Below are 70,599 nucleotides of genomic sequence, written 5' to 3'. Positions count from 1 at the left end.
TTGTCTCCAGAGAAAACCTTAGAGCGGCCCTCAGTTTGGAGCCAGTGCCACCCAGCTTTTGGCCTGTTAATAGCAGGAACTTGCAGTTGGGAAACAGCGTTTGTGTGCCAGACACTGATGCGCCCTTCACACAGGTGCTCATTTAATCCAACGAAGTTTCAGAGGTAGAAGTAGATACTGTTATTGGGGGAGCTAGGATTCCACTCCAAACTCCAGAGTAAACTTTCTCAACCACTATACTGAATCCTGAATAATCCTCAGGAATTTTATTCAGGCATCTTGTTTCAGCTGTTCTGTGTAAATCAACTTTTTCAGCTCTAACTTGCACAAAAAATTAACATCTCATTTAGTTGAATAGTAAATGGCCATGGTGTCTGTTCCTGCTAACCATTGAATCTGGGGGGAAGAAAGAATGTAGGCTTGAATGACTCGTACTTAGAAAAGAAACATAAGGAATTCTTTTTGGGGAAGGTGATTTCTTAAATCGATATGTCGTGGCCTGTCGCTTAAACCAAAGTAGTTTACCATTACGCTTTATATAGTCTAAGCTATTCAGTGGCTGCAGTGCAGTATCTGCCATCATGTTCACAGCGTCCACAAGTCAAATTTGTCTTACATTTTAACCTGTTTTCAGAATTCCCCCTAAGGATTGATGGCCTAGTTTGAAACTTTCTGCAGGATTTATGAGGCAGCCATTGTGCACTTGCAACATTTCCCTATAATAAATTAAGCAGTTTGTCCTATAATCAAAGCTAAATAGTTTTCTTTACTGTATTTAGAAAGTGTAGATCTGTATGGGCTCTTTTTTTTTTTTTTTAATCTAGCACAATACTTAGCACATAATAGGAGCTCGATTTTAACATTTGTTGAACTGAACTGAGGCACTCACACAGGATTATTGTTTTCATGGCTCTCTTCCATCAGGTGCCTTAGTCCACGCTGCACTTTCCCCCTGCGGGAGGTTGTTAGGAACAACTGGTTGTAATATTTCAATCTGCTGAGGAGCAAATGCAACATATTGGGGTTAGATGTGGAACTCTTTAACCTCTGATCGAAATGAAGTCATCAGGTGTTCAAGTTTAATGAAACCTTAAAGAGCACAGGTCCAAACCTCCTTAATGGCAATTTGCATTTGGAATTTGTTCTGTGCTTTTCAAAAGACTTTTACATCTGTTATCGCGATGGACTTTGACATAACCCTGTGTGTCATAACTTAGTTTAAGTGTGTAGTGTAGGAATAGATGTGAAATTCCAACAATCATAACTGTGAATATGGCCTGTAAAAGAAAGAAGGCTACAGTGTGAATAGAAGGGTATCTTTGTCCCAGTTTCATTAAATTATATGTTAAAGAACTCCTAAACTTCTAAAGGATTTTGTTTTAATTTGTTCATTTCTCAAAAATTTTCTTTATTCTGTGCCAGCTGTTCATCCAGGCACTGGGGCCACAGCGCCCGTCCACAAGATAGGATAGGCAGGTTCCTACTCATTGACGGTCTCGGAACCTGTTGACTGGAGGAGACGCCACCTCCTGGTGTGTGCCTACTACATGTAGTGCCTGGCACAGGGCGAGCCCTCACTAGATAATTTTGCTGCTGAATAAAGTTTGGGAGCAGGTCTGTCCTCTTAGATTGATAAGCAGATCTAGTGGGTTTTTATCAAGTGCAGACATATGTCTGTTCATTTTTTAACATCCTCACTATTAATTTTACTGAGAGAGCCTTGTTTGTAGAGAGCTGCTAAAACAACTAAGATCCTGTTCTCAAAGTCCTAGAACTACAGATTTTTTTCCTTTAGCAACAGAAGCATTGTTTAAGTAGATTGAATCTCTATACCAAAGTTTGCTTGGGGCATTCTTTTTAAAAATTAAAATTGCTGAAAGTTTCTAACCTCGGAAGGCTCTGGCCTACCATTCATACCTTGTTAGAAACACATAAAGCTGTATGCAGGCAGAAGGAGAAAACCCTTTGCTTTTATAAAACACTTTGATGAAGAGACTGTCTTTTGTCAAAGAGCTGAGTTGGCACAGTGAGGACACTGACAGTGGTCTCTGGGGGTGAGATCCTTTCTGGGACAGCAGGAGCCTCCTGTGCAGGTAATGATGGTGCTACCTCTGAAATGTGCCCCTGAGAACAAGGTGAAAAGACTTAAGAGACTGGGTTTTCTTTTAGACCAGCTGCTATTTTAATTGTCATTTGGTGGGCTGTGCAAGCTTAGAATAAGGATTCGGGTTTCTACTATACGGTTCAGCAAATGGAATCTTAGTTTAAAGGAATCCTAAGATTTCTACTTCTTTTTAAGAGGAGTACATTTTCCATGTGAGCAACTAATTTGCTGAATCACTGGTCATTAAAACTGACACCATCATTTTTCTTGATGTTTATATTCAGGTTTTTTGCTTTCCCAATTGTAGTAACGTTGGCAACAGGGGTTGCACAGAAGCATCACCAAATGACGCATTTGTTTTGGTAATAGGAAAAGCTTTCAGCCTTAATGTTATTGAATTACTGCTAGAGACTACAGCTAACATGGGAATATGTCATCCTCGTGTTTTTTAAAAAACTGAAGTAAAATAAGAAAAATGTAGTAGCAGTGGGATTTAAAGATTTCAGAATTCTGGAAGGAAGATCTTTTTTTAAAAATCGCTTTGCCTAGAGCATAGGGCTGAGTAGAATATCTGTTTAAAGCTAACAGTTTACACTGTTAAAATAGATTATTATCACTTGCAAAGACTGATTAGTGGAAGAATATTGAACATGAAGGTATTGAAAAGTTGCTGTTCTCAAGCCTGCAGTAAATCTGTGGTATTTTTAGTGGCTGCCTACGCCAGTTCAGTAGGATTTAGAAAAGGCAACCTCTTAATGAAAATCCTTATTGTAAGGTGAGATGAACAGGTGCATAAGGCTTCAAAACTATCTTGTTTCCTTTTCTTTTATATGTTAATTAAAAATAAAAGACATTTATTCTCCCATTCCCCCCACTAACTTTTTGGAAAACCTTCTTGGGCTTACTGCCAGCTTTTGGCTCCTTTTGGTTATGGAAGCCAGATGCTACACAACAGGAAATAAACTTTTTTTTTCCTTAAGACCAAAAAAGACTCTTGTCTGTAAACTAACAGATGAAGTAATATCCTGTTATACAGTGTGGCTTCACAGACACTTCCTTGTAGTTGAGACTTGTTTCGCCAGAATTCTGTCCTAAACATCCTATGAAATATTTAGGAGACTGAGACTTCAGGTTACTGAGCCAGGCTGGGGCTTTGTTTAACTAGAAATAAGGATTGCGATAAGGACAAGTCTCAAATTCTTCTCTGTTTGCTGTTTACTAGAAGAGTGCTATACTTGGCATCTCTTTCTGCATCAGCAGGAAAAGGAAAGCTGTTCCTGGCTGGTATTAAGTAGCATAGGTCGTTTCCTAACTGAGGAAAATAGCTGAAGTGGTCTCAAGTTAGTCTTTATTCTGGAAGCAGTTTTGGCTCAGGTTTTGATTGCTAGATAAGAATGTCTTTGGTGAGTCTCGGGTCCTTCCCAGTGAGGAATTACTCACCGCTTTACAGCAGGCCAGGAGAGACTTAAGTAATGTCTAGGTAATGTTTATATGCTTTGTCCTTAGTAATTCATCGTGGTGGTTCCTGTGTGGGGCTATGTATGCACATTGCCTACCCTCTGAGTACAAAATAATTATTTCTGGAACGTCTCAGCTGTACTTAGTTCCTTTTTCACTTAATGAAAACAAGATATTAACTTGCCTGGGGTTGTAGATGCTTTCACTGGCAGCGCAGGCAGTAAAAGCCAAAGAGCTTAACTCTAGTTTCTCATTGCCATCCAGGAAAACAAGTGAAAAGATTAAGTACCTCAGCTAGGAAGATTTGTACTCCCTACCTTAAACAAAGAAGTATATGGACATCTCTGTCAATAGACTTAAAATTGTGTGGATATGGATAATAGAGAATTGGGATGATGGTGAAAGTTAGAATTGACAGTGGTTTATCTTTTGCTTGTGACTCACCATGTGGATTTGGTCAGGTTGATTAGCATCAGCTAACTACCTTGAAAAGATATAAAAAATTAATGTCTCTTAAATGCTTTGAATGGTTTGTAAAGGGTTTTATGTCTTGTGAATACAAGATGTTATTTCATAGACTTGATATCTGAAGCCTTAAGTTCATTAGTAGACATTGTTAATATTTAAATCACAAGAGAATGTATTTTAACACCTATCTAACAAAAGTATAAGGTTTTATTTTAAATGGGTGTAAAATGTTTTAAAATAGTGGTGTTTGGTGGGTTTTGCGGCTTTGTTTTTTCCTAAGGAGGGAAAACTAACCAAGCACAATGCTAATTATGCACTCAGATGGACAGTACCAGGTAACAAAGGTGGTTGCTTTTCTTTTACCACTTATTCTAGGTTAAGTTTTTTTGTTGTTGTTTTTTTTGCGGTACGCGGGCCTCTCACTGTTGTGGTCTCTCCCGTTGTGGAGCACAGGCTCCGGACATGCAGGCTCGCGGCCATGGCTCACGGGCCCAGCTGCTCCGCGGCATGTGGGATCTTCCCGGACTGGGGCATGAACCCGTGTCCCGTGCATCGGCAGGCGGACTCTCAACCACTGCGCCACCAGGGAAGCCCTAGGTTAAGTTTTAATATTGGTGTAAAGAATAATGTTAAACCTTATTTGTCAGCCTCTAAAAATTGTTTTAAAATCATATGTGGCGAGGTTCTCTGTTTTCATAATGAGTAATAATAAGTATATTTTTGACACTAAGTGAAATGACTTTCCATCATACTTAGAATAAAATATAAACTTTCTTTCCCATGGCCAATAAAATTTTGTGTGATCTGATCCCTGCCTACTCCTCCAGCTTGCATACCACTCTCCTGCAGTGTGCTTCCGTCACACCAGCTTTATGTTGGGCTGTGCAGTGTGCCAGGTTCTTTCCCGTCTTAGGGCCTCTGCCTGGCGTTTACAAGGTGATATCCTCCTCCTTCAAACTTTAGCTAAAACATCTCCTAAGAAAGACTTTCCTTGTGACCTCCCTTTCTGAAGTAGATCCTTTGTACATTATCACCACACCCAGAGAGGTTTTTTCCTTTTTCTCTCTTGCATACCACATGCAGTTGATTAACAAATCATTTTAGCTCTACATTCAAAACATATCCAGAATCCTACACCTCTATTCATCTCCATCTCTGCCACTATAGTCTAAGCCACCACCTTCTCTCACCCAGATGATTGCAATATCCCTGTCACACTCCCTCCACCTTCGTCTCTTTCCATCTATTTACACAACAGCCAGAGAGAGTGATCGTATGAAAAGCCTTCACTGGGTTCCATGGAGCCCCTCTTTGTCTCCTACTGCCACACACACACACACACCACACACACACACATACACACCCCTCAGGCCTCATTGGCCTCCTTATTAGCCCCAGTCATGCTTGCCAGGTTTGCCTCTGCCTGGAATTCCGGTCCCCTAAGTAGATCTACGTGGGTCACGTATTCAGTTCCTTCACATCTTGAGTCTTATGTCACCCTTGTTGCCTGTTCTTTATATATATATATATATATATATATATATATATATATATATATAAATTTATTTTTGGCTGTGTTGGGTCTTCACTGCTGCACGCAGGCTTTCTCTAGTTGCGGTGAGCGGGCGCTACTCTTAATTGCGGTGCACAGGCTTCTTATTGCAGTGGCTTCTCTTGTTGTAGAGCACGGGCTCTAGGCACGCGGGCCCAGTAGTTGTGGCACACGGGCTTAGTTGCTCCGTGGCATGTGGGATCTTCCCGGACCAGAGATTGAACCCGTGTCCCCTGCATTGGCAGGCGGATTCTTAACCACTGTGCCACCAGGGAAGCCCTTGTCACCTGTTCTTAAATTTCAACCTCCCACATCCGTACTCTTCCTGCCCCCTTTCTTCTTCTTTTTTTTTTTTCTTTAGCACTTTTTGCTATCTAGTATATATTTTTTTCATGCTGTTTCTCCCAATAGAGTATAAGCTCCATGAAGGCAGGGAATTTTTTAGCTGAGTTTATTCCTGTATCCCCAGAACAGTGTCTGCTATTATTGAATTATGCATACATGTATGGATGAACAGTGTTTATCACAGTTTGCACGTTTATTTACTTACTTGCTGTCTGCCTTTCCCCATTAATCTGGGAGTGTCAGGAAAGCAGGAAATTCATCCATTTATTCACCATTCTAGCCAAATCTTAGCATGGTGCCTAGCAACAAAATCATTCATTTGTGAATCAATGAATACCAATAATAACTTTGCCTGTGTATTGCAGCTTAGTTTGTAAAGTAAGTAAATTATTTCATTTGATTTTCAGAATCATATTGACAGGACAGTCATCTCTCTACACAAAACACTAAATGTAGGGACTATATTGAAAGTTAACCTGGTAAATGGCAATCAGAACTGGACCCCAGACCTTCCTACTCAGTTCAGTGCATTTCCCACTATATCAAAGGACCTCTCAAAGAAATTTACTATGCAGATAAGTGTTTCAGTCACCTATGTTAGAACTATTGTCCTTTTTTTGTATCACTAAATTTTTATTTCTGGGATTTATAACAAATCCTGTCTTACGTGCCTATATGCCTAAGAAGAGAGAGCTTTGAAAAATAAGGTTTAGAAAAGAAATATGCTTCTTTGCTAAATGAAAGTATGAGCCATGACTGAGTTACCACACAAACTGTACTGCTGCTTTGCTTATCTGGTTTGCTCTTCTTGGAGAAGGACATGAAGAGAAACAGATAAAAATGAGAGAGACCTGTGGCAATGTTCTTATCACTGATGTATCAATAGTTTTCCTTTTTGTGACTTAATTTTTAGTCCACTTAGGAGGCCAGGATCTGTAACAACACACTTTGCTTTGACAGTTGCATTCACAGCAGCCAGATTCCTGGGAACTTTAGAGACTATTGAAAGGTTTGCCTGTACTTTGGCTTAACAGTCCATCCAGAAAAGTAGACAATCAGGATATGATTAAGTCCAGTCCATTAGCAAATAATTATGATCTCAGATGTCACAATCCTGAATGATCATTCCTAAAGAAATGAATATCACTATTCTTCACGTCTTACAAGTAAGGGTACATCAAGAGTACATTACCTAGTAAAAGGCCCTAATACAACCGAATTTTAAGTAGAATCCAGGTTTCCTTCTGTGCCATTCCACCTTCCATTGGGATCTGACTTAAACTTTATATGTGGGGTTAGGTCTTGTTTCATTCTTAAAATAAAGGACTGGGTTATGTAAAATGTTAAGGTGAGATCATTTGCACTATTCTAAGATTTACTTGTTGTGCTAGATCTCCAACTTGCTGCTGAGCTTGGGAAGACATTACTGGATCGGAACACAGAGCTGGAGGATTCTCTTCAGCAGATGTACACAACCAATCAGGAGCAGTTCCAGGAAATTGAGGTAATTTACTCAGCGGGAGAGTTACCTTTGAGGTGTGGCCTGCCGCTGCTCTAGCGCCAATTGTATTCTACTAAAATAACACTTGGAATTAAAAGCAGTGTTTAATTTCTAATATACACTTTTTTTAGAATAAAGAACCATTGGGAAGTGTGTGGAGGTTGACTTTTACTTTCTTTAAGCTTTCCCAACATGTAAGTCTGCTGTGATGAGAGAAATTTCTCTCTTCACCCTTCGTGAAGTGTACTAGAAGTAAATGGTGCAGTATTTACAAGTATGTGAAGCAAAGTAAAGCTGTGAATATTATACTTAGTTTTTCACTTTTTTCTTTTTAAAATGAATGATGCAATATTTGAGATATGCGAAGAGGTACAAGAGAATAATACAATGAACACCCGTGTACCCACCAAGCAGATTAAGAAAGAAAACCATCCACATTGTTGAGACTCCCTCTATAACCCCTCCTTGGCTGCATCCCCTCCCCCTAACAAACACCATCCTAAATTTGATGAAAAGTTTAAAAATTGTAGTATCACATTTCGTAATATGAAAGATGCTAGATTACCAGATTAAAATGGAGGTGCTGTCTTGTAAATAGTCCCATTAAAGTAGCCCAGTTATGTGTAGGTCAGGTGACTGTAAAGATGCTAGTTATGGATATTAACCAAACAGTTGTCCTATTAGAACACTTCATGCCCCAAACTACCATCCCACCCCCAAAAAGCATTGCACTTAAATTACAGCTCCTTCTCCTCAAATTGGTGCAGTAGAACCAGGACTCTTATGTCTATGTGCAGAAAAATATAAAAGACCTTAGAACACAGAAGCCATTCATCATGATCAGAACTTACTGAGCTCTGATTATATATTGAACCAGGTGCTAGAAATGCAAAGACGTGGAATAACATTGTCCTTGACTTCAATCAAAATTACACAGATTTCAGTTTTTGAATACAAATAAGCCTATCATCAAAACTGAGACAAATTTATTATTTCAGTATCCTTAATTTTACATAGTAACCATAATTAAGATGCATACAGTAGATTCCCCTCCCCCCTTCATCAGGATTTATGAATTTAGCCAATGATGTGACTGAAGTATACCTTTATAATTCTAGGAAGGTGTATCTTATAATGATATTGAAGTCACCAGCTATCATTTTTGGTATATTCTATATCAGAAGAGCATAGAACATGCCATACCCAAAATGGAATAGAATTGGGCAGAAACCTAAAAATGCAGGAAAACCAGGCATTTTAAAACTATTAAACTAGCCAAATGTCATACATGATCAAGGAACTCATTCCTGTTTTGCTTCATAGACGTCGTTTTTCAACTCATTGGAAAATTTCATAGAGTGGTCCTAGGGCATATACATGAAGATCACTGCCTACCGTGAGGTACATTTATTTGTATTTGGGTAGAAACATAGTCTTAATACATTGTATTGATGTTTTCCATGAAAGCACCTATAACTCACTATAACTCAATACTATAATGCTTATTTTAGCACATTTTTCCAAATATAGATGAAAAAAGTCCAAATATTTGTATAATTAGAGAATGATGCCTATTTGTTACTATAGGAGATGACAAACACGGTTACTTTATGATCTAAGTTACCTGTCTTTCTACCTTTATTTTCTTTTCTGTGGTATTGAAGATGATTAAACAGTTGAAACAGATCATTGATATTCTGAAAAAAATCCAAAGATCTTTGAAGAGTCTCCAAATATACAAATAATACTCCACTATCTAAAGTCTTCTGTAAGATTTTTTTTCCTTAAAAAATGTTTGTAATCAAGCTTTTACACGGATGTGGTCCCTTGGCCCCTGCAGTCACCTCTCCCCAACCCCCAATTCTTATAAGATGTTGAAAAGCATAATAAAAATGAAGTATCCAGGTCAGACCTTAATGATTAAATAAATATACAATTAAATGTATGTATAAAGCTAATTAAATAAATTTAGCCTGGATTACTTCCAGAAACATTTCCATGGATCTCTTGTTTCTGTAACAGAGCACGTGGTCCACTGGTTCATAGATCCAAGCATTGTAGCCTTCAACATTTCACTCTTTATCCAAAGCTGTTTTTTGACTAAAAACAACACTGTCTTAGATTTCTTCTCTGCCATTACGGCTGGCTTTCTTCTTTCTTTCTTTTTGTAAATCACTTCCTGAAAGTCAATAGGAATGGGATGAAACAGGGAGATGAAATGGCAGTTCTGGCTAAGCCCGCTTATCAGCCAGAGGCCTCCCACAGACCAGCCTTACTGCCTGTTTGGTTCACACCTGGGCCCAGGCAGACTTGCAGATCACAACAGACTTCCAAGGTCTCCCTCCAGTAGTCTACAACAAGGAAAGCCTGACGCTCTTGTAAAAGTAACCAGGCAGTTGAAGAACCTAATTCTGTACTAAAAGATGACCCTTGCAATAGGTATAGTGCCTCTTATCATTATATCCTTTCAGAGCCCCCTAAACTTTATAAGGACTCTTTCCTTAACTCAAACCTTATGTCTTTTTTTTTCTCTTTAAAGTAACCTCTTTTTTTTGAAATATACATACAGAAAAAGGCACAAATGCTAAGTGTATAGTTCAGAGAATTTTCATAAACATACCCATGCAGCCAATACCCAGATAAGAAATGAGAACATTATCAGCTCTTCCAGTCACCACGCCCCTTAAACAGCACTCTAACACCCTAGATTAGTTTAGCCTGTCTTTGAACTTTACACAAATGGAATCACTTGTACAAGTTTTAAACTGACTTCTTAGAATTTTTATTGGGAGTTTTCCTGATTCGAAAAGTAATACATGATCATTTTTTAAATTTAGCAAAATATAGTTGAAAACCAAAAAGTAAGCTCTTATCCTACCAACCCAGAGAAATTTTAAATCAGCCAGAAAATGGTCTTGGAACAAGCTACTCTGAGTAGATGAAGAATGTGCAGAACCGGTGAAAACGCTAGGATAAAATCCCCAAAACTATACAAAATTAATGCACAGAAATCTCTTGCGTTCCTATACACTAATGATGAGAAATCTGAAAGAGAAATTAAGGAAACACTCTCATTTACCACTGCAACAAGAAGAATAAAATACCTAGGAATAAACCTACCTAAGGAGATAAAAGACCTGTATGCAGAAAACTATAAGAAACTGATGAAAGAAATTAAAGATGATACCAACAGATGGAGAGATATACCATGTCCTTGGATTGGAAGAATCAACATTGTGAAAATGACTATACTACCCAAAGCAATCTACAGATTCAATGCGATCCCTATCAAATTAACAATGGCATTTTTCACAGAACTAGAACAAAAAATTTCACAATTTGTATGGAAACACAAAAGACCCTGAATAGCCAAAGCAATCTTGAGGAAGAAAAATGGAGCTGGAGGAAGCAGGCTCCCTGACTTCAGACTATACTACAAAGCTGCAGTAATCAAGGCAGTATGGTATTGGAATAAAACCAGAAATATAGATCAATGGAACAGTATAGAAGGCCCAGAGATAAACCCATGCACATATGGTCACCTTATCTTTGATAAAGGAGGCAAGAACATACAATGGAGAAAAGACAGCCTCTTCAATAAGTGGTGCTGGGAAAACTGGACAGCTACATGTAAAAGAATGAAATTAGAACACTCCCTAACACCATACACAAAAATAAACTCAAAATGGATTAAAGACCTAAATGTAAGGCCAGACATTATCAAACTCTTAGAGGAAAACATAGGCAGAACACTCTGTGACAAGTCACAGCAAGATCCTTTTTGACCCACCTCCTAGAGAAATGGAAATAAAAACAAAAATAAACAAATGGGAACTAATGAAACTTAAAAGTTTTTGCACAGCAAAGGAAACCATAAACAAGAGGAAAAGACAACCCTCAGAATGGGAGAAAATATTTGCCAACGAAGCAACTGATAAAGGATTAATCTCCAAAATATACAAGCAGCTCATGCAGCTCAATATCAAAAAAACAATCCAGGGGCTTCCCTGGTGGCGCAGTGGTTGAGAGTCTGCCTGCCGATGCAGGGGACACAGGTTCGTGCCCCAGTCCGGAAAGATCCCACATGCCGCGGAGCGGCTGGGCCCGTGAGCCATGGCCGCTGAGCCTGCGTGTCCGGAGCCTGTGCTCCGCAATGGGAGAAGCCACAACAGGGAGAGGCCTGCGTACCGCAAAAAAAAAAAAAAAATCCAACCCCAAAATGGGCAGAAGACCTAAATAGACATTTCTCCAAAGAAGATATACAGATTTCCAACAGACACACAAAAGGATGCTCAGCATCACTAATCATTAGAGAAATGAAAGTCAAAAGTACAATGAGGTATCACCTCACACTGCTCAGAATGGGCATCATCAAAAAACTCTACAAACAATAAATGCTGGAGAGGGTGTGGAGAAAAGGAAACCCTCTTGAACTGTTGGTGAGAATGTAAATTGATGTGGAGAACAGGATGGAGGTTCCTTAAAAAACTAAAAATAGAACTACCATATGACCCAGCAATGCCACTACTGGGCATATACCCTGAGAAAACCATAATTCAAAAAGAGTCATGTACCGCCATGTTCATTGCAGCTCTATTTACAATAGCCAGGACATGGAAGCAACCTCAGTGTCCATCAACAGATGGATGGATACAGAAAATGTGGCACATATATACAATGGAATATTACTCAGCCATAAAAAGAAACGAAATTGAGTTATTTGTAGTGAGGGGGATGGATCTAGAGTTGGTCACACAGAGTGAAGTAAGTCAGAAAGAGAAAAACAAATACCATATGCTAACAAATATATTTGGAAACAAAAACAAAAAAAATGGTTCTGAAGAACCTAGGGGCAGGACAGGAATAAAGGCGTAGATGTAGAGAATGGACTTGAGGACATGGGGAGGGGGGAGGGTAAGCTGGGACGAAGTGAGAGAGTGGTATATACACTACCAAATGTAAAATAGATAGCAAGTGGGAAGCAGCCGCATAGCACAGGGAGATCAGCTCGGTGCCTTGTGACCACCTAGAGGGGTGCGATAGGGAGGGTGGGAGGGAAGGGATATGGGGATATATATATATGTATAGCTGATTCACTTTGTTATACAGCAGAAACTAACCACTGTAAAGCAATTATATTCCAATAAAGATGTTAAAAAAAAAAATCCCCCAAACTGTGACTCATTATGGAAATAGACAACTAGGAAACGGTGAAAGGATATTTTCTCAGTGGAACTACAAGTATGCTTTCAAAGACTGTTAACAGGTTTCAAACAGTCCTCATAAAAATTAGTATTTTGTTAGGCATTGTTTTTAAAGTAAAAAAAAGGTTAAACGTTGAAAGTAATGATTGGCTTCAGAGATGCCTATAGCCTGTGTGGCTTTTACTTAGCGTCTAATTTTTCAAGATTCTAGAGCAAGTTTTTCTCTCCTGAATGAGGGGGTGGAGAGAAGCTTTGCAGAGTAATGAGATCTGACACATCAGACACAATCAGATTCTCGTAAAGTTTTCTACAATTGTGTGAGCAGCCCACAGCCTTGTGTTTCTGTTGCTTCTCTGCTTGGAAACCTGCATTATCCCCACAGGAGTCAAAGAAGTCTGGCCTTAGAGGTGTCCCTTCTTTCAAAAGCTCATGTCATCCTCGGAAATTTTAAAGCATTTTGTGCTTCCCCTATGACATTTATCGATATTCTATTATATATTACACTTATTTCTTGATTTGTTTTATCCTGTTTCTCTCCCCGCCACCTCCCCATTTTCCGTTGCAACATTGAAGGCTGTTGCTGTGTTTATTCATAGTCTTTGGAACATAGTAGGTAATCACTGAATACCTGTTCAAATCAGTATCTTAACAGAAGACAGGTAAGCAGTTTACGAAGCACTTCCTAAACTGTGGGTTTCCACCTCTGGAGATTTTGAAAGGATGTGGAAGGAGCTCTGGCCTCAGTGTTAGGATGTTCAGACTTAAGCCCTTAATTCTATAGCAAATAGCTGGACTTTAGGCCTGTGAATTACCTCTCAGATCCTGTTTGCTCTGCTGTGTAATGGTGATAAGAATGCTTACATGACATTGGTACAGAGTTGTTCTGAGGTGATGAGATTATGTGTGTGTATATATTTTGGACAGTATAAATTGTTGCACAGTTTATCCGTGTGTTTTAAGAATTTTAGTAATGAAAGAATCTTAATTCTGAAAAAAATAAATCCTTTTCAATTATTGGAAAATAGATCTTAAGAACAAGCCAAGCTTTTAATAGTGAGATTATAGGTGGTTTTTATTTTCATATTCATACTTTTTACTTTTTTCCTAAATTTCCTTCAGGGGAAATATAATATTTTAATCAGGGGAAAGAAGTTTTTCAAAGGTAATGGGAAATATTTCTTCAGTATTGTGGAAGGTCATTTCGATACTAAATTCAGAGGATTTGGGCTGTAATCCTTAATATAAGAATAATCCCAACACTGCATAAAAGCTGAATTTCCATTCCATTCCTTATGAGTTTTTTAGTTTGGTTGTGTCTGTCTTTTCCAGCATTCCAGGTCAGGGTTCTACAGTTGCAAACAGGTGTTAATAGAATCCTGCTGGCCTTTTTCAAAAGTTTGCCTCAGGTGTAAAGGTGGCCTATTTATAGCTTTTTTACATAACCTGAACCTTTTACTCCTAGTTGAGGCGACATTCTGTACAAATTCTAAGACAAGTGGGAGATAACCCACGGAACTTAAACTTTGACACTCTTGCCTATAAGTGGACATTTTTGCCTGTGTTTTTGCTACCCCCATGTTCCCCTCCCTCCACTGTTTAGCTTAAATATCCCCTCATCACCCACCCCTGTTTAATATGACAAATACTTTTGTACTCGATCTCTTTTTGGCACTTGAATTTTAGGATCTTGTCAGTCCAGACAGGTTCATTTGAGGCTATGATCAAAGATTCTGAATTGAGAAAACCAGAACATGAGAAGCATAGCCATACCTTTAAATGAAGGGTAGAAAATAAGCTAACCCATTTCCTTGTAGAATCAGAAAAAATTTGATTAAATACTAATTTGAAGTTTTAGAGGCCAAGCCTTAAAGCAGTGTCTGACCATGGATTCTGATTCTCTGGCCTCACATCAATACTTGCTGAGAGAGCTAAAAATTTTTCTTTTAAGTTGCTGACCAATTTAGTCAGATTTCTTTGTTAGGTAACCTATCACAGATTCTTGGAGAAGTGAAGGGCTTTTCTGATTAGTTTTGATTTAATCATAATAAGATTAAACTCCTACCACGTGAAAGCAAGCTTCCTGCCATTCTTTAGATTGTCCTTAAAGCCAAGTCCTCTAAGACCAAAATATCACAAGTTCTTCCTAAATGGTTTCATTGTGGTTTTTATCCCCTACAGATTTTTATATATCAAATGAGGGGGACCTACTACAGTTTTCTAAACAGCCTCTTTGTACTTATTTACACATTGACTTATTTCCTTTATGTCGGCCACGACTCTAATTTGAATATTATATCTTTAAAAAGGGACACATCTTGGGGCCCATGTAAGAGAGACTGGTAAAAAATGTCTCTTTCAGATTGCTGAGGCATACCTGTGCCATGGGAATAAACACAGAGAAATTGTCCATAAATGGAGCAAGAGAGGAAAGAGTTAGTATCTATTAGGGCCTTTTCCCAAAAGGGCTATAGCCAAAGCCATTCTCAAACTCTTTGAAAGAAGGCTCTCAACATTCCAGCAGTCTGAGTTGTGGTACCAAGCATGATGAGCTGTTGTGAAGAGAGGTCTAGAAATTGCCATTAGCCAGTATTTTTTAGTCCCTATTTTGTATCAAGAATTGTGCTAAATGGACTAGATGTATAAGAGCCTTACCTTCTTCAAGGAGGGTTAGGAAGACTATGACATTAACAAGTAAGCAGTTTGGTTGTTTATTATTAAGTGTGAAGTGTTTTGAGGGAAATTAATAGAGTGCCTTGGGAGTGGTGTTGCTTTAGACGGGGTGGTCTAGAAAGGCTTCTGAAGCCTCTATGTTTACATGGAGGCCTAAAGGATAATCTTGGGTTTTTTGGCCATCTTTGTGCTGTGGATCCCTTTGGCTATCTCGTGACTCTAAGATGAACCTCTTAAAATACATAAAATTACAGAGGGAATCGGTTATATTGAAATGACTATCAAAATATTGAAAAAATAAATTTGTGATATATTAATATGTGTTTATTAATTCATTAAATACCAAGCTCTAATAGCAATCTAAAAACTGTCATTTCAAATAGTGATGAGGTAAGTCAAGATTTCTGCAGCCACTATCATGTGCTATGGAAACATCTGTGATTCCTGTAAGTGATGAAGTCCTAAGTACTCCTCATACTACTGGTGGTTTGTTGCCTCCATTCATAATTGAAGAAAATGCTAAATTTCAGTTAGAATTTAGTGAAAATGAAGGTGTAACTTTTCTCAACCCGTGGACCTCAGGTCAAGGGCTGCTGGATTAGATGGAGACAGCCAGGAAAGGCGAGGCCCCTGGGAGAGGGGAGATTGGGTAATAAAGGCCCTAAAGGAAGGGGGAGCTTGCCTTAAAGGGAGGCAACTCCACAATTTCAAGATAAAGGTACCCCCTGAGGGTGAAATAAGGACTACATATGAAGCTGGAAAAACCATTTAAGAGATGGGAAAACGTTAACACTGAAAGGTATTAAGGAATTGTTGGGGTTTTTTAAAGTGTGATTGGAATTGTGGTTAAAATGAGGTCTTATTGCTTAGAAATATATAAATATGTATACTTAAGATGTCTTGGATTTGCTTTAAATTGATTGGGGAAAGAGGGGAGTGGAAAAGTAGAGATGAAACAAGATTGTGTATTGATAATTGTGAAACTGGATGATGGATAGATGAGGGTTCATTAAACCATTTTTCTGCATTTATATATGTTTGAAATTATCCATTTTAACAAGTTTTTTTTTTGCTGTACGTGGGCCTCTCACTGTTGTGGCCTCTCCCGTTGCAGAGCACAGGCTCCGGACGTGCAGGCTCAGCAGCCCATGGCTCACGGGCCCAGCCACTCCGCGGCATGGGGGATCTTCCCGGACCAGGGCACGAACCTGTGTCCCCTGCATTGGCAGGCAGACTCTCAACCACTGCGCCACCAGGGAAGCCCCATTTTAACAAGTTTTTAAAATGCAGTAGATAAGATTAGCCATCTGTAGAGAATCAGTATTTGGGTGGACTGAGAATTTAGGAAGGAGTACTCAATTATATAAGTAGTATATAATTTCAGGGAATTATGATTGTAGGAACATGTCAAAATACAACATGATAAAGAATGCTGTTGCGATACAGTTAAAATATAGCCTAATTTTTGTGAATAACTGCAACTAAATTAAGTCCTAAGAAGGGAAATGGTATACATTAAGCTTAAGAATCATTTCGATCCAAGTGAATGTTTATGTCTCCTGGACCCAAGAGAAAGAGAGACATTGGGTTGGGGGAGGGGAGGCTTCCAGCATTTTCTATGTCCAAGATCAACATTTCTCTAATAAGTGTGATCCATGGACACTTGCACTAACATCACCTGGGGTTTTTACTAAAAATGCAGAATCCTGGCTCTACCCCAGTCTCATTGACTCAGAATTTTAGGGGAAAGGGGCCCAGATTCCTATACTTCAATAAATCCCCCAGTTGAATTTTAGCACATGTAAAGTTTGAAAACGCATAACTGTAGATAAGGATGAAATAGCTACTCTTATCGAGCAATTTTACCATTTGCGAGATGCCATGCTGAACCCTTCCCTCATATTAACCTCACAGCAACCTTGTGAGGTAGGTGATGAGGAAATCTCACCTTAGAAAAACTAAGTTACTTACGGGAGGTCACCCAGTTAGCAATGGCAAAGTAGGACTTCAAACCAAATTCCAACCCCACAGCCTGTGCTCTTAGCTTCTGTGCTGCTGCCTCCCATCAGACCATCTCTCTTCTCTGATCCTGTGCCCACCAAGACTTGGCGTCCTACCTGCCCTCTGTGGGGCAAATGTGTCCTACGGAGGATGTGACTGTTCCAATCACTAGGCAGGGACAGCTCCTGTGGTAACTTAATAATTAGTGTCTGGTCTGTGCATTAGACTTTTTTTAGGTTGTTGTGAATCAGTCCCAAAGAATACTTGAGATCTTATACTTGACATAAAGTAGCTTGCAAAATTTCTGCAGCTATTATATACACTCCTATGTTCTAAACCTTTTTCTGCTCTAGTATTCCGAAGAGATTGAAAACATTCCCTACCAGTGACAGGAATCTACCAGAATATTGCCAGCCAGAGGGCAGGATTACAGGCACACTTCTAGGAGAAGCTGGTGGGGACTGAGGGAGTGAAGAATAAACAGGCTTTTACAGGGGCTATGCTGCGTGCTCACTCCATCTCATTTAATACTTACAATCCTACAAGGTAGGTACTAACGGATCCACAATTTATTTTCAGTTCTGAACCCGAAAAGCTCTGTAAAAACAAGATGTTTTTCTTAAGTAGGCAGCAAGTTCATTTGACAGCAAACCCTGACCTGAACTCATGTGAGGCTGTTTATAATCTTTATTCATACTTTTGATGAGAATATCAGTGCTTGATAACAGAGTGCTACCCAACCCTCGCTGGGATGTTATAAAGTGTGTGTTGCCTTCCTAAAATTTAAAGAATTTCCCAAAACACTCTTGGCCAAGAGTTTCAGATGAGGAGGTATGAGAATTAAGTGTTTTCTCGACACATTGCTACCGAGCTATGTAACTAGTTTGAAAAAAGGCCTCGTATACTTTTTTCAACTCTGCCACACCACTGCCATTTAAAGAGCCCATGAAAGTCATATAGCCCTTTCTTTGAAAGAAGTCTGTGAAAGAAGTCTGTTAGCTTTGTAAATACTTGTATAGGTATGTAAGAGAAGCCTCAAGAAAAGTATTTTTAAAGTCATGTCTGGTCTATTACCATTTGGTCATTGGTAATGCTTCAGACCTACCTTTTTCCTCTTTCTGGTTTTACCCCAGAGAAATATTGTGACTATTTCATTTGGAATATATACTGTCTTTCATCCTCTTCAGGTGGAGTTGAGTCGGAGGGGAAACAAGGAAACGTAACATCGAGGCATTAAGGTTGTGACTATTCCCCTTTATCCTTGGCCATTTAGAAAGCAGTCTTAGCAGTACCAAAATAAATAATCTGGCGAGTTTCTCACAAATAAGGAGGATTATGGTGACAACATTCTCACAGAATTAAAAGTATCTTTGAATAATATTAAGTTAAAATATCTTTTTCTGGTTAAATCAGTACTTTCTCCCTGTTCTTTTTCCAGAATGTCTCACCCAGAGGGAAAAAAATTAAATTTTTTTCAAGCAAAAATCATCTAAAATCTTCCTCTTTAGGCTTTTCTTATGTCTATAAAACATTTTTGTTTAAACATTGATCATGTATTCCATGCTTTTTCTCTTGTGGGATTATCGTGTCTCACTTAGATTTTCCTGTCAAATATTAATTTTATGTGTGTTTTGTGCTTTGTAAGAGTAGAAGAGCCTTATGATACACGAGATGTTGGTGAGCTTTAGGGAAACTAAGCATATAAAGGATGGCTTGTACTCAGTTCTTACTAAGGAAAGTAGTTTGAGATTTAAATTTCTTCTTTTCATAAAATAAACCTGTGGTATTGTGGTATAATGAAAATCATATATTTGACCTTTGTCCCTATGTCCTGGTGTAGCGCTCCTAAGTCCTTTGGGATTTCCTGATTGCCAGAGGGACCAACCACATGATTAGAGGGTTAGAACTTTCAGCCCAATCCCCAACCTCTGGAGAGGGGTCAGGGACTGGAGATTGAGTTCATTCACCAGTGGCCAGTGATTGAATGAATCATGTCTGTGCAGTGAAGCTGGGTTTCCGGGTTGGTGAACACATGGATGTGCTGGGAGGGTGGTGCATCTGGAGAGGGCAAGAAAGCCCCGCACTGCTCTCCACCCCCATCCCTGCCCTACGCCTCTCTTCCCTTTGGCTGTTCCTTAGTTGTATTCTTTATAATAAAGCAGTGAGTGTAAGTAACTCCCTTTCCTGAGTTCTGTGAGTCATTTTAGCGCATTACTGAACCTGAGGGGAGGTCACGGGAGCCCCCAGATTTACAGCTGGTTGTTTGAATGTACGGGCGATCCCTGGGACTTGACAGCAGCGCCTGAACTGGGGGCGGTTCTGTGGGGCTGAGCCCTCATAGCTCCAGTAGTTAGTGCCAGAACTGAATTGAATTGTGGGATGCAGTTGGTGCTGGAATGCTGCAGGTATCTTATCTGTTTAACGTGTAAACTGATCACAATCATCTCTTCCAGTATCTGACCAAGCAGGTGGAGCTCCTGCGGCAGATGAATGAACAGCACGCAAAGGTTTATGAGCAATTAGATGTCACAGCAAGGGAACTGGAAGAAACAAATCAAAAGCTCGTTGCTGACAGCAGGGCCTCACAGCAGAAGATTCTGAGGTAAAGTTTTTAGAATCCATTGAAGAAGCCCTAGGAGAAGTCATTTAGTATCAACTAGAATAGAACATGGCTGTAGTGGGTTTGGGTCAATATGGGGCAAGGTTTAATTTAATTCTCTGTGGAGAATAGAGATTAAATAGAAGTCTTTTCCAATTATGCAAGCCCAGTTTGAGTGGCTGGCAGCTAATCTCTCCTCACTGCTTACGCCCTTAATTTAATATGACAAGCAGCAACTGGCTTCTGTCTGTTCCTCACAGTCTGACTGAAACAATTGAATGCCTACAAGCCAACATTGATCACCTCCAGAGCCAAGTGGAGGAGTTGAAGTCATCTGGCCAAGGGAGGAGCCGGGGGAAGCATGACCGGGAGAAATCGGCACCCAGCTTCTCGTCTCTGAAAGAGCTGTATGACCTCCGCCAGTAAGAGCCTGCCTTTCCATGGCATTTGCAAGCAGGAGTGCATCTCGTGTCACTGACACATTCCGGATTCCAGCAGATTAAAAGTACCCTTTTAGGAAATGCCACTTGGCTATTAGACCACCGGTGGTTTGAACAAAACCACTTAATTTAAACATACAAATGATTGAGTTCTTGAGTATTAGTAATTCGGTGAACACTTATTTTTGAAAGTCTCGTGTATTTTAGTGCTTTTAATGTGTTAAATCTTAATTTAAAATAAGGTGCAGTACTTCTGATATACTACAGATTTTGGGGTTGTATTTCACATTCCAGTGAAGAAAAAAATTGAAAATTCAGTAAAACAAAAATCCAGGCAAACAAGGTTTTTTTGCCTGCAGAAATGCCTTTACAATATAGAGTTCTAAGATTGAATCTTTATTTAGGAACTATTTCTTGAGCACCTGTTGTAAGGCAGGTGCTAATGCCAGATGTGAGGAGTGGTGAGCAAAACAGACAAAGTTCCTGCCCTCGTGGAGGTTTCAGTCTCATGAAGAGGCAGATAAGCAAATAATCACACAAATAAGTACAGTTACAAGTTGCCTAGGAGTCTGAAGAGGCGAGAGACCGGCCCGTGCACTTGGTGGTCCTCAGCGTTGACCGTTCACCAGGTCACCTGTGCAGTTTTTCACACTGCCAAACCAGCGACTCCCTCAGGCCTAATCCGAATCTCTAGGTGTGGGGAAAAGGCTGCCTAGGTGTTTCTGATATGTTTGTGGTTTAAAAATTGCTGCAGCAGTGGTTCTGTCTTAGCTGTATATTATGAATCACATAAAGAGCTTTACAAAAAAAAAAAAAAAACTCAAGTCCAGGTGGCAGACCAGCTAGGTCAGAATCTAGGTGGGTGGGACCCAGGCTTCAGTATTTTTTAAGACTGCCCAGGTGATTCTAATCTGCAGCCAACACTGAGCACCACTGGCTGTTCTGATTTCCTTGAACAGTATCAGTCATACAGCTGGTCTTTGGGAATGGATGTTCTGTAGTTTTTTTTGTTTGTTTTTTTTGCGGTACGCGGGCCTCTCACTGTTGTGGCCTCTCCCGTTGCGGAGCACAGGCTCCGGACGTGCAGGCTCAGTGGCCATGGCTCACGGGCCCAGCCGCTCCGCGGCATGTGGGATCTTCCCGGACCGGGGCACGAACCCGTGTCCCCTGCATCGGCAGGCGGACTCTCAACCACTGCGCCACCAGGGAAGCCCTGTAGTGTTTTTTTTTTTTTTTTTTTACATCTTTATTGGAGTATAATTGCCCTGTAGTATTTTTAATGTTTAAAACAAAAATTAGTCACAGAACTTGTGTTTTCTCACGTGTTCATTTTAGCCACTGCTCTAGTGTGGAATAGGCAAAACATCATTCACATCACAGCTCCTCAAAAACAGGGAGTTGAAAAAAATCATCAGTCTCCCTCTTTGCATTCTCAGTTGACCTGTGTAATAGATTCTTTCAACATTTTCCCCAGGCACTTCGTGTACGATCATGTGTTTGCCGAGAAGATCACTGCCTTACAGCAGAGCCCTGATGAAGAAGAAAACGAGCATTTGAAGAAAACAGTGACAATGCTGCAGGCCCAGCTGAGCCTGGAGCGGCAGAAGCGGGCGACCGTGGAGGAGGAGTATGGGCTGGTGCTGAAGGAGAACAGCGAACTGGAGCAGCAGCTGGGGGCCGCGGAGGCCTACCGAACCCGTGTGCTGGAGCTGCAGGCCGACGTGGCGGAGATGCGGCAGATGTTGCAGTCGGAGCGCCCTTTTGTGAATGGGGTTGAGAAGCTGGTGCCAGACTCTCTGTTTGTCCCTGTCAAGGAGCCCAGCCAGAGCCTGCTGGAGGAGATGCTCCTGACCATGCCCGAAGCGCACAGAAAGCCTCTCAAGCGCAGCAGCAGCGAGACGGTGCTGAGCAGCCTGGCGGGCGGCGACATTGTGAAGGGCCACGAGGAGACCTGCATCCGGAGGGCCAAGGCCGTGAAGCAGAGGGGCATCTCCCTCCTGCACGAGGTGGACATGCAGTACAGCACCCTCAAGGTGAAGTACGAGGAGCTGCTGAGGAAGTGCCAGCAGGAGGAGGACTCCCTGGCCCACAAGGCTGTGCAGACCTCCAGGGCCAAGGACCCGGCCGCAGTGAACGCCCAGCCCGAGCCTGGCACCCTTGGCTGGGAACCGGCCTCGGTCACCCCAGAGCCCATCGGTTGCCCCACCACCTCGACACCACCAGAATACAAAGTGCTTTTTAAGGAGATCTTTAGTTGCATCAAGAAAACCAAACAGGAAATAGACGAACAGAGAACAAAATACCGATCTCTCTCTTCTCATTCCTAAGTGAACCGCCAGCTCCACCACTACTTGGCCTGTTTCCTATCACCTCTCTCTGCCACTCACACACGTGTGTGTAGACCCCAAACCTGATACTGCTCCTGACGTCTGCCTCATTGCTTTGCTTACTTAGCAAATGCATACAGCGAGGGAGGAAGGTGGCTACCGGTGGCAGTTGTATAATCGAGTTCCATTTAAGCTCCTCAGTAAATCCCATGACAAACTGGCCTCTGGCTGGCGTGACAATTAGGTTGCGATTCCTTGAAAAACCCCGGGACCGGTGGAGGGAAAATATGTGCTCCTGGAGAAGTAGGCCCGGAGTAACTGTAGTATATAGTGTGTATGTGTGTGTGTGTGTATGTGTATATATATATATATATATATATATATATATATATATATATATATGTAGTGTATATTATATAGGGGAAAGGGCAGAGCTGAAACAAAGCTAAGGCAATTCCTACTGCCTCCTTGCTTAACTTCTCAAAACTATGTAGAAGTCAGATGGCTGCCAAGGGAAAATCTCTTTCTCAAACACTGTTGGATACTGTGAATTCATTAAGAAGAATGTTCAGGAGAAAGCAGGGGTCTAATCCAAAATACGTGGCATTAACAAATACTCCAAGCCTTTGAGTTGGTTACATGGGCTACCAGTTGAACTGTGACTGACAGGTAACCCTAATAACATTTTAGTCTAACTGAATACCAAACTAAAAGGGCAGGCTCTGGTTGGCCCAGTTAGCTTGTTAGAGCCCTGGAGGGCCTCTTCCCCACATTCAAATGTTTTTACTCAAAGCTGTAGTGGTTAGGATAGGCAAATCATTCTTTTCTTAAATTCAGGCTGAAGGGGCGCGATGAACCCGTACCCGCACTGTGCCGTCTGAGCTGGCCAGCCTGCCAGCCTCAGGCTGCTCTCCTCACTTCCTGCCATTCCTGTAAACGTTTGTGACTTGCTGCAGAAATTCCTATCTGCCACTTTATTAAACAGTGTTGATGTCCTGACTGGAAATAACACTCATCCTCTCACTTGCATACTTTTAATTTAAAACTATTTAAGAGAACTGAGGTCCCATTTATTGTGTATATTTTTCTAAAAACCAAATAAAACTACCTATGAAAATGAACAAATGGATCAATTGCTTGTTATTTTAACCTTAAGCCTTTTCGCTGTTATTACCAGCTTTTCTTCTTCCAACAAATCTCTCTGGGAAGAACTGAGTGATTTTTTTTTCCATTTCCATTTTTTCCCATTCCTTGGAATTGTGTAATAGCACAAATTCTGTTCATACTGATAAATGTTCATTAAAATTACTATATGATTTAAAAACATTTTCAAATTTATATGCTGTATATAATTTTCACTATTTTAGAAATGTCAGGCTTGGTTCTGAATTAATAGCATTTGACTAGGTAATTCTCACAACATTTGATCATTCAGTCATAGGAAAGACATTTTACAGTATTCAGATGTTAAAGTGAGCATTGAATCTAATTTTGCTCAATGGCAAAACTGGATTAATGGGTAAAACATTATTTTTTCAAACAGTACAAAGAGATTGTAAAGTAAGTTGTCTCATCTTCCCTGACCTCCCAACCTTTCTTCCCAGAATCAACTGGTTACCAGTTTGTTGGTATATCCTTACAAGTGTGCTCATTATCATCCCTTTTTTCTTTTTTTCTGGCTGCGTTGGGTCTTAGTTGCTGCGCGTGGGCTTTTCTCTAGTTGTGGCGAGCAGGAGCGGGGGCTACTATTCGTTGCGGTGCGCGGGCTTCTCGTTGCGGTGGCTTCTCTTGTTGCGGAGCATGGGCTCTAGGCACACGGGCTTCAGTAGTTGTGGCTCGTGGGCTCAGTAGTTGTGGCTCGGGCTCTAGAGCTCGGGCTCAGTAGTCGTGGTGCATGGGCTTAGTTGCTCCGCAGCATGTGGGACTTTCCTGGACCAGGGATGGAACCCACGTTCCCCTGCATTGGCAGGCGGATTCTTTTTTTTATATATATACATATGTTCCCATATTTCTTCCCGCCTGCGTCTCCCTCCCTCCCACCCTCCCTATCCCACCCCTCCAGGCGGTCACAAAGAACCAAGCTGATCTCCCTGTGCTATGCGGCTGCTTCCCACTAGCTATCTACCTTACGTTTGGTAGTGTATATATGTCCATGCCTCTCTCTCGCTTTGTCACCGTTTACCCTTCCCCCTCCCCATAGCCTCAAGTCTATTCTCTAGTAAGTCCGTGTCTCTATTCCTGTTTCACCCCTAGGTTTTTCATGACATTTTTTTCCTTAAATTCCATATATATGTGTTAGCATACGGTATTTGTCTCTCTCTTTCTGACTTACTTCACTCTGTATGACAGACTCTAGGTCTATCCACCTCATTACAAATAGCTCAATTTCCTTTCTTTTTATGGCTGAGTAATATTCCATTGTATATATGTGCCACATCTTCTTTATCCATTCATCCGATGATGGACACTTAGGTTGTTTCCATCTCTGGGCTATTGTAAATAGAGCTGCAATGAACATTTTGGTACATGACTCTTTTTGAATTATGGTTTTCTCAGGGTATACGCCCAGTAGTGGGATTGCTGGGTCATATGGTAGTTCTATTTGTAGTTTTTTAAGGAACCTCCATACTGTTCTCCACAGTGGCTGTATCAATTTACATTCCCACCAACAGTGTAAGAGGGTTCCCTTTTCTCCACACCCTCTCCAGCATTTATTGTTTCTAGATTTTTTGATGATGGCCATTCTGACTGGTGTGAGATGATATCTCATTGTAGTTTTGATTTGCATTTCTCTAATGATTAGTGATGTTGAGCATTCTTTCATGTGTTTGTTGGCACTCTGTATATCTTCTTTGGAGAAATGTCTATTTAGGTCTTCTGCCCATTTTTGGACTGGGTTGTTTGTTTTTTTGTTATTAAGCTGCATGAGCTGCTTATAAATTTTGGAGATTAATCCTTTGTCAGTTGCTTCATTTGCAAATATTTTCTCCCATTCTGATGGTTGTCTTTTGGTCTTCCTTATGGTTTCCTTTGCTGCGCAAAAGCTTTTAAGTTTCATTAGGTCCCATTTGTTTACTTTTGTTTTTATTTCCATTTCTCTAGGAGGTGGGTCAAAAAGGACCTTGCTGTGATTTATGTCATAGAGTGTCCTGCCTATGTTTTCCTCTAAGAGTTTGATAGTTTCTGGCCTTACATTTAGGTCTTTAATCCATTTTGAGCTTATTTTTGTGTATGGTGTTAGGGAGTGATCTAATCTCATACTTTTACATGTAGCTGTCCAGTTTTCCCAGCACCACTTATTGAATAGGCTGTCCTTTCTCCACTGTACATTCCTGCCTCCTTTGTCATAAATTAGGTGACCATATGTGCGTGGGTTTCTCTCTGGGCTTTCTATCCTGTTCCATTGATCTATATTTCTGTTTTTGTGCCAGTACCATACTGTCTTGATTACTGTAGGTTTGTAGTATAGTCTGAAGTCAGGAAGCCTGATTCCTCCAGCTCCGTTTTTCGTTCTCAAGATTGCTTTGGCTATTCGGGGTCTTTTGTGTTTCCATACAAATTGTGAAATTTTTTGTTCTAGTTCTGTGAAAAATGCCAGTGGTAGTTTGATAGGGATTGCATTGAATCTGTAGATTGCTTTGGGTAGTAGAGTCATTTTCACAATGTTGATTCTGCCAATCCAAGAACATGGTATATCTCTCCATCTATTTGTATCATCTTTAATTTCTTTCATCAGTGTCTTATAATCTTCTGCATACAGGTCTTTTGTCTCCTTAGGTAGGTTTATTCCTAGATATTTTATTCTTTTTGTTGCAATGGTAAATGGGAGTGTTTTCTTGATTTCACTTTCAGATTTTTCATCCTTAGTGTATAGGAATGCCAGAGATTTTTGTGCATTAATTTTGTATCCTGCTACTTTACCAAATTCATTGATTAGCTCTAGTAGTTTTCTGGTAGCATCTTTAGGATTCTCTATATATAGTATCATGTCATCTGCAAAGAGTGACAGCTTTACTTCTTCTTTTCCGATTTGGATTCCTTTTATTTCCTTTTCTTCTCTGATTGCTGTCGCTAAAACTTCCAAAACTGTGTTGAATAAGAGTGGTGAGAGTGGGCAACCTTGTCGTGTTCCTGATCTTAGTGGAAATGCTTTCAGTTTTTCAACATTGAGGATGATGTTGGCTGTGGGTTTGTCATATATGGCCTTTATTATGTTGAGGAAAGTTCCCTCTATGCCTACTTTCTGCAGGGTTTTTATCATAAATGGGTGTTGAATTTTGTCAAAAGCTTTCTCTGCATCTATTGAGATGATCATATGGTTTTTCTCCTTCAATTTGTTAATATAGTGTATCACGTTGATTGATTTGCGTATATTGAAGAATCCTTGCATTCCTGGAATAAACCCTACTTGATCATGGTGTATGATCCGTTTAATGTGCTGTTGGATTCTGTTTGCTAGTATTTTGTTGAGGATTTTTGCATCTGTGTTCATCAGTGATATTGGCCTGTAGTTTTCTTTCTTTGTGACATCCTTGTCTGGTTTTGGTATCAGGGTGATGGTGGCCTCGTAGAAGGAATTTGGGAGTGTTCCTCCCTCTGCTATATTTTGGAAGAGTTTGAGAAGCATAGGTGTTAGCTCTTCTCTAAATGTTTGATAGAATTCGCCTGTGAAGCCATCTGGTCCTGGGCTTTTGTTTGTTGGAAGATTTTTAATCACAGTTTCAATTTCAGTGCTTGTGATTGGTCTGTTCATATTTTCAATTTCTTCCTGATTCAGTCTTGGCAGGTTGTGCCTTTCTAAGAATTTGTCCATTTCTTCCAGGTTGTCCATTTTATTGGCATAGAGTTGCTTGTAGTAATCTCTCATGATCTTTTGTATTTCTGCAGTGTCAGTTGTTACTTCTCCTTTTTCATTTCTAATTCTATTGATTTGAGTCTTCTCCCTTTTTTTCTTGATGAGTCTGGCTAATGGTTTATCAATTTTGTTTATCCTTTCAAAGAACCAGCTTTTAGTTTTATTGATCTTTGCTATCGTTTCCTTCATTTCTTTTTCATTTATTTCTGATCTGATTTTTATGATTTCTTTCCTTCTGCTAACTTTGGGGGTTTTTTGTTCTTCTTTCTCTAATTGCTTTAGGTGCAAGGTTAGGTTGTTTATTCGAGATGTTTCCTGTTTCTTAAGGTAGGATTGTATTGCTATAAACTTCCCTCTTAGAACTGCTTTTGCTGCATCCCATAGATTTTGAGTCGTCGTGTCTCCATTGTCATTTGTTTCTAGGTATTTTTTGATTTCCTCTTTGATTCCTTCAGTGATCACTTCGTTATTAAGTAGTGTATTGTTTAGCCTCCATGTGTTTGTATTTTTTACAGATCTTTTCCTGTAATTGATGTCTAGTCTCATAGCATTGTGGTCGGAAAAGATACTTGATACAATTTCAATTTTCTTAAATTTACCAAGGCTTGATTTGTGACCCAACATATGATCTATCCTGGAGAATGTTCCATGAGCACTTGAGAAAAATGTGTATTCTGTTGTTTTTGGATGGAATGTCCTATAAATATCAATTAACTCCATCTCGTTTAATGTATCATTTAAAGCTTGTGTTTCCTTATTTATTTTCATTTTGGATGATCTGTCCATTGGTGAAAGTGGGGTGGTAAAGTCCCCTACTATGAATGTGTTACTGTTGATTTCCCCTTTTATGGCTGTCAGTATTTGACTTATGTATTGAGGTGCTCCTATGTTGGGTGCATAAATATTTACAATTGTTATATCTTCTTCTTGGATTGATCCCTTGATCATTATGTAGTGTCCTTCTTTGTCTCTTGTAATAGTCTTTATTTTAAAGTCTATTTTGTCTGATATGAGAATTGCTACTCCAGCTTTCTTTTGGTTTCCATTTGCATGGAATATCTTTTTCCATCCCCTTACTTTCAGTCTGTATGTGTCTCTAGGTCTGAAGTGTGTCTCTTGTAGACAGCAAATATATGGGTCTTGTTTTTGTATCCATTCAGCCAATCTGTGTCTTTTGATGGGAGCATTTAGTCCATTTACATTTAAGGTAATTATCGATATGTATGTTCCTATTCCCATTTTCTTAATTGTTTTGGGTTCGTTATTGTAGGTCTTTTCCTTCTCTTGTGTTTCTTGCCTAGAGAAGTTCCTTTAGCAGTTGTTGTAGAGCTGGTTTGGTGGTGCTGAACTCTCTCAGCTTTTGCTTGTCTGTAAAGGTTTTAATTTCTCCATCAAATCTGAATGAGATCCTTGCTGGGTAGAGTAATCTTGCTTGCAGGTTTTTCTCCTTCATCACTTTAAATATGTCCTGCCAGTCCCTTCTGGCTTGCAGAGTTTCTGCTGAAAGATCAGCTGTTAACCTTATGGGGATTCCATTGTGTGTTATTTGTTGTTTTTCCCTTGCTGCTTTTAATATTTTTTCTTTGTATTTAATTTTTGACAGTTTGATTAGTGTCTTGGCGTATTTCTCCTTGGATTTATCCTGTATGGGACTCTCTGTGCTTCCTGGACTTGATTAACTATTTCCTTCCCCATATTAGGGAAGTTTTCAACTACAATCTCTTCAAATATTTTCTCAGTCCCTTTCTTTTTCTCTTCTTCTTCTGGAACCCCTATAATTCGAATGTTGGTGCGTTTAATGTTGTCCCAGAGGTCTCTGAGACTGTCCTCAGTTCTTTTCATTCTTTTTTCTTTATTCTGCTCTGCAGTAGTTATTTTCACTATTTTATCTTCCAGGTCACTTATCCGTTCTTCTGCCTCAGTTATTCTGCTATTGATCCCATCTAGAGTATTTTTAATTTCATTTATTGTGTTGTTCATCATTGTTTGTTTCATCTTTAGTTCTTCTAGGTCCTGGTTAAATGTTTCTTGCATTTTGTCTATTCTATTTCCAAGATTTTGGATCATCTTTACTATCATTATTCTGAATTGTTTTTCAGGTAGACTGCCTATTTCCTCTTCATTTGTTAGGTCTGGTGGGTTTTTATCTTGCTCCTTCGTCTGCTGTATGTTTTTCTGTCTTCTCATTTTGCTTATCTTACTGTGTTTGGGGTTTCCTTTTTGCAGGCTGCAGGTTCGTAGTTCCTGCTGTTTTTGGTGTCTGTCCCCGGTGGCTAAGGTTGGTTCAGTGGGTTGTGTAGGCTTCCTGGTGGAGGGTACTAGTGCCTGTGTTCTGGTGGATGAGGCAGGATCTTGTCTTTCTGGTGCGCAGGTCCACGTCTGGTGGTGTGTTTTGGGGTGTCTGTGGACTTATTATGATTTTAGGCAGCCTCTCTGCTAATGGGTGGGGTTGTGTTCCTGTCTTGCTAGCTGTTTGGCATAGGATGTCCAGCACTGTAGCTTGCTGGTCGTTGAGTGAAGCTGGCTGCTGGTGTTGAGATGGAGATCTCTGGGAGATTTTTGCCGTTTGATATTATGTGGAGCTGGGAAGTCTCTTGTGGACCAGTGTCCTGAAGTTGGCTCTCCCACCTGAGAGGAACAGCACTGACTCCTGGCTGCAGCACCAAGAACCTTTCATCCACACGGCTCCTTAATTTGGGATGATTCTTTGTCTATTCATGTATTCCACAGATGCAGGGTACATCAAGTTGATTGTGGAGCTTTAATCCGCTGCTTCTGAGGCTGCTGGGAGAGATTTCCCTTTCTCTTCTTTGTTCTCACAGCTCCCAGGGGCTCAGGTTTGGATTTGGCCCCGCCTGTGCGTGTAGGTGGGGCGGGCCTGCGGCGGCAGAGGCCGGCATGATGTTGCTAGCCTGAGGTGCGCCGTGCGTTCTCCCGGGGCAGTTGTCCCTGGATCCCGGGACCCTGGCAGTGGCGGGCTGCACAGGCTCCCCGGAAGGGCGTGTGGATAGTGACCTGTGTTCGCACACAGGCTTCTTGGTGGCGGCAGCAGCGGCCTTAGCGTCTCATGTCTGTCTCTGGGCTCTGCACTTTTAGCCGCGGCTCGCTCCCGTCTCTGGAGCTCTCTTAAGCAGCGCTCTTAATCCCCTCTCCTCGTGCACCAGGAAACAAAGAGGGAAGAAAAAGTCTCTTGCCTCTTCGGCAGGTCCAGACTTTTCCCCGGACTCCCTCCCGGCCAGCCGCGGTGCACTAACGTCCTGCAGGCTGTGTTCACGCCGCCAGCCTCAGTCGTCTCCCGTTGCTCCGACAGAAGCCGGAGCCTCAGCTCCCAGCCCCGCCCGCCCCGGCGGGCGAGCAGACAAGCCTCTCGGCTGGTGAGTGCCGGTCGGCCCGATCCTCTGTGCTGGAATCTCTCCGCTTTGCCCTCCGCACCCCTGTTGCTGTGCTCTCCTCCGCGGCTCCCAAGCTCCCCCACTCCGCCACCCGCAGTCTCCGCCTCCGAAGCTACCCCACACTGCCACCCGAAGTCTCCGCCCGCGAAGGGGCTTCCTAGTGTGTAGACACTTTTCCTCCTTCACAGCTCTCTCCCGCTGGTACAGGACCCGTCCCTAACCTTTTGTCTCTTTATTTTTTTCTTTTGCCCTAACCAGGTACGTGGGGGGTTCCTTGCCTTTTGGGAGGTCTGAGGTCTTCTGCCAGCGTTCAGTAGGTGCTCCGTAGGAGTTGTTCCACGTGTAGATGTATCGGCAGGCGGATTCTTAACCACCGTGCCACGAGGTAAGTCCCACCCCATATTTTAAAATAGGAGTATACTATATCTTCCATTTTTACTGAACCATATATTTTTTTGAACCATGTATTTTTTTAAACATTTTATTAAAGTATAGTTGATTTACAATATTGTGTTAGCTTCTGGTGTACAGCAAAGTGATTCCGTTGTACCTATATTTTTCATATTCTTTTCCATTATAGTTTATCACAGGATATTGAATATAGTTCCCTGTGCTATACAATAGGACTTTGTTGTTTATCCATTCTGTATATAATAGTTTGCATCTGCTAATCCCAAACTCCCAATCCATTCTCCCCCACCCCCTTCCTCCTTGGCAACCACAAGTCTGTTCTCTATGTCTGTGAATCTGTTTCGTAGATAAGTTCATTTGTGTCATATTTTAAATTCCAATATAAGTGATATCAAATGGTATTTGTCTTTTTGTGACTTAACTTCATTTAGTATGATAATCTCTGGGTCCATCCATGTTGCTGCAAATGGTACGATCTCATTCTTTTTTATGGCTGGGTAGTATTCTATTATATATATATACCACACCTTCTTTACCCATTCATTTCTTGATGGACATTTAGGTTGTTTCCACGTCTTGGCTATCGTACATAGTGCTGCTGCGAACACAGGGGTACATGTATCTTTTTGAATTAGTTTGCTCCAGATACATGCCCAGGAATGGGACTGCTGGATCATATGGCAACTCTATTTTTAGTTTTTTGAGGAACCTCCATACTGTTCTCCATAGTGACTGCACCACTTACTTGCCCACCAAGAGTATAGGAGGGTTCCCTTTTCTCCACACCCTCTCCAGCATTTATTTGTAGGCTTTTTAATTATGGCCGTTCTGACTGGTGTGAGGTGGTACCTCAGTGTAGTTTTGATGTGCATTTCTCTAGTAATTACCAATGCTGAGCATCTTTTCATGTGCCTGTTGCCATGCCAATAAACTTTATGACCCTTGTCAAACTAATAGAAGAAAAAATGGTGTTTCCTTTTAATTTTATATTTTTTATTAATAAGGTTGAATAGATTTTAATCTGTTAAAAGCCATTTTTGTATTGTCCTTTGCCTCCTACTTTTCTTACTTAAGAGCTCTAGTATTTAGGAAATTCACTTTTGCAATTAGAAATTACAAATATTCTATTTATCTTAATTTTTACCTTGTTACTGGCATTTTGCCAAGCAATACTTTTATGTAGTTATATTAATCTTTAAACACTTTTCTTTTTGTGCTTGACGATTGTTTGGGGCATCTGAACTTCAAGTTTTTTGTTTTTGTTTTTATTGTGGTAGAAATACACAATTACCATCTGGACCATTTTTAAGTGTACAGTTCAGAGGTACTAAATACATTCATGTTGTTGTGCAACCATCACCACCACCATCCATCCCCATAACACTTCCTCTTTAAAACTAAACTATACCCATTAAACACTAACTCTGGGTGGCGGGATCAAGATGGTGCAGTAGGACCCTGGGCTCGCCTCCCCCCACAAACACATCAAAACTACAACCACATAGAGTTCTCGTTGAGAGCCATCTGAAGACTAGCAGTGTGGCTCTCCTACAACCAAGGCTGTAAAAAAAGAACCACACAGAGTCTGATAGGGAGAAGTGATGTAGTCCAGGCCTGCACCCATAGCGGGTGACCCAGAAGAGGGGACGTCACAGGGCAGGCTCAGGGATCCGCCCTGGGGAGAGAGGTGCTCAAGCCACACATTAGGCACCCCAGCCCTGGGGTCTGACACTGAGATGAGCCCCATTAGCTGGCTTGAAAACCGGTGGGTCTCACCAGACGGCTGTAAGTAACCAGGATTCTGCTCTTGAACAGTATGCACACTTGCTTGCTCCCAGTCCCAGCGTGGAGGCCACAGATTGAAGACCACCTAGTGCTCTGGCTGGCCTGCCAGGACCACCTCAGGGCACGGCCGGCTTGTACCAGGCTTTGAATAAATGTCTGCTCCAGTCCTTTACCCATTTTTGAATTGGGTTATCTTGTTGAGTTTTAGTTCTCTATATAATCTGGATATTAATCTCATTAGATGATATGATTTGCAAGTATTTCCTCCCATTCTGCAGGTTGCCTTTTTACTCTGTTGAGTCTTACGATGCATAAAAGTTTAAAATTTTCACCAAGTCCAATTTGTCTGTTTTTTGTTACCTGTGGCTTTGGTGTCATAGCAAGAAACGATTGCCAAATCCGGTGTAGTAATGCTTTAGTTGTTTTCTTCTAAAAGTTTTGTTTTAGATCTTCCATCAAGGTCCTTGATCCATTTTGAGTCAACTTTTCCTATGATGTTAGGTCAGGGTCCAAACTTACTCTTTAGCATGTGGATGTCTAGTTTTCCCAGCACCATTTGTTGAAGACTGCCCTTTCCCATTTGACAATATATATGAAGGTTTATTTCAGGGCTCTCTATTCCATTGGTCTATTTGCCTTTATGATCACTGTAGCTTTGCAGTAAGTTTTGAAATCAGAAGTGTGAGTCCTCCAGTTTTGTTCTTTTTCAAGATTGTTTTGACTATCTGGTATCCCTTGAGATTCCATATGACTATTAGGATGGGTTTTTCTATTCCTGCAAAAAACATCATTGGGATTTTGATAGGGATTGCATCGAATCTGTTGACATTTTAACAATATTGACTCTTCCAATCCATGAACGTGTTTCCGTTTGTCTTAATTTCTTCCAGCAATGTTTTGTAGTTCTCATTATACAAATCTTCTACCTCCTTGGTCAATTACTAAATATTTTATTTTTTTGATGCTGTTGTAAATGGAATTGTTTTTGTAATTTCCTTTCTAGGTTGTTCCTTGTTAGTGTGTCGAAATACAACTGATTTTTGTGTTGACTTTGTTTCCTGCTACTTTGCTGAACTCATCGGAACAGACTTTTTGTGAAATCTTTAGTTTTCTATGTATAAGATCATACCATCTGCAAACATAATTTTACTTCTTCATTTCCAATTTTTTTCTTCTTCTTGCCTAGTTGGTCTAGCTAGGACTTCCAACACTATGTTAAACAGAAGTAGTTATGGTAGGCATCCTTGCCTCGTGCCTGATCTTAGAGGAAATGCCCGGATATCACCCTTGTATAGACGTTTTATGGTTGACTGACTTACTTCTTTAACATGCCATTGGAATCCACTACTTAGGATTTTTATTCATATCATGCTATCTTTGTCAGGTTTTTAAATTAACCCTTTGATAAGAATTTGGGGGCCTATTACATGCCGAAGTTTAACCCTTGTGTTACCTCATAAAGATGTGATACAATTCAACTATGATAATCCCTGGCCCTTTTCTTCTCTAATAATTGCTCTACTGCAATTTCTTTCCAACCACTTTTAGTAATTTATATTTTCCTTATAAATCATCTAATTCCTCTAACTTTTCCCATCTCACTATCTATACAAGCTTGTGCCATTTTCCTTCACTGGTAACTATTGAGATATCTTACTTTACATTCATTTTTTACCTCATTTTGTTTTTCAGCATTTCCTATGTTATCATTTTCCTAGCTATTTGAATTCAGTGTTTAACTCATCTCTCTTTATTAGTGTTTAAGGCTTTGACTCCCTACTGAGCCTGACTCCCCCAACCCCTGCCAGTTCTGCTCTGCTCAGTCTCTGCTGTACCACAAGGGGCCTCCCCTTGGAAGTATTATATGATAGCTGGACACACTCCAGAAAAATTTTGGAAGATTTTTTACTCTTTTCAGACTCATATATGTTAACAGTTAGAACCAAGAACATAATATACAATCAGCCTGCTAAACTACATTCCCAAATAATAGATGTTCCTTTTTTTTGGTGGTTGGGGGTGTGTGTACATACACATAGACCATCATCTAAACCTTCAGATAGTAGTGGCTCTATTGCCCAAAATAGACCAGGGCAAACGTCTTAACTGTAGCAAAATTTCACATCTAGCCCAATCCGGCTTACTCTTATTTTTTCATAATCCTCTAAGGGCTGCACTGTCCAGCAGTCACTATGAGCCACATGTGCCAAGTACTTAAACTGTAGCTAGTCCAGTTGTGTGTGTTATAAGATACCAGATCTTGAAAACTTTGTACCAAGAAAATATTAATATTTTTTATTACAAGTTGATGTTTTAGTTATATTAGGCTAAATCAAATATATTAAAACTTAACCAGTTTCTTTTTACTATCTTAATGTGTCTACCAGAAAATTTTACAATTACATATGTGACTGCACAGCACTACCGCGCAGTGCTGCTCGCGCTCTTCCCTCTGGTGTACATACAAGGCTTTGAAACCACAGAGAGCATTGCCTTCTTGTAACCATTTGAAGACAACAGCACCATGATGCCACGTTAGTGTTAGCATTTATTTTAAAAATACACAAAATATAAATTCTTTACATCAAAGTGTGATGACCTCACTTACACATTGTTCCATACTTACCTGGTTTTGCTTGCATCCTTATGCAAACATTAAGAATAAATGGATTTGATTCTGATTTTTTGCTATGGTTCATGTAAACAGTTGAGACTGCTACATAAAGTAGGTTGTTTTAAAAGGTAAAATGGCCACAGGAACCCAACAGTAAAACAATTCAATTTGGATTGTTTAACGAAATTGGCAGAAGTCTTAGCAGATAGATAATTGAAGACTTAATATTGGCTTCTAGGCATTTAAAATATTAAAAACCTTGAGGTTTTCTTGTAAACATAACCTAGACCTTGTTGGCATGAAGTTTGAAAGTAAAATATTAAACCATGATTTTCATCATCCTGCCCATGTCAGTATACACTCTCTTTATTATGAGAATGAAACCAAATAATAAACAAAATACATCAGGAATTTCAAACTGTACTGCAGAGAAGGTCCCAGCTGGTCACTTCTGGGAGCGGTCGAACTTAAGCTGACCCTGCCACTGGCCGAGTATGATCCCCTCTGTCCTCTGGACAGTGCAATGCCACAGGCCACGAGTTGGTCAGTTCCTCTTGCTCCGTCTTCTGAAGCAATCGAGACTCTACTTCCACCTCTGCTGGCTCTGCCGTCCTTCCTTGGGCTTGAATTCACTGGGTTAGTGGTTTGCAACTATTGTCAAGACTGTACTGTCCCTTTAAGGTACCACATGCCACCATAGCTTACACAGCAGTCCTATGAATAGAGAAACATGTCAAGGGCAGACTTTAGCAGGAAAAGGAGCTACTTACATTCTGTGCAGAATATCAAAACTTGATTTATGATTAATGGAGAGAACACAAATGGGAGATCAAAATCTGCCTGACCACATCACTGTGGTCACCGCCCAGCCTCCTCCACGTGTGGGCCTCAAGCCCCTCCTCTCCTCAGGGGTTATCTTAAGAGTGAGGGACTATAAATGAATGTGCTCTATAAACACAAAATACAAGAACTGAATAACCTGACCAGAACAAAAGTGCTTCACAAATAGCATCAGCATCTATGGACCTGGAATATAAGAATACTAGAATATAGGGGATTTGTCATCAGCTTTCAGTGTTCCAGTGCTTCTGCAAGTATGATATTTGTACCACAGTCAATCCATAAAGGCATTATAGGTAATGCTTAACAGGAATTAAGTATTTTCATATACTAGACAAATGATATATTCCTTTTTAAACTAAATTTTATTTAAAAATTGTTCTACTAAAAGCAAGTAGCACAAGAGTGAGTATGTGGCTATGGCAGAAACCATGAAAGTGGTACACGATTCAAACGAGCGGGGTAAGGATTCTAACCTAGGCCCTGGCACTGGAAAGGATGACTATACTTTTTTAAGAACGAGTGGGGTAAGGATTCTAACCTAGGCCCTGGCACTGGAAAGGATGACTGTATTTTTTTAAGATGGAGCTTAGTCTTATTCAATTTAGTCCTTTTGCATATACCAACCACACGGATGCCAATTATCTGTTGCTGAAGACCCGACCGGCTGGGAAGGAGTCCAGAGGAAGCCTGATTTATAAACACAGCAGTAGGAAACGCACGAGACTAGGTCCCTTTCCACACACTGTCAGCCTCTACCTAAGACAGGGAGGAGCCAGCTGTGGGCGCCCTGGTCTTAAGCTCACAGTCAGCAAGAGCCTGGAGCCTCCAGATATTATTATACACAAAATGGATGTACCTTTAGCACTTTATCCACCTCCTGTTTACTCAGATCTTCTCCACACTCTTGAGTCAGCCGAGACTGGATCATGTTCCGGCGTACCCGGTAATTTTTGGAAAAAATTTCAAGCAAAACCTGTCGATGCTTTAGTAGCAAAAACATGTTATTATGGGAAATAATCACCTGAAAGAGAAACATCCCCAAACAAGAAACCCAAAGGCTTTGGACCTAACTCCATGCTGCAGTCTTTGATCAACGTCCTTGCTCAGGACTTCTGGTTAAAGACAAATACGTTTGGCCAATTTGTCACCTCTTAAGACCCCAATAAGATGAAGAAATAAAGGTATATGCCCACAAGAACAAAAACCCAGTGAAGCATCGGCAGAAGATGAGTGATTCAGACATAGTTTTTCGTGATTAAAAAACGAGTGGTGGGCTTCCCTGGTGGCGCAGTGGTTGAGAGTCCGCCTGCCGATGCAGGGAACATGGGTTCGTGCCCCGGTCCGGGAAGATCCCACATGCTGCAGAGCGGCTGGGCCCGTGAGCCATGGCCGCTGAGCCTGCGCGTCCAGAGCCTGTGCTCCGCGACGGGAGAGGCCACAGCAGTGAGAGGCCTGTGTACCGGGGGAAAAAAAAAAAAACAAAAAACAGGAGTGGTAACTGATTCAGTAGGCAGGTGAAGCCACCATCTAAACTGCGTGAAGACAGAACAGGATGAGGAGTGAGTGGCTTAAAGTCCTGGCACACAAACAAGACAGGATGCCATGAAAAGCATTACGTCCCAAAGAAAAACTAAACAGGGAGGATAGAAGATAGTCAAAATCCCCACCCCCTGCCAAGTACAAAAGGTGTTACATGAGAGAAAAAAGATTTGATCCTCTAGTTCCAACATATGACCTAAGAATTCCGGAAGAACAGAAAAAAACAGGTACAGGAATTACAAATCTATCACAGAACTTCGTAAGAATGACTCAACTGTCCAGTACAGTAATAATCCACACCAGGGTGCCTCTGGAGTTGCACTGATGTGCTGTATGTGGAGTGAGGAAAACCGTAGTTTGGTTCAAGGGAAGGGTGTGGATCAAACTGAAAAGACCAAGGAACAGAGTGTCAGTGCACGAAAACTCTGAAAGCTTGAATACAGTGGAAAATGATCTTAAATTCAGAGGAAAATGATTTGCCCTCCAAAATCCTAGTCCCAGACAAATAATAAAACCGGAGGACAAAAGAAAGCCATTTTAAGACATGGAAGAATGCAGACAACTCCTCTGTGCCCTTAGAAGCTAAAATTAAGCAAGAAGGAAGACAAAAGATTGCCAGCCAGCAGGAGACATGGAGCTGGTTCTGCTGGAGAGGCATCCGGGGAATCAAGACTCAAGAACGGTACTACTCTTGGTATCTATGTGTTCAGAAAACCACGTAAGTGAGAATAGGAAGTAGTATAAAGAAGAAATGATGTCAATTATATTTCAATATAGCTGGAAAAAAGTGGAAAATAAAAGAATATAATCGTAGATACTACTGGCATTTGGCTCTACAATGAACAAATTTCCAGTCATGATGCTATAAGCACTGATATATGATTTAACAAAAAAATTGCCATAACACATCCCACACCTGTCTACATTCTCCCATAGCTAAGAACTAAATCCTCATCCACCACAACAGGAAGCCCATTGATAACATCAAGTTGAGACATCAGAGAGCAGTATAAGCACATTTTGCATATATATAATAATTTTTAATAATGGAGGAACTCTTTTGGTGGTATCTCGTAGTTAAAAAGTGACTGCCTCTGAAGAGTGGGAATCAGGTCAGGCAGGGCAGGAGATGGTTTCCCATACAGCTTCAGTCTTACTTATTTTTAAGAACATGCGCTTATACTTTTTTCCTTTTAATTATTGGAGTACTTCAGGAGTAGGAAACCCAGATGCCACCTATTCTGGCCAAAAGCACACAGAGACTGTTCCAGTTTGCTCTCCATCTACGGCACCATCACAGAAGGCCCTGCCCCTTTGGTATTCTCAGCCTGCCTGTCAGTCCCCCTCCAAGAGGCAAAAGGGGACAGAGAACTCAGTGGGGGCCTTTGCTCACTCCCCCTCTCCCCACCCCTGAGGGACAGGACCTGGAAAAGGACAGATCAATTGGAGTTTAGCAATTAAATCTTAATCTTTAAAACTCAGGCAAGCTCATGATTTAAGGAAAACTTCTGGACCTCAGGTGCTGCTGGCTGCATTCATATTCTGTTCACTGGACACCCGTGACCCTTCCTGTCTGGGTGTGACTAGAGGCAAGACGACCAATTTCTCTAACCTGAGATCTGATCCAGCACCTGAGATCTGATAAGGAATCCTTTTAATTCCTACCGCCATCAGCCACCTGAAAAATGTGGTCTGTCACAGGTTCACAAGCCTGCCGGGGCATCAGAATCATCTAGAAAGCTTTGCAGAAACTTAAATACCTAGGACCCTACCCCATTCCTATGGAACTGAACTGAATCTCTGAGGTCAGTCCTGGGAATCTCTGTATTTTTTAAAAGGCGATTTTGATGCCGATGGTTCAGACTGGCATTTGGAAGCCACTGGTTTTGGCCCACACTACCAGCACATCCAGCATGTCTGAAGTACACAGAGACACAGAGCCAGAATATTTAAAATTGGGAGCGGCTGGAAAATCTGAAGTGGACACAACCGCACTTTGGGTCTCCCCGAAGGCCTAACCCTCTGCAGAACACCGACCTGCTCCTGGGAGGATGGCAGCAAAGGTCACCTCACCTGGTCACTCATGTCTCCAGACTCCCAGAGGGCGAACACCTTCTGCTCATCCGGGGAAGCAGCCGTCTGTGGGGGAAACTGACCAAGGCCCAGGTGTGAGCTGGCGGATCTCGTGTTCACCACCTGGACCCTCCCTCCCCCGGGGCCCTCAGTCTGCACCGGCCCATTTCCGGGAACAGAGTTCCAGTCCCAGCTCCTGCCTCCCACCAGCCGTGGGCCGTGGCACACCTGCCTCTGCGTCCTTCTCGCCAGCCAGTCCCCGCGCGGAGAGGCTCCTGTGAGGAGCCGGATGCACCGGCCCGCGGCCCGCGGCCGTGCTCGGTAAGGCGGGGAGGAGGCTGCTCCTGTTTTCCTATCAGCCTGGCATTAGCTCTCCTCTCTGCTTTAACATCCTGTGTCCTCCCACCCTAAATATCAACCCTCCGACATGTCCTGAGAAGCACTCCCGTCCCTGTAACTCCTTAGGAATATCCTGGGGATTCCTTTCAATCCCTCCCGCAAGGGCCGTGCTCGTACGGGTTAGAGGGGCTGCCCGACCCTAAGCGGCCCGTGCCTCGCAGCTCAGCAGCGTCCGAAGGTGGGCCGAGGAAAGGGTGGCCCGGGCTCCTGGTTCCTGGAGAAGGGGGACGGAGGAAGGGGCGCCTGGTGGAGTGGCACCGCAACACAAGCAATAGTAACAGTTCCTACCATGTAAAGTCCCAGGTGGGGCTCTAAATATACAGTCTCATTTGCTACCACAGAGGAAGCGAGGTGTTGCTGCCTCCACTCTCCATGAGAAAAGCCCGGTTCGGAAAGTTCACTCAATGTCTGTGGTCACACAGCTAATAGGTGGCAGAACCAGGAGTTAAACTCAAGTCTTTGCAAGTGTACTTGCTCTCCCTGGGCCTCAGCTCCCTTACATAAAGAAAAACAAGGCTGGACAGGTCTAGGAACATTCCACCTTGGACATGACTGTGATACAGGATCACGGGTCCCGAGGGTGGCCCACTCCATGCCCCTCACCCTCTATCCACTCCAACAGCACAAGATGGCCTGGCCAACATCAGGCAGGCGCCTCCCCCTTGCCTCGCTCAGTCAGTCAGCAAAAGGCGAGTCTGCAGATAACCGGACCTGTTTGCTACGTGGATAAGGGTGGCTCCGAACAGGGCAGGGCCCCCAAACCCCAGTACCTTCTGTAGAGAGCTCACCAAGGAGGCTCCTTGCCACGAGGGCCAGATCCCCCGGGACACCCCAGCCAGCCTGGGACCCAGGGCCTCTTGTCCTAGTTTCTGCTCCTCACGTACACAGGGATGGGCCTTTGCCTCACATCACCCAAGGCTGCAGGTGCCTCTGACCTTAGACTGCAGACGTCAGCGCTCCCTTGTTAAGAGGCAGACACAGCCCCACCTCACCCCACGTGCTGCCAGGTCTGGACAGAGCCTGGGAGAGAGAATGACGAGCACAGCCTCCCTGGGACCACAGCCTGGCACGCTTCACCCTCAGCGCGGGGAGATGGTCTCCAAGGGTCCCTCTACTCTTGCACTTCCACCCCTCTAGGGCCCCTTCCAATGACAGGATGAGAAGCCCAAAAGCCTGGGGGGAGCGGGGGTGGCCCGCCCCTGCACCTGCAGGCTTGGCACCAGAAATGCTAATGGAAAGGCCACAGAGCCACGCTAGTCAGCCAGCCTCCAGGGCAGGGAGGCCCACCGGCAGGAGCCCAGGCATAGCTGGGGGCTCTGGTGAGAGGGCCAGCTCATCTCAGCTGAAGCAAAAGGATTTAAGACTTGGAGCCACTGTAGAGGTTCAACTTCCAGCTCTATCACTTCCTGGGTACGTGACCTTTAAACAAGTTCATTCTACTTCTTTGAAACTTGGGTTTCTTCATCTACCGTTGCAAGAAGATCAAATGATACTAGAAGTGAAATCATCTTGAAAAACGGCAAAGCTGACAGGAATGAGGGAGGTGCCGGCACAGGAGGGGGCTAGACCCTGGGACGGGGAGCCGGCGTGACCAAGGAAGGCCCTGCTGTGTGCCAAGCCAACAGGTGACGGCCTCAGGCTCCCACTCAGCCCTCACCAAAGCCCCGTGACACAAAAACTAACATTCACCCACTTGAGATGAGGGTGCAGAGCCGAGAGGCTGACCGGCCCGAGGTAAACCCGGCAACCACGTGGGAGCCGAGATTCACACCGAGGCCAACAGTCTCCCGAGTGCCCCTGCCCCGTGCCCCCTACAAACAGCTGTTTCCCCAAGGCCGGCAGGGCTCAGGCCACTCTGGTACCAGGTTCTCTCCACAGCCACTTTCAGCCAGGAAAGATGCTGCCGACCCAGGAGCCCTCCGGGGGGGCGTGTGCTGCCCATCCAGCAGGCGCTACTTACAGGCACCAGTATCTGCTTGCAGCCGGCGGCCAGCACCGTGTCCTGCAGCATGCGGTCCGAGATGCCGCTGAAGAGCATGTGGCCGGGGGGCAGGCTGGCCAAGTGCAGGTTGAAGAGGCGCTTGAGTTCGCTCAGCGTGAGCACAAACTGTCTCTGAAAGGTGGCTTCCACGAAGGCCCTCAGTTCCCGGGCCACGGGGGTACCGGCAGAGCCTGAGGGCGGGTGCCCGTTGAAGCTGTCCCCGCCTGCCGCCCGCGCAGCAGGCAGCCCGTTGGCCAGCCTGCTGTGGAGGCCACCGCCGGGCGAGGTGTCCATGGGCTGCTCATCCTCTGCCCCCCGCTCTTCCTCTTCCTCCCCCTCCTCACTCACGGGCTCCTCCTTGATCCGCACAGCGGGCAGGACCGAGGACGCCCGCAGCTGCTCCTTCCTCCGCTGCAGCTCCCGCTCCAGCAGCGCGTGGTTCTGCTGGGCCTGTCTTTTGGCGACTTGGACCCGCTGGTCCCCAGAGACGAGCCCGACAGGCCCTGCGGAGAGACACAGGGCTGCTCAGGACAGCAGGGACCGTGCAGGGAAGGGCCTGAGATGAAGGGCCCCGGTCCCTCTGCCCCACAGACGTTCCCTTCCATCCTGATGGGGACACCTGCTGACCAGAGGAAGGGGACAGGGAAGATGCAAGCCAGCTGGTACAGAAGCCAGGGGCCCGGCTTGCCTTTCGCCCCCACCTCACCCAGAAGGAATGTGGCTACCCCAACAATGAGGGAAGAAACAGAACCAGGAAAAGCAGATTCCCACATGCAGAGACTCAAGCCAGGGTGGGTTACTGCTGAGTCCCTGCCACCAGCATCCCTGCCAACCCAAGAGGGCGAGAAATCTCAGAGGCCTGGAACCCAGACACAGCCCTGGAACCCAGAAGCCTCAGTCCCTGAGGCCAAGGCTCTGCCACTGGACAAGCCTCCAGCTGAGGGAAGAGGGCACAGAAGGGCAGCCAACAATGAGCCACGCCCCCTCATTTCCCCCCACAGGCTGAGCCCTGACAAGTTCCAGAAAAGTAGCCCTTCTGGAGCCAGTGTCAGGGTTAGGGGCCCACCCAGCCGACACCCCTCCACACCTGATTGTCCATCCGGCTTCTTTGGCATGGTTTCCTTCACAAGATTATAAACTTTTTCTAATCTGAAAAGAAGAGTGAACCCTCTTAACTTTACACCGTGTCCCCTCACGTCACCTGCCTCCCAGCAGAAATACCCCCTTAAGCCCTGGACATCCTAGTCCCTGAAGACGCCGCACGCCTGGAGCTTCCACGGTCTCTCCCCGCGGCTTGGAGCCCCACAGCGGGGGCAGGGAGCGCTGGCCCGCCCTCCCTTCCCCAGCTGCTCTCCCGCCAGCCTGCCTGGGGCCACACAAGCCCCCACTCCTGCTGCTGAGTGCTTCCCCCTCCTTCCCGACCCCTCAGAACAGACGAGGGTCAGTTCGAGTCAGCTCGGATCAGCAGGCGTGTCTGTGCCAGGTCTCTGCGGGGGGGATTCTGGGATCGAGCAGCAAAGTCCACCTGAGTGGGGGAGGGGTGCACACAGCCCCAAATTTGCATTCCCGCCCCAGATGCAGCCAGGCTGTGCTCCCCGCTGGAAGCAGGTGGCTGGGGACAACCTGCTGTTCCTCTGCCTGGCTCCCCCTCATCCCGCCCAGCAAGCTCTTACTTGGCCTGGATGCCCGTCCACAGCATGTGCTGCCGCTGGACCACATCTGGATGTTTCTTGATGAACTCCCCGTCATACGGCAGGATGAACTCCCAGCCCTTGTTGATCCTCACTACGGCCATGTGCTCTAGAAAGTCCTTCACGTCTTCCGCGCAGAGCTGGGGAGAGGGGGGCAAAGGTGAGGCACGCCCAGCCCCCACTCCTCCAGTAGTGGGGCTGGGCCTCTCGGATCAAGAAGAACTTCACTTACTTTAGTCACCGCTGCCACCTCTTTCCTTACCACCCACCGGCTCTGCGTGAACTTCCACATCTAAGGGAGAAAAAGAAGCCTGTTTCTAGGAGGCAGGGATCCTACTAGGACTGTCCCCCAAACCCCTGCTCTTGTCCTGGGAGCCTGGGATGAGGGCACGAAGTGGCGGCTCTGAGCCGGCCTGGGTGTCAGGCAGACTGGGCCTGGGTCCTGGCTGAGGGCAGTCACTTCAACTCTGAGCCTCCTTCTCCTCCTCTGTAAGGGACCTCCTGGGCCACCTCTTCCAGGGCAGCTGGACCCACTCCACACCACACAAGCTCCCTGGGATGGGGGATACCTTGCCCGTATGTCACCTACAACAACTCAGATTTGACCAGACCCTCTCCCAGACCCCCAGATGTGACGGTGTCTGCGCGAACAGAGGAGGGCTGACAGGCAGCTGAGGGTGAGTGGCACACGTGTGGAAGGCGAGCCTGGGAGTCGAAGCCACTGCAGCCTGACCCCCAGAGACGAAAATAAACCACACAGGCATCTAGACGCTAAGTACCCACAGGAGCTGGGACACCCAGCTGGGAAAAGGAAAAACGGAGGCGCTCTCTGAAACAGCTTAAGGGCTGCCTGGTGTGATTAGGTCTGCGCATGAGCTCTCCAAGGTCACCACGGACAGCTCCAAGGAGACAGACTGCAGCAAACTCAAAGCACACTGCCAAGGTCAAGGGAGGCAGCACAGGTCCCAGCAGCTCAGGGGTCAGGCATTTGGGAGGGATGCCTTGGCTGGGACTTAAGCTCTGGATAAGGGCTGGGGGGCAGATAGGGTGACGGGGTGGAGGCATGAGCCAGCTCAGGAGCTGCAAAAAGCCCACAGCAACAGTGCAGGAAACACGCACGAGGAAAGCGGTTGTGAACTGGAGAGCGTGAGCCCCACTCAAAGAGGGTGCTGTTTGGGGGTGCGGGTCCAGTGGTACCAGACTGTCCAATTATTCATGACAAGACGGAAATCTAGTTTGAATCATGACTGTGATTTGTAAAAATGGACAACTAAGTCAACATTTTAAAAACACCACTCAGGTCAAACAGCTCCTTGGCCAGAATCTACCTATGGGACTCCAGTGTGCAACCTCCGGGCTAGGAACTCAGAGGTTCTTATGAAGCTCAAGACTCCAGGGTCTGAGAGGAAGGAGAAGAAAGGCACAGAGTCCAGAGCCCTCCACTCCCCCCAGCCCCACCCTGGCCACACATACCTGCCCTTTGCCCGCTGCCTGGACACTCTGTGCTGCCCCAGTCCTCCGCCCATAATGCCCCAACCCGGAAGGCCAGAGAGCCTGGGCACTTACAACAAAGTCTCGGCCCCTGCAGAGCACCTCAGCAGGCACGCCGCTGTGAGGGCTAGAAGAGTCCTTGGGGTACAGGATGTCACTGCCAATGAGACAGGGCGGCAGGTCAGTCCCTGTCCTCAGCCCCTCTGCCCCCCACTCCCTCAGGCTCCGAGTGGAAGCTCAGGCCTCTTTACAACACGGGCGAGGGCCGGCCTGGGCCCCAAACGCTCCCCTCAGACCCTCCCCTCTTCCCTGGGAGCCTGGCTCCAAGAGTTCTTCCTCCTACCCCTTTCCCAACGCCCCCCTCACACACTGGCCCAGCCCCAAGGCCCCTGACATAGTTGGAGGGGCCAGGGGCCCAGAGACAGACAAGGTGAGCCCAGGACTCTGGCAGACAGCAAGTCCCACCTGTAAAGCAACACACAAGGCCTTACCACTGGTTGAAAGGGAGGGGGGAGCAGTGTGAGCTGAGGCAGGAGGGGTCAGGGACTGGGGTCCAGACAGACCCCAAGCACGGGCGAGGCTGAAGCCTTTGGAGAGAATGGGACCCGCACTCAAGGCTCAGGGACCTTCAAGGGCAGACGAGCAGGCACCAAGGCTTAAAGGCATCTCCTGACCCCAAGTCCAGACGCAGACCCCGCCGCCCAGGAAAACACACACGTCCCCGGCCATCCGTGCCCGGGGCACCTTTGCTCTCCCCGCCCCACTCGCCTCCTCAATCCCACCTGGCAGCCAACTACTACTTTCCTTCAAGGTTGAGCTCTGTGTCCACCCTTCCTGTAAAGCTCTACGGGACAGGGCCCTGGCCCCATCTCTGCCACACGGAGAGGAGGTACCCACTAAGTACACAGTGTGGTCCGTGCACTGGGCTGTAACGGTGCCTGCCCCACCCATCCCCCCGGCACACTTTCCTGAGGACAGGGACAGCACTGAATGAGAGCACAGTGCAGGGCACAGAACAAGCCGTCCAGACACATTTACTCAACAGATGGGAGCATCCTGTATCAGCTCCTCACAGGAACACAGAGGGACAGGGCATGGAAGGACCACTGCCCACAGGTGTGGCAGAACACACAGGGCCCAGGAGGGCCTACCTTCAAGTCACAGGGACAGGCAGACCATAAGCTGAATGCGGCAGCAGCACCAGGGCACGCGCGGTGCTGGGGGAGCTCAAACCCCAGCTCTGTGGCTGCCCGGCTGCCAGACATTTGGCAAGTCTCCGTGCCTCCTCTGGGCGAGCATCCTCAGGGGGCTAATGGGATGGTCCCTCCTGGATTTCATCCATCCGCAGCATAAATACACATAAGTGTCCCATTTAACAAGTGATGTGCCATCACGAAGGTCCTCGTACTTAAACACTTGTGTCACATAAGACAATAGCTGCAAGGACCCACAAGGCATGTTGGGCATCATTTCCCAGGGAAAGGCCGTCACCACGTGGCAGTGACATGACTTTGCAGTTTACCTGGCCAACCAACTGTGAAATGATGGACTTTTTGCAATGAATAACTTTTTTAAAAATTTGGAACAATTTACATTTTGACAGATTGTTCACTTTACATCACACTTTCTAAAAAGTGAGTATTCAAGCATTTTATATTATACAATTTAGAAGTAATGTAATTCAAGTGTGCGTAAAACATAGCCACACCGTATTTACCAAGGGTCTACCATTTGCCAGGCATTATACTGAGTACCAGGGATAAAGGGAGAGTCAAAACAGACAGTCCCTACCCCTGACAGTCTAGGGAGGAGGCAGGGTCTAGAGGAGGAATCACAGGAGGAGAGAAACTACTGAAGGACAGCAAGCCACAGATTCAGGACCTATGAACCCCAACAGGATACATAAAAAGAAATTCCCACTTAGGCCCATCTTAATGAGCCCTGGGAAGCCAAAGCAAGAGAAAATCTTAAATGCAGCCAGAGGGAAACGAAGGAACATGTATTAGACAGACAACAAAAACAATGGAAGTCAAACTGCAATGAAATTACATCAGTGTGTGGAAAGAAAATAATCAACCTAGAATTCTATACTCAGTAAAAAATACCCTTAACACAATATTGTAAATCAGCCATACTTCAATAAAATTAAAAACAAACAAAAGTATCCTTCAAGAACAAAGGTGAAATCGACATTTCCAGATTAAAAAAACAAAGAAATTCATCACCTGAAGACCTTCACTTTAGCAGAAGGAAATTATCACAGTTAGGAACTCAGAGATGCAGAAAGGAATGATGAGCAAAATAAAAAGGCAAATACGTCAGTAGATCTCAAAAATATTGACTGGACAGTATAATGTCTTATGGGGTTTAAAACAGAATTAAAATATATAAATACAATGACACATGAGTTGAGAGGAAGATAAATATAAAATATTCTAAAGGTCGTTGAATCGTCATGGATGAGGGTAAAAAGCGGCAACTAATATTAAACTGTGAAATCTGCAGGGTAATCACTAAGTCAAGAAAGGATAACTTCCAAGTTAGTGGGGGAACCGGAATAACAAGAAAAGAAAGTAAAAATGAATATAAAATGCAATGTAAGCTGGACAAATAAAAAGCACTAAGGTAGACTTAAACCCAAAACATCAGTACTTAACATTCAATTTAAATGGGTTAAGTGCTCCCAACTAAGGGACTAAAATGAACTTACCTCTTCACCACCCAGTTTCCTTGGACTAACATCGCCACCTTCTGGATGCCACGCAGAACAGCCACAGAGTCGATGGAGGGGCCCAGGAGGCTCATCAAGTTGGCAAAAGGCATGACCTTCACTGAGGAGGGCACAGGAGACATCAGACAAGGCAAGAGGGGCCTGGGCTCACATAACAATCCCAGCATGACAGTGCTAACAGTAACAGCTGGCATTCACTGGCTGCTTACCCTGGGCAGGCACCCGCCTCTCACTGAGCCCTGGAGGAAACACCCACTGGAAGACCGAGGCGTGCCTCATGAGGAAGACTCAGCCCAGGAAGGTTTCAAAATTCACCCATGATCACTTGGCTAGTAAGTGGCACGGCCAGGACTTGAACCCAGGCCATCTGGGTCCAAAGTTCATGCACTTCATCACCGTGCTCTGCTCTCCCCCACACGAGCCCCTAGCCCAAGTGAGAAGGGGCAGGGCCTGGGGAGGCCCCGTGTCTTCTGCAGCAAGGCCAGTGGCCTGGCTCCCCCCGGGAGCGCCCCTCTCCACTCAGACCCCGGAGCCCCTGGTGCTGGCATCTCAGAAGAGCCCAGGGCCTGGGACTCCGCTCTGAGGTTCAAGGCTCACGTCCACTCTAAAGGTTCTGGCCTTCAGCATCCCCACGGTGCAGAGCCTGGCGAGGGCACCACAAAGCAGTGCAAGTGAACGCACTTCGCTGTGAAAATGGACGCAGCTCACGTTCACATGCAAGGCTCTGTGCAGTCCCTTTAGGGGCCTCACCTCTGAGGCCTCCCCTCAGCCCCAGGAGCTGTCTTAGTTCCTTTTTATAGATGAACAATCTAAGGCTCAGGAAGGCCCGTGGCCTGCCCAGGCTCACACAGCAGGTGAGTGGCAAAGGTGGCAGGGACCCGCAGCCCATCTGAGGTAGCCTGCCACCAGCTCTAGTGCGCCTTCCAGACAAGGTCAGAGCTGTAAAGCTGGGTGGGCTCTGGGTAGTGGGGCCTCTGGTCTCGCCCCTTGGTCCTTAACTCTTTCCTAACTCCACTTCCCCAGGAGGTGGCAGGGCTGGGGCCCCCCAGAAGGCAGGGAAGGGCTGCCCACCCACCATTCTTCATCAGGATCTTGATCTGATCAGCTAGGGGCAGGGTGCGCAGCTGAGCCATGGACAGGACATTGCTGGGGGCCACGGGTTTGTCTCTGTTGAAAACAAATGCAAAGGGTTAGGGGGCCGGGGCGCGTTAGGGGGTGGGAAGGGGAAGGGGGGTGAAGGCGTTTAGCCCCTCTACTCACTTCTCCTCCTCCTGGCTGGGAGGCATCAGCATCATGAGGTACTCACTGTGGCAGGAGAGAACGGGGTCAGCAGCTCCCAGGGCTCTGTCCTTGGCCCACCCAGACCCCAACCAGGCTGTATCCAAGGCCCCCCGCAAACTCCCACACCCCCTCCTGGCCCTCTCCAGAGGATGATGGGCTACTCCACATCCCTCCCCCATGTTACAGAAGGGGCCACAGTCCCAAGGGAGGACCCACAACAGAGGGATCCTCCTGGGACCAGTGTCAGGCTCAGTAGCCCTTAGCAGCCCTGGGCTGGCCAGTCTCACCTGGGTGACTTGACAAGCTCTGTGTTCTCAACCCCACTGGAGCCCTGGCACAGCAGGTACTGGCGCTCATGCTCAGAGCGGCTGTCCTGTTGGGGGGGAATAGGGTGTGAGAGGAACCTCAGCCAACATTCCAGGCCTCCCTCTGTGATCCAGGTCTCACCCCTGCATCACCTTCTGCTCCAGCCACCCACTGTCCTGTTCTGAGGCCAACCACAGGATCAATCCAACCTCCTGAGCATGGCACTCAAGGCCTCTGCGATGTGGCCTCAACCAACTACCCTCCTGCCTTTATGACTACACAGCCCCAGCACCCGCGCCTCAGTGCCCTGTCTGATACAGGAACAGTGAAAGCAATGATAAAAATAACAACTAACATTCACTGAGCATCTACTATGTGCCAGGCCCTGTTCCAATGGCTGTATACATACTCTACCTCATCTCATCCCCAAAATAACTATGAAATTAGGTACTCTTATTATTATTCCCATTTTACAGATAAGGAAACTGAGCCTCAGAGAGATTAAGTAATTTGCCTAAGGTTACACACTAGGAAATAGCAGAGCTTCTGGAAGTCTGATTGACCCAAAGTGTAAGGCTCTGTCAACACAAATCTCTTTCAGGAAGGTTTCAGAATAATCAGGGGTTGCTCCTCCCCCAGAAAAACGCTGGGGAGCCCTTGTCTATGGTGTCTTTGTGAGCTTCCCTTACTCAACACAGTTTCGAGGACTGCGCTCTAAGTACAGTAAAAATCACCCTTGGCAGGTGCACGCTGAACTCAGCCATGGGACAGATGGCTGATTCTCCACAGAGCAGCCGATGAAGCGTCTAGCCTTCATTCAGGGCCCACGATACTTAAAAGTACGTAACCAGGGCTTCCCTGGTGGCGCAGTGGTTGAGAGTCCACCTGCCGATGCAGGGGACATGGATTCGTGCCCCAGTCCGGGAAGATCTCACATGCCGCGGAGCGGCTGGGCCCGTGAGCCATGGCCGCTGAGCCTGCGCGTCCGGAGCCTGTGCTCCGCGACGGGAGAGGCCACAACAGTGAGAGGCCCGCGTACCACAAAAAAAAAAAAAAAAAAAAAAAAAAAAAGTACGTAACCAAACAGCCTCACTGAGCCCGCAAGATGCTCACACTCAGGGAGTGCCCGGGGGGCCACAACCCCCACCAGTGACGTGGCAGACTCACTCCCTTGGGGCACACAGTAGGTGGGAAGGGAGGACAAACTGCTCACAGGGCTTAACCTCTCTCCCTGTGGCACTACCAAGTGGCTACGACTGAATCTGAAAGAAGTTAAATGTGAGACAATGAAGCCACCAGGTAACACTTCCCAGGCACTGGGGCTTTTCTCCCAGGACCCCACCCTGGCCAGTGTCAGCACCGCCCAGGGACCCCAGCTCACCCTCAGGCCATAGTAGTGCAGGTGGACCCAGGGCTCCTCAGCATGCTTCTTCTGCAGGAACTCGTAGGACTGCACGCGGCGCTGGCGGGCCTGCTCCGACTCAGGCCGGGAGAACCGCACCTGGTTGGGGGGCGGGGAGGGGCGGGTCCACAACCTCAGGCCTGGGGCGTTTCCAGGCTGCTGCCCCAGCACCCACCAGGAGGCCAGAGAACCTCACATCTGGGGCATTTCCCACTGCCACCCAATTCAGGCTGGGCAGAGGGTAGATTATCCCTCCAGGTAGCCCAGCAAGGAGGCTCTAAGGCATGGACTCTGTTTCTGTATGTTTCACCCCAGAGCCCATGTTCTCTGCAGACCCTCCCACCCCTTGCTGCTTCCAGGAAGCTGAGCTACAAAGCTGGCCCTGCTGCCTCCCAGGCTGCACTCTCTCTCGGGGCCAGAGCTCACCGTGATCTGCTTCACATCTTCTTCTGCCTCGTCCTGTGAAGAGTCTCCCGCTGCAAAAGAAAAAGCCTTGCTTGCAGCCTCTGTTGGAGGCTCTACACCCCACCCACCAGGCAGGTCTCAAGCAGCGAAGCCTGTGAATTCTCCTTCTGGACCGACGTAGCTGCCTAAGTCAGTGGTTTTCAATTAGGGGCAATTTTGCCCCCCAGGAGACATTTGGAAATTCAGAGACATTTTTGGTTGTCGTAATTGTGGGGTGGGTGCTCCTGGTATCCAGGGGGTAGCAGCCAGGGATGCTGCCAAGGATCCTATAATCCATCCCTTTAATACTTCTTACCACGACCAACCTACCCTGCTAACATACACAGACAGACAGACAGACAGACAGACAGACAGATAGCAGGGCTAGGGGTCCAGAGCTCACCCTCGTTGGCTGCCTCCCTCTCACGGTGCTTGGCATCTGCCTTATCCAGGTAAGAGAAGCTGGGCCGCAGCTGCAGGATGCCATGTAAAGGTGTCAGGTGGAGCTCACCTGGCAGAGGAAGAAGGGCTTGGACCTGACTCTAGGAGCTGAGGCTGACCCACACAGCTTGGCTCAAGGGAGCTACCAAGGGCCCCAGACTCCCCTAAAGGCCTCGGCTCACTGCCAAACCGCCTCCCACCTCTGCTCTAGCCCCCAGTCCTAGAGCCTTGGGACCACCAGGCCGATGGCCATTCCCAACCCGATCTGGCTGTGCTGGACACAGGAAGTACACAAACCAGATGAAGACATGAACGCAGACTCTTCCACCCAATGTCACTTCCTTAAGGCTTGCCTGCAAAGCCTCCTGCTCCAGCATTCAAGGGCCTCCCAACCCCGGTCCCCAATGCCCTCCCACACTCGCTTGTTCCAGCCACGCTGGGCCACTCATCCACACCAAACACGCCCTGCTCTTCCCCCGCCAGGCCTCTGCCAGACCACCCTCAGCGCCTCCCTAACCCCACACACGCCCAGACCTCTCCTCCTCATCCTCCCACCTCTTCCTGTCAAAATCCCACCCGTCCTGTTAAGAAGTTGGCTAGTGCAAACGGGGCTGGAGAGGAGGCCTGGCGGAGCCCGGTGGAGGAGTGTCTACGCCGTCTCTGGCAAAGATCGTGACTTTCTCTTGTGAATCAGACCTGTGCACTGGGAGGCAGTGCAAAGGTAATCAATTTCAATCAAGCCAATGCAGCCTTGAAAGAAAAGAAATCAGACAGACACTAAGGCTCTGTGGAAGCTCTCTGGGACTCCAGAGGGAGCAGAATGCTTGAGACGAGAAGTAAGTGAGTGACTAGGCCTGGCTGCAAGGAATGTGGCTTTAAAGAGCTCTATCCTTGAGACTGGGGTTCAAAATAGAAGAGTATAGTTATTTGACATTACTTTTATTCTATCACAGTTTATTTCCTAAGTGCTCAAATTTCATTTATTGCTTTATAAACTCTAAATACTTATAGAAACCTTGTACTTTTTAATTGCTTTACTGAGATATAATTCACATACCATATAATTTACCCTTTTCAAGCATACAATTCAATGTATTTTAACATATTCACAAACTAGTAAACCAGCACCACAATCAACTTTAGAACATTTTCATCACCCCAGAAAGAAACCCTGTACCCATCATCAGCAGTCGCTCCCCATCTACTCTCCTCCCAGCCTCTGAAACCAATAATCTACTTTCTGCCTCTACGGGTTCGCCTATTCTGGACATTTCATATGGATGGAACCATGTAACACGTGGTCCTTTGCGCCTGGCTTCTCTCATTTAGCCTAATGTTTTCAAGGCTCACCAATGCTGGAGTGCTTATCTGTACTTCTTTCCTTATTATGGCTAAATAATATTCTAACGTGTGGCTATACCATATTTTGTTATCCGTGCATCAGCTGATGGAATCTGGATCATTTCCACTTTTCACTACCATGAATAATGCTGCTATGAACACCTACATACAAGTTTTTGTGTGGAGACGTGTTTTCATTTCTCTTGCGTAGATGGTTTCTAGGAATGGAATTACTGGGTCCTAAGTACCTCGTATTTAAGACAAAATTCTACCCCATCCAAAAGGTTATGCTGTGTGTGTCTGTGTCCCAGGAGGACAATGACCTTTGACCTCCACCCCATCGGGTATGGCAGTGTCAAGCTAAAAGTCCCTTGAGGTGCCAAATTCCATTCCCCTGACAATCTGTCATTTCTACAACCTATCTGGCCTCTGTGGGTATCTAGCATTCGGGGTGTCCTCTTCCTGTCCCAGCCCCCATTCTGCTTCCCTCCCACCCACTCAGCCCTCACAAGCCATGGCAGTCAGGGATGTCCAGCGCGGGTACCTTGCCTGTAGAGCGCGGCAGCATAACGGGACGTGTTACTGGTGGTCTGGGAAGAGCAGAACGTCTGCTTGTCCATCAGCTTCCTACAAGCACAGGGAGGACAGACGTCAAGGGGAAGGAAGCTCCAGGCCTGGGCCTGTAGGCGGAGCCCCCTCCACCCCAGACACCTAAAATCCAACTGCCAGAGACCAAGGCCACAGGACAGGCCACAGGACAGGCCACAGGTGCCGCAGAAGGGGAGCTGGGGATGAGGAAACCTCATGTGCAGCCCAAGAAACAAGCAGTGGGTGGGAGCTCCCTCTCCCGTCGAGGGGCCAGCTTGTCTCTCAGCCCAGGAAGAACTTGGTCAGAGGAGCCATCTCGGGAGGGAAGACGTTTCCCATGGGGACGAGTCTGCGCCAGGCCCAGCCATGCAAAGACAGGACGCTGGTGGGAAGCTTAGCTGTAGAGCACGAGGCCTAGGTATCTCTGAGGGCTCTGGAAGGCTCGTATTTGAAAAACGTGAAGCTCGGAGGCCTTGGGCAACTCACGAGGAGTATGTGCTGGTCTCGTCAGCGCAGGCCCCGTCCACGTTCAGCGCGATCTGCTCCCCTTTGCTGCGGCAATAGTTGGGATTCAGCGTGTCGATGGCCATCTCAAGCTCCACCTGGAGGCACCAAACACCCCCAGCATCTATGAGGACCCCAAGGCACAGCCCTCAGGGCATCCCCTCAAACCCACCATGCCTACCTCCCTAACCCCAGTCCCTGCCCAGAAGCAGGACTGACACCATCCCTCTCCGAGGGCCCCTAGGCTTCAGTCCACACAAAAGCCACAAAGCCAAACTCCAATAGAAGAGCCAGAGTGCTTTCTTTGGGAGGGGGTTCATGTAGTTTTGCTTGCCCGCACCCACAATTCCACTCCCCCAAATCTAAATTAGGTGCCAACATTTAAAAATCAAGACCTTTTCTCTTTTAACCTTATTTCCAACTTCTTTTGAAAAGTCAGCAGAATTGGCAATACTGGTACAGCTTTTTACATGGCAACAGGGCCTGGAGCTGCAGGTGCCCGAGGAAAGGCATGACTCCTGTTCCATCACCCTAGCCCTGAGAGGCACTAGATTCCCCATATCGTGCCCTCTTCGCATTGGCCCTGCCCTGTCCTGTGAACGTGGGTCCACCCACCCCATGTTCTAGTTCATCTCAAGCCTCACTCCTCCCTGGCCTCTCTGGAGCTGCCCACCCCCCTTCTTTCTGGAAGTTTTTCCTCCTGCAGCTTTCAAGGCCCTGCAAGCTGCTGGTTTTCTTCCTAACTCTCCAATCACTCCTCTGCGCTTCCACCCCCAAAAGGCCTGTCTCCTGGATTCTTTCAGCTCCCACCCTACCATCCCTCCCCTCCCTCCACCTCCACCCAAGAGGGTAGCCCCACCTTCTGCTGCTTGGGCTTGATCCTGGCTGAGAGGTGCGGAATGTCATCATAGGTCATCGAGACTGGACGCACAGGGTACTGGGGAAGGGAAGGGAGCCGTCAGTCCACCCTGCCCAGCCCCAGTGAGAGCTGAGCTTCAGAGGCACTGGCCAAGAAGCAATAGCCACCCTCCACGCCCACCCCAGACCAGAGGCCCTCGCTGGTCTCTGCCTGCGTCCCTGCGTCCCATTCTCACTGGCTCCACCTGGTTTCCTTCCAAAGAGCAATTTTCAAATGTCCAAGGGACATGCCTAAGCATCAGACAGGCCCCAGCATGCATAGCCCCATGGGCCCTAGGAAGTCAAGCGTACCGCCATGGGAGTCAAGAGGAAGGGTCCGAAGTCTAACTGCTAGTTTACAGGCCAACCAGGTGGAGAAGGACAAGGGAAATGAGACCACAGGAAGCAAAGAGGGAAAACAAAACTGGCGAACACTGCTCACTGCTAAAGCCTGATGATGGATCTGTGGACAAAGGATATCACCTGCCACAAAGGATGTTGTGGCCTTCAAACCCTCTGCCTTGCAGCCACTCCCCCTACAGTGCACCCTAAGGGGACTCAGGATGGAGAAAACAGGAGACTGGCCCTAGATAGTTAAGGTGCATAACAAAGGAATGATTCAATTAGCCCAGACTCTTGCCACTTCCCATACACAGAAAAGTGCTAAATTCATTAACTCGGAGAGTCTGGTTTTCTTTAACAAACAGTAATCCGATGTTCTGACTCCCTGGGGTTTTGTTGTTGTTTTGCAAAAACTCCTGTAAGTCCTGACTCCTCTCTTACCTCTTCAGAATAGCTCCTCAGAGCTACCTGAGAGGCTAACTCCCGGACTTAAGTCCTCAGTACGACCGCCGAATAAAACATAATTCTCAACTGTTAGTTTGTGCTTTATTTTTTTTCAGCCGACAGATCTATGGGAATCACTATCCCATTCTCTCTCCTTTTGCTGATGAGTGGACTTTTCCATAATAAAAAGTTGATGACAGAGAAGGGAGCTGGTCTGCCAGTGACCTGCTCAGAGAGCTCTCTCTGGGCCCCAGTGTCATCAGGTGTGAAGTTATGTCACATCTGAGCATACTGCTCTGAAATCGCTTCTTTTCTCTGAACAAAGAAGGATGTAGAGACATCCTTCTCCACAGATGCACTCTTCCTTTCTTTCTCCCGTGCTTTACATAGGCCACTGGGTGGATGGATGAGTCATGGTCTGGACTCACTTGCAAAAGGCCGTGACCATCGCTACGAATGAGCCTGGTGGAGGTGTGGCAGTGCATAAAGTAACCCTCCTTTGGAGGCCATTTGAGATCAGCTGCATTCTAGCCCAAGGAAATGGCTGTTTCCTAAAAGCTCACTTAAATAGCAATACAATGACTCCTCCCTGCTTCCTGGGCTGAAGCTTGGGGCAGGAACTTGGAACTTAGGTCTGCCAAGGTCCAGGCAGCTCTGTGATCTCCTGATGGCCGGGAAGCGTGGTGGGGAAGGGTGCCAGTTCTAGAATCAGACGGTCCTAACTCTGCCGCTTGCTCCCTGTGTGCTCAGGCAAGCGCCTCGCCTCCCAGACCATTCGGAGCAGGGAAAGAGGCAGGTGGAGCTGACACCCGGCACTGGGCCTGGCACACTATGAACACACATGGGTCACTGTCACCACCATCCGTTCCATCCCTCTGCAGTCAGCCAAGGAAGCAGGTGCAGACAACAGCCCCCAGTGCCACGGCCTGTAAAGGCAGATGTCAGGGGCCCAACACCGGGCCTCTTCCCAGCACATGCTTGGAGGGTGCTGCCACCCTGTTCCAGGCCCCTTGTGCAAGTTACTAGCCTCCCTGGGCCTCTTTTTCTTATATGCAAAGTGCGGACAAAAATACTTCACAACCTTACTGCTAGGAATGTAAAGTGGTTCAAAACAGTCTGTCATTTCCTCAAAATATTAAACATAGTTTCTATAGGACCCAGCAATTCCACTCCCAGGTATATACTCAAGAGCAATGAAAAACTCTCCACACAAACACTTGGACGGGAATGTTCATAGCAGCATTGTGCATAATAGCCAAAACATGGCAACAACCCAAATACCCATCAACTGATGCATGGAGAAATAAAATGTGGCATATAGGTCCATACAGTGAAGTATATTCATCCATAAAAAGAAATGAGGTACTGATACATGCTATTACATGGAAAAGCCTTGGAAACACCACGTTAAACAAAAGAGCCAGACACAAAAGGCCACATATTACATGACTCCATTTGTATGAAATGTCCAGAACAGGCAAATCCATGGACAGAAAATAGGTTAACGGTTGCCTAGGACTCGCAGGGAGTGAGGGCAGAGCAGCAGCAAACACTTCCTAAAATAGACTGGGCCGCTGGCTGCACAACCCTGTGGACAGACTAAAATCCACTGCACTTACACTTAAACAGGGAAGCTGCATGGGTGTGAATTAGATCTCAATAAAGCTGTTATAAAATTACAATAGTAACCACCACAGGGATGTTGTGGGAGGAGATGAGTTAACATATGTAAAATGCTTTGAATGGTGCCTGCAGACAGTCTAGGGTTAACACCTGTGAGTGACTATGATTAAACTCAGCGCAGCTAAGAGGGGAGGGGGCAGGAATAACAACTGGGGGGACTCACAGCTAGCAGGACAGAGGCGCACCACTGCTGGCGGGAGCTGCCCCAGAAAGCTGCTCCCCGAGTCTCAGTTACAGCGGTGGGGATCACTCTTGGCGCTAACCCTGCACCAGGCAGGTGGTGTTCTAAGCACTTTAAAATATGGACTCACCTGATCCCCGTGGGGACCCTATCAGGCAGATATTATTACTATCACCACTTTGCAAATAAAGAAACTGAGGCACAGAGAGATTTTTTTTTTTTTAAAGGAACTTGCCCAAGGACTCACAGCCAAGCCTCAAGGCCGGGAGACTGTCCCCAGGGCCCAAGCTTTATCCACTACACTGTTCTGCCTCTTAGGGCTGCCTTGGTTTTCCCATCTTCAAAATGAGAGATTACTATTGACCTGCCCATAAAAGCAAAGGAACTGTCTTACAAAACACCCTCTGCTGCCAAGAATTCTAAGCAACGTGGAGGTTTCAAATTGTTCCTGGCCTACCACTTACTGTGTCTCCACCACCCGCCAACACTTGCTTTTTTTCCCCCTTTACCTTTATGTCCTATAATTACCTGAAACAGATAGAGCTTCTCTGCCAGACTTTTGGCCAAGTACACGTCGATCTGGGAACAAGGGAAGAAGACTTAACCAGGAGACAGAACCCAATTCCCAACCTGCCCCGGGCACAAGCATGCTCCTCAAATTTCAGGGATAATGGCTCTGAGGCCATTTGGGGAAGACGAAATAGCTCAGCTGATGCTAAAAATAAAGGGAACCAAATCTCCAACCTGGGTATGTCCAGAGCCCCCTGCCCAGGTCCACCATAACCCAATAAAAACATATTCCGAGGCTGCCCAGATCAGGATGCATCCCAGAGGGCCCGATTAAACGCTTTTCTGATGAGGATGGGGCAGGGGAGGACTTCCTCCCTGTGCCCTCCATCACCTGTCCTGGATTGGCCTGTCTTCAGGTGGTGTGACCTGGCTCTTTCTTCTCAACCCTCACCGCCCCTGCCCCACCTTGCAGTTTACCTTCCTGCTTCCTAGCTCTTCCTATGAACCATGTTCTCTCCCACCTCCAGGCCTTAAGGATGAATGCAGGCTCATCAGGCACAGGGGAGGTATATGTGACGGAAACAGCATGTGCAAAGGCCCAGAGCCTCTAGGATATGTCTTGGTCTGGGCTGACTCTGGAACCACCGTCTGCGTCTTGAGACCCCTTCCTTGTCAGTCTCGCCTCACAGATCCTAAGCTTCCCAAGGGCAGAACACTGCCTGGCTCCCTGCTGTCACAGCCCCCAGCACATCATGGATTCAGTGAACAACTGCTGAATGACCGAATCTGCATAAGAGCGTGAAGAAGAGGGAGCTGTCAAACCCATTCATTCATTCAACAAATAGTCACTGAGTATCTATTAATTGCCAGGCACTGGACTTGGCTTTGCAGACACAGTGGTGAACAGGACAAAATCCCTGCCCTCATGAGGCTTACACTTTAGTGGAAGGAAACTTATGTGTAGGGGCTGAGAGGTGTTGTGGCCAAACGCAAGGTATGGCCAAGGTAAGGGGCTAGGGAGGGTGTGCAGGAGAACGTCACGTGAGGCAGGAGGGTCAGGGAATCCTCTCTGACAAGGTGATGCTGGATCAGACACCTGAAAGAAGTGAGGGGTCGGCCAGGCAGGTATGAGGAAGAGAGGATGCCAACAAGTCCCAGGCTGGCCTGAGGATGGATGGAAGGGACCCCGTCCCGGCAGAGGGTGGGGAACAGCAGTTACCTCTTGTATGACTGGGTCATCCTCTTCATTGGCCATACTAGGGGGGAGCCAGCCGCGCGGTCCTTGGACTCGATCTGCAAGGAGAGCAAGAGGCCTGGACCGTGAGTCAGTTATTCAACCAACACACCTAGGTACCCATTCTGCAAGCAGCCCTGCTCTGGGAGGGAGGAGCCTGAAGCAAACAGAAACTGATCTTATTTCTACATCTATCGTAGAGTCAAAAATGGACAGCCCATTATATACCCCATCGGCCAAAAAACAAAAATAAAGCAGGCAGAAACCACCAAGCAATGGGTGTAAACAGGCGGACCCAAGTCACCACATGTCAGCTACACCCATGGGAAGGAATAAATGACCAGTTTTAGGAGTTTTCTGACCACTCACAAAGAATTCACCACCAGGCAGGAGGATGGAGGCTGGCTGGTCCACAGCCATGATGAAAACACTCGAGAAGTAATCGGGGGCCATGGGGAAACTTTAGAGAGCCTGACGCACAGCAGGAAGAGCAGACAGTCCCAAGACTTGGATTCCAGGGTGACTCCATCTCTGATATTTGATTTTCAAGCTGACTTTAAACCCAACCCCGAGTGAGATGACCTCCTTTCTGTGGTTTTTCTCTGTGTGTGTGTGCGCACGTCTAAAAATGACCCTCTTCACATACATACTCTTCTCTTAATTGTCCCCATTTTATAACGAGGAGACTGGAACTCAGAGATGCTTTTATGTGTTTTACCCAAAGCCACACAGGAAGCAAGGGGACCCACTGGACCTCAATGCCAGGTCATCCAACTTCAGGTCGCAGTTACAGGTAGGGGAGTTCAGAGGAAGGAAGGGCCTTCCTGCTGGGGGAAGGGGCATTTGGGCTGGGCCTTGAAGGACAGAAGGATTTGGACAAGCCAGGATAACAGAGGGGATGAGGGACTCCAGGCAACAGGAAGCACTTCAAGTACCTGAAGGAGGGAAGGCAGCAGGTCGCCATGGTAGAGGGTGAGTACACTGTCCCTCAGTATCAGTGGGTAAGGGGGGATTGGTTCCAGGACCCTCAAGGATACCAAAATCTGTGGATGTTCAAGTCCCTTACATAAGATGGCACAGTATTTGCAAATAACCTAAGCACATCGTATACTTTTTTTCAATAAAAAAATTTTTTTTATTGGAGTATAATTGCTTTACAATGTTGTTAGTTTCTGCTGTACAATGAGGTGAATCAGCTATATGTATACCTATATCCCCTCTCCATTGGACCTCCCTCCCACCCCACACCCCCCAACCCACCCATCTCGGTCATCACAGAGCACCGAGCTGAGCTTCTTGCGCTTTATTTATAGCATGTTCCCGCTAGTTATCTATTTTATGCATGGTAGTGTACATATGTCAATCCTGGTCTCCCAATTTGTCCCACCCTCCCCTTCCCCCCCCACACGTCCACACGTCCGTTCTCTACCTCTACGTCTCTATTCTTGCTCTGCAAATAGGTTCATCCGTACCATTTTTCTAGATTCCACGTATATGCGTTAATATACAATATTTGTTTTTCTCTTTCTGGCTTACTTCACTCTGTATGACAGACTCTAGGTCCATCCACGTCTCTACAAATGACCCAATTTCGTTCCTTTTTTTTTTTTTTAATTGGGGTATAGTTGTTTTACAATGTTGTGTTAGTTAGTTTCTACTGTACAGCGAAGTGGAGCTCCCTGTGCTATACAGCAAGTCCTCATTAATTATCTATTTTATACATATTAGCGTATATATGTTAGTCCCAATCTCTCAATTCATCCCACTCCACCTTACACCCTTGGTGTCCATATGTTTGTTCTCTACATCTGTGTCTCTATTTCTGCCTTGCAAACCAGTTCATCTGTACCATTTTTCTAGATTCCACAGATGTGCATTAATACACAATATTTATTTTTCTCTTTCTGACTTATTTCACTCTGTATGATAGTCTCTAAGTCCATCCACATCTCTATAAATGACCCAACTCCGTTCCTTTTTATGGCTGAGTAATATTCCATTGTATATATGTACCACACCTTCTGTATCCATTCATCTGTTGCTGGACGTTTAGATTGTTTCCACGTCCTGACTATTGTAAATAGTGCTGCAATGCACATTGGGGTACATGTGTCCTTTGAGTTATGGTTTTCTCAGGGTATATGCCCAGTAGTGGGATTGCTGGGTCATATGGTAGTTCTATTTTTAGTTTTTTAACCAACCTCCATACTGTTCTCCACAGTGGCTGTATCAATTTACATTCCCACCAACAGTGCAAGAGGGTTCCCTTTTCTCCACACCCTCTCCAGCATTTATTGTTTGTAGATTTTTTGATGATGGCCATTCCAAAGCAATCTACAGATTCAGTGCAATCCCTATCAAATTACCAATGGCATTTTTCACAGAACTAGAACAAAAAATTTTACAATTTGTATGGAAACACAAAAAGACCCCGAATAGCCAAAGCAATCTTGAGAAAGAAAAACAGAGCTGGAGGAATCAGGCTCCCAGAATTTAAACTATACTACAAAGCTACAGTAATCAAGACAGTATGGTACTGGCACAAAAACAGAAATATAGATCAATGGTACAGGACAGAAAGCCCAGAGATAAACCCACGCACATATGGTCACCTAATTTATGACAAAGGAGGAAAGAACATACAATGGAGAAAGGACAGCCTATTCAATAAGTGGTGCTGGGAAAACTGGACAGCTACCTGTAAAAGAATGATATTAGAGCACATGGTATATTTTAAATCATCTCTAGGTTAATTATAATACCTAATACAATGTAAATAGTTGCCAGGCGCAGGGCAAATTTAGTTTCTGAGGTTAGCTGAATCCATGAATGTGGAGGGCTGACTGTAATTCAGCTGGGATGACCCTTCATATTCCCAAAGGGAGGGGATGGGCACAGTTAGAAAGGCACCTGGGCACCCTCCAATCTCAGCAGTTCCCAGACCTCTACTTTTAGGTAAGACCAGCTCGATTCTTGTCTTATCTACCTAACATTTGAATGGTTTAATACTTAAAAGAACATAAATATTTTCACCATGGGATTCAATGGCATCTAAGCCCCCTGCCCCGGCCACCAAGCGGAGTCATCTCGCTTATTCCAGATATACATTCCAGGCGCTGAGAATGCTCAGGACAAAACAATGGCATCATCCTCAGTGCTTCTCTTCCTCTCGCCCCACACCAGCAAATCCTGTCAGCTGTGCCTTGTAAGTATGTCGGGAATCTGCCCACCCCCACTGCCACCTCCATCTCCTGCCCGCCTTAGAGCAGCAGCCTCCTAACTGGTCTCCCTGCTTCCACCTTTGCCTCCTACGGTCTTTGCTCACCCCACAGCCCACCCCACAGCCGGCAATCACATCACTCCTCCGCCCTCAAAGTCTTCCCATCTCACTCAGAAATAAAAGACAAAGTCTTTTTCATCCCATGTGAGGCCCTAGACAACTCCCTCCCTGACCCTTCTCCTTTCAGACCTCATCTCCCACAGGTCTCCTTCCCTCCCCCATCCCTCCCCTCTGGGCTTTTGTAACTGCTCTACCAGCCCCCATAACCTCATGGCTCCCTCCTTCACCTCTTTCAGGTTTTTGCTCAGATTCTACCTCATAGCTAAGACTTTCCCCGTCCACCCAATTCAAAATCACAACACTCCGCCCCGCCAGCTCCTTCCCTGCTCTGGTTTTCTCCGTAGCACGTATCACCATGTGACAGTTTATAGCTCTGTATTTATTATCCATCCTCACCGCCACTGCCAATAAGTGGTAAACTACATGAAGGCAGAGATTTTCATCTATTTCGTCCCTTGCTGGCCCCCAGTGCCTAGCACACAGCAGGCACTCAATACGTACGTGTTGTCTGAATAAGTAAACCACAGGAATGCCATTTAATAGGGAGCTACCATAGGACTCTGAGCAGAGGAAGACAGTAGAGGGAAGCAGGCTACCTCAACAGTTCGGGATTAGAAGACTAGAAGAAAGTCATAAACCCCAAATGCCTGTTACCGCCCGGACAGAGGGCAATGCACGGGAGAGCCTGAGACCCCACCTCACCTGCCAAGGATCATAAACGTATGCAAAGTATCTACCTTCTCTCCAGCTGGCTCTGTGGACAACTGAGAGATTGGGGACTTCTGGGTGAACCAGGGAACCCACGTAGGTACTAAAAGGGTACGGCCTGGGAGGATCCCAAGACAGGTTTTCTCAGCTCTTTCTCTATTGGCCTCTCCCCAGTCAAGGAGGAGCTCAGGAAGGATGGTGCTCCTCCCTCCAGATAGAATATATGATTCGGTTAATGCAGGGATTATCACCTCCCTTCATCCTCCCAGGCAACATCATCCAACTCAGGGGCTTTCAAGTTTTTCAGTCTAAGACCCACAGTAAGAAATCCATTTCATATAAATGACCCGGAATATACATACAATTACCTCACTTAAACAAGGTTTCACATAACCATTCATTGTCCCTACTATATCTGATGCAGTGATGATTTTTATCCGCACTCATTAGAATTAAAAATACTGGTTACAGGGCTTCCCTGGTGGCGCAGTGGTTGAGAGTCCGCCTGCCAATGCAGGGGACACGGGTTCAAGCCCTGGTCTGGGAAGATCCCACATGCCACGGAGCAACTAGGCCCGTGAGCCACAACTACTGAGCCTGCGCGTCTGGAGCCTGTGCTCCGCCACAAGAGAGGCCACGATAGTGAGAGGCCCGTGCACCGCGATGAAGAGTGGCCCCCGCTTGCCACAACTAGAGAAAGCCCTCGCACAGAAACGAAGACCCAACACAGCCAAAGGAAAAAAAAAAAAAAATACTGGTTACAAACCCCCAAAGCCGATTTCACATCCCACTAATAAATCTTGATCTGCAATTTGAAAAGTACTGCTTCAACAAGTCTTTCCTACCTCCAATCCTCCCAGAAACACCCAGAGCTATCCTTGCGGAAAAACAGATCACATCATTCCCCTGCTCAAAACCCTTCAACTGTCACATAGAATAAAATCCAAATTCCTTTCCATGGCCCCAGGGCCCCATACGATCTTGCTGGGCCTACAACAAGCTAAGCCCCAGCCTGTCTCAGGAGCTTTGCACACCACCTATTTTCCCCAGGTCTTTTCAAGGCTGGCTCCTTTGCACTAGTATCACCACCCCCACCCCCTCCCGGAACAGACAGGTTCCCGGACTATCCACCTTAAAGAGCCCCCCACCCATTTCCAGTCACTACCACATCCCCATTTTATTTCCTTCATGGTTCTTATCACAATCTGGAACTACCTAGTCTATTTGCTTATGTGTGTCTGTCTTCTGCACTAGAACGTAAGCTCCATGAAAGCCTCTCAGTGCTTCAACCATAAAATGGAGATGATTATATTTACTTCATCAAGTTGATATAGGGATTATTATCTTTTTAAAAAATTGAACAATGCCTGGCATGGAGTAAACACTCAGTATAGTACAAAGAATGATGGAGTGAATGAGTGCATGAAATCAGGCAGTTACAGACCTTTTACCCAGTGAGCCTAACTCAGCCCCATCCAGAGACGAGTGGCCTCAGGGTCTGGGCCTTGTGGACACTTGAGGATAGAGGTGTGGCCTATCCTCTCAGGCCACAAGACAAGCTTCCCCAGCAGCAGTGACCACCTTGGCCTCAACAGGGTGTCCTGTGGCCACAAGGGTACTCCCTGGTAGTGGCTCCACGCCATTGAGCACAAAAAACATCCCCTGCCAGGGGCTGCTCAACAAACGGAAAGGGGACAAGAACACCAGGTGAATCTAAGGAAGGGTCCAGAGCAGAGGAGGTGCCTGAAAACCACAGCTGGGTGCATCAGTGCTGCACCCAGCAATCTAACCTGTCCGCCAATCAGAAAAGCAGAGGCAACTCCAAATAATCTCCAGTTACTGGAGGGAGGGAGACAAGGTGAGGACAATATACAATGTGAATTAAGAGGAAAGGGCCCCGGGGCAAATAGTCTCAAGGTCTGGATTCTTATTGGCTGTGTGCCCCTCGCACAAGGCATCTCCCTCTTTGGGTCACCCCAGTTTCCACCCCTGTTAAAAGGAGAGATGGCCTAGGGGCAGGAAGAATGAACTCAACTGAGTAGGACCCTCCCTTCTCTAAGGACTTAATACTCAATCTCATTTAATCTGCTCAATAGCCCTTATAGGGCTGTACCATCCCCAATTAAGAAAGAAGGAAACTAAAGTTCAGAGAGTAAGTAACCTACCCAAGGTCACAGGGCTGGAGAATGGCGGAGTTAGGACACAAACCTGAGTCTAGCTGATGTCAAAGAGCCTTATTCTCATTCTTAACGACTATGCCGAACGCTTTTTTTTAAGAGGAGACAGGATGGCATAGTGGGTAAGAGCCTGGACTATGGAGCGGAACTGTGCAAGTTCAAATCCCAGGTTCGCTGTTTGCTACCCGTGGTCCACCCAGAGCAGTAGTACTGCTCACTATTTTCATCCCTAAAATGGGGATAACAAAAGTACCGACCTCAGAGGAATGCGGTATAAATAACCTATGGGAAGGTTTGTTACTACGTGGCCCAATGTTTTCTTCCAATATAAAAAGGCAGGAAACACAGCCACGAAACTAACTGCAACCTGGGGCTTCTCCCGTCTTACCCTATTGGGCCCTCACCACAAACCTATGAGGTAGGTAATTCTATTATCCCCACTTCACAGATAAAGAAACTGTGGCGACTGCTAAGATCTCCTCTTTCTGCCCCCAAGCCCAACGATTCTAAAGGTAACACAACAGAACGACCTTTTTTATTTACTGGTTTACGTGCTTACTGACACCTCCACTGATCAAATGATCAGGGCCCTATCCGCCGCACGTAGCTGGCTCCCAGTTAGCCCTGAATGGTGGCCGGAATAAATGAATGAAGAATTCCGGGCCTAGCCGGACGGAAGCTAATCTGGGGCGAGGAGGGGGCCCGGGCACCCTTCCCCTGCCCATCAGGGCGGGCCGCCAGCCCCGAGCCACACTGTCCAATGGGTTTCGCCTCCGTCGCGGGTGGTCAGGCCCCCTTCTCACGCCCACCAAGCAGCCACTGCCACGAGCCGCCACGCCGGCAGGACATCGGCTGCCTTCGGACAGGTGCTCCCGTAGGAGGCCCGTCTGAGCCGGGCGGGGCAAGGTGGCTGGACCCTGAGTCACCGCCGGCAGCCTCGGCCGCGGCCTCACCGACTGCCGGGCCGAGGCGAGGTCGGAGCCCGCGGCCAGCCCTGGTCTACTGGGCCAGACTGCCCGTCCTTCCCGCCCGAGTCCCGGGAGGCCGCCGGCCCCTTGGCACCGGGTGGCGCGGGCCTCCGGGCCTACGCGGCAGCCCCGCCCAGGTCCACCTCGAGAGTGCGGCCCGGCTCCAGCCTGGGCGGGCGCTGCCACATCGGCACTCACCTCTCCGACGGGCCCGTGCGCGGGCGGCGGCAACGGCCCAGGTACCCGCGGGCTACACAGGCGGCGGCGGCCCGGCTCTCCTCTCAGGCAGCGGCCATGTTGCTGGTGGAGAAACTCGGCGGACACGTGGGGGGAGCTAGCGGGGAGGGCCCTTGCGCTTCCTTTTACCCACAATGCCCCGCCCAGGCGCGCGCGGGCCCGCCCCCTCCGCCGCTCCATTCATGCGGGCAGCCAGCCGCGCCTGGCAGCAGGGGGCGTCGTTGCAGCCGCGGAACAGAGATGAATACAGAACCAGACACGGAGGCAGCAGCAACAAAAAAAAACTCACTTTGGCAGCGGTGGGATTCGAACCCACGCCCCCGAAGAGACTGGAGCCTTAATCCAGCGCCTTAGACCGCTCGGCCACGCTACCCAGCTGTGGCTAAGCTCTTCTAGGAAACTACTTAATACATTTATATGCAATTGCAGTTCATTTCTGTGGGAGTTTGTTTCATATGTGCTTTACCTTATCCCTATAGAACTATTTTAGAACATGCCAGGTACTAAAAAGAAAAATATTTGCTCAAATATTTAGACCCACACTTCTGAACAGGTCTTAGAATGAAAAGCACTTTAAGAATCTGTATTCTGGGTAGGACGTTTAACTCGGAGACGTCAAGTTAACTCACATGGGAGAAATGATGGATTTCAGCAGCAACCCGCACCAGGGGCTTCAGAAGCCAAACCACGGGAACTGGTGGGGCAGTTTTCTCTAAAAAATTATGTGTTTTAATTTTTAGTTACACAAATACTATGTGAATTGTTGCAAATATGAAAACTTTGCAGATACAATACAAATGTTCTTTTACCTTTGGCGTCTATCGTTAAGTCCGCAGAGGTAACCATTATACAGCTTAGCATACTGTATATCCTTCTGGATCTTCTACTGTGAATTTATATGGATATATTCATAATAGATATATACATAGAAAATAGATGTTTTGTTTTTATTGTTATGGGTTTTTACATAAATATAAATATTATCATGCTGTTAGTATTTATCTGCAACTGTTTTTTCACCCGACTATGTTTTTTAAATATCTATTCATGTTGATATATAGATATTTAAAAATACAGAAAAAGTACAAAGAAAAAATAATCATCCATATTCCCACTGCCTAATATTGGTGGCATTTCACTTCCAATTCTTTTCCTATGTATATGCTTTTTATTAAAAGTGTGAATACGTTGTCCTTTTAAAAATCTATTAAAAATATTAGACAATTACAAACAAAAAGAATTAGACTATTACAAATGAAAATATAACCCCTTCCCAAACATCTCCCTTGGCTATAACTGTTATGAATTTGATGTGTATCCTTCCAATTCATTCTTATACTTTCATATCTATCTATCTATCTATCCTTGTGTGTGTGTGTGTGTGTGTGCATACACCCATGAACAATACATAGTATGATCTTTTTTTGCTTTTCATTTACATAAACCTTACTACGTTGTACCAATATCATTCTGCAACTTGCTTTTCTCCTCCAACATTATGTTTTTGATTTATTGTGACACATTTAGATCTAATTTATTCCATACTATGAATATGGACATTTAAGTTGTTTATATTAAGTTGTTATATTCTAGTTTCTGGTTAATATCCAGTTGGCAGACACCTTGATATTTGGGCATTCCATATTCCTCCTCTGCAGTTCCTCCTTAACCCATTTTTTTTCTCCAGCTACCTTTAAAATAAGTATTGATATGCAAAGACTTCATTGTACTGGGAGAGTTTGTTACTTTTAAAGAAATCTTTAAAAAATACAGAAGCAGCCATCTCTCTAGGCCAGGCATTGTTGGGGGATCTATAGTTCTTGAGATCAATAGAAGCACTGATCTACTCACGGTGTTTCAGTACCAAGAGGCACTGTGTTTGTGAGTTATGTGGCGGGTTTTCCAAAAGGAAATATCCCCATGGTGGAAAATAATTGCTGGAATCTCCGCCTAATCCCACTTTTCTAGGAATTGCCTGACCAGCCCAGAGGGTGGGTCCACCCTCTGGGTAGCCACCATCCCCAAACCATGGCCAGTGGGCTCTATAGTAAACATAGGACAGAGGTTGGACCAATCAGATTCTCTTTTGAGAATCTGAACTGAGACATGGTGAGTTCCTGGCTTGTTATTTTCACTGTGTTAAGTGTTGGAGTTAGTCTCTGAGATTGACTGACTGGAACTAGGGAGAACGTGGGATTTGGGGTGGTCATATTCTGTGAGATGGACTGGAGAAGTAGAGGAAAATAATGATAAAATGAGAAGAAAAGCAGAAAACTTATAGAGAAATTCTGATGGTTTTGTGGCTCCCAACTCAAGACTCTTCCCGGGGCCCAGTGGAATGCACATTCTTGGAGACATCCCTTTATCATTGTAATAAATTCCTCTTTTCTGCTAAAGATAGGGTTACCTGGTAGCTGTAACAAATGAACTATCCTTGCGTGGTAAGGGCTCAAACAGAGCTAAAGGTATTTCTGCCAGAACATTTGCAGCAATTCAGGTCTGTCCCTACCAGAATGCTTAACAGGGATGCAGGCTGATCCTGGAAGACAGAGTCCAGGGCCTCCTTTTGGGCATTTCTTGCAGACCTGCAGTCCCATTACATAGCTGGCTTATGAAAATCAGATGTGAAACTAATAAGCAAGAGAAGCAGAATGTTGCACCAGAACTCCTGGACTCACTGGTTCCCAGCAGCTTTATGTAAAAGGAGAGAGGGAAGGGCTGAAACCCTGACTGTCCCTTGGCATGTCTGCTCTGTCCCTTGAGGTGGAGGGGGGGAAGGACAAGCACCACAGATCAAACACTGCCCCTGTCACCCACCCTCAATTTAGAGGCTGTCAGGTGAAGGGTGTCTGTCTCCAGATCATAACCCCTCAGCTGTTGGCAGTGGGGATGGACATGGGGGCTCTGTCCTGGATCCCCTCCAATCTTCGCTCCCTTGCCCCTGCAAAAGGAAAATCACCCCAAACCCGGTCTGAGACCAAACTGCACTGCATGAATCTCCTTCTGGAAAGAAATTAACATTCCTGATCAAATGCTTAACGATTTTTCTTATGAAATTTACTAGCATTAAGATTTATACTGGGAAACTTGTTTTCTA

The 70,599-nt window shown here is 45.6% G+C and overlaps 2 protein-coding genes and 1 non-coding gene across 7 annotated transcripts in view; 1 reads left to right on the top strand and 2 right to left on the bottom strand.

Annotated features, from left to right (window-relative positions):
* Positions 1-23,788, top strand: part of CDR2 (cerebellar degeneration related protein 2) — a 25,087-nt gene extending 1,299 nt beyond the window's left edge. The window contains exons 2-5 of one of the 2 annotated variants that reach the window (XM_060124101.1): positions 7,319-7,431; positions 19,757-19,905; positions 20,163-20,324; positions 21,817-23,788. In XM_060124101.1, coding sequence (XP_059980084.1) covers positions 7,319-7,431; positions 19,757-19,905; positions 20,163-20,324; positions 21,817-22,669 — 1,277 coding nt within the window. In that variant the 3' untranslated portion in view covers positions 22,670-23,788. The remainder of the gene's footprint in view (positions 1-7,318; positions 7,432-19,756; positions 19,906-20,162; positions 20,325-21,816) is intronic. The other variant, XM_060124099.1, reaches the window with a different exon arrangement.
* Positions 23,789-35,642: 11,854 nt separating this feature from the next.
* On the bottom strand, positions 35,643-67,603 carry POLR3E (RNA polymerase III subunit E). Of its 4 annotated transcripts, none has more exons than XM_060122493.1 (21): positions 67,464-67,603; positions 60,058-60,131; positions 58,857-58,907; positions 55,641-55,718; positions 54,764-54,879; positions 54,234-54,316; positions 52,311-52,418; positions 51,890-51,939; positions 51,443-51,562; positions 50,043-50,128; positions 49,735-49,779; positions 49,550-49,641; positions 48,454-48,574; positions 45,819-45,900; positions 44,485-44,544; positions 44,235-44,392; positions 43,649-43,710; positions 42,541-43,064; positions 40,182-40,259; positions 37,426-37,551; positions 35,643-36,440 (listed from the first exon to the last, which is right to left on the bottom strand). In XM_060122493.1, exons 2-21 carry the CDS (start codon positions 60,091-60,093, stop codon positions 36,384-36,386), a joined length of 2,133 nt encoding a protein of 710 aa, XP_059978476.1. In that variant the 5' UTR covers positions 60,094-60,131; positions 67,464-67,603; the 3' UTR covers positions 35,643-36,383. The 4 variants fall into 4 exon arrangements, with proteins under 4 accessions (XP_059978476.1, XP_059978477.1, XP_059978479.1 ...); XM_060122494.1 differs by having other exon boundaries at positions 40,182-40,247; XM_060122496.1 differs by having other exon boundaries at positions 40,182-40,247; positions 42,910-43,064.
* A 190-nt stretch (positions 67,604-67,793) lies between these two features.
* On the bottom strand, positions 67,794-67,875 carry TRNAL-AAG (transfer RNA leucine (anticodon AAG)). Its single transcript has one exon. It is a non-coding gene; the product is annotated as a tRNA-Leu (tRNA).
* Between the last annotated feature and the right edge of the window lie 2,724 nt (positions 67,876-70,599).

The sequence above is a fragment of the Lagenorhynchus albirostris genome, chromosome 15, assembly GCF_949774975.1.
Source record: "Lagenorhynchus albirostris chromosome 15, mLagAlb1.1, whole genome shotgun sequence".
NCBI classification, from domain to species: Eukaryota; Metazoa; Chordata; class Mammalia; order Artiodactyla; family Delphinidae; genus Lagenorhynchus; species Lagenorhynchus albirostris.
Note: the sequence above shows the minus strand (reverse complement) of the source record. Positions and strands in the feature narration are given on the sequence as shown.

What these genes read in the sequence shown, in the direction of transcription:
- POLR3E (XM_060122493.1), bottom strand. Translation starts at nt 60,093, where the DNA reads ATGGCCAATGAAGAGGATGACCCAGTCATACAAGAG. An exon ending in TGCCGCGCTCTACAGGCAAG is followed by an intron (nt 52,419 to 54,233) that starts GTACCCGCGCTG and finishes TTCCTCTGCCAG; the next exon opens with GTGAGCTCCACCTGACACCT. An exon ending in TGGACGGGCATCCAGGCCAA is followed by an intron (nt 43,711 to 44,234) that starts GTAAGAGCTTGC and finishes TCTTCTTTTCAG; the next exon opens with ATTAGAAAAAGTTTATAATC.